Source organism: Netta rufina (assembly GCF_964035555.1).
Source record: "Netta rufina genome assembly, chromosome: 11".
In the NCBI taxonomy this organism is placed as follows: domain Eukaryota; kingdom Metazoa; phylum Chordata; class Aves; order Anseriformes; family Anatidae; genus Netta; species Netta rufina.
Genome location: NC_140134.1, coordinates 6,898,780 through 6,970,526, shown reverse-complemented (window position 1 = coordinate 6,970,526; position 71,747 = coordinate 6,898,780). Strand labels below are relative to the sequence as shown.

Here is a 71,747-nt window from a genome sequence, read left to right as displayed (position 1 = left end):
TACTATCTCCTTATGCCGAGTCTGTTTTGCCCGTTACAATAATTATTGCGTGATTTTCTCGTCCTTATCTCAATCCTTGAGCCCTTTTCACATATTTTCTCCCCATTCCTCTTTGAGGAGGGGGAGTGAGAGAGCGGCTGTGGTGGAGCTCGGCTGCCCACTCGAGCGGAACCACGACAGGGTCCAAGTTCTACTTCATCAGCACCTTCAAATGATTTATGAGAGGATTTTTCCCCTTTCAAACATCTCTCACTAGCCTTTCTTGCAATGACTTCTTCCAAATCTTGTTTGAGCATAATTGTTCTAAGAACATTTCCAATTGTTATTCAGTGTATTTGCTTCACTTTTTCCCTAGTTCTGAAAGCCACAGTGTTAGTTCATATTTTTCACCTTTTCATATGTGGTGTGCAATAATTGGATTTCTGCATGAGAACTGGCTTTCAGAACTGTTTCAGTGCACACTCACATGACTGATATCCTCATAACCATCCACCCTGAACTACTCTCAACTTTCCTAAATGAGATTTTATTGGAACTGATTATGATGAGATAAATGGGTGACTTCACTAATGTGTAATACACTTTTCAATTATAGAGTACGTATGATAATTTACATTTCTTGTTTGATAGCATGATATTTATGTGACATTCTGGATGAGATCTGCTCCTGTTCATATAATGGGCTTCTCCTAAATACACTTTCAAATGCTTTCAAATCTTTTAATTTTTTTTTTGGATAAACAAAGATGTTACAAATCTACCTTAATCTGTCCTTCAGTGGAATGAAACCTACCAATGGATAAATTCTAGTCCTGGAATTTTTTTGCCTAAAAAGTCAGATTCTGTCATCAGCCTAACAGGTGCAAATAATGTGGATTAGAATAGGAAAACTTAACAGGCTTATGATTTCTGTCTGAACAATCATTGAGTCAGATGATCATAGGATAACTCAGGCAGGAATGACCCTCTGGAGGTCTGTAGTATAGTCCTTTGATTAAAATAGGATCACTTGTGAGATCAGACCAGGTTACTCTGGGCTTCATCCAGATTTGTCTTGAAAACCTGTAAGGAATTACCTGAATCATCTTCTCCACTAAAATAATTTATTTTCTAGCCTGATTTTGACTCTATAAGTACTCCCAAGGAGTAGCCAAAAAGAAATCTCCTTCCAATTAAAACTATTGTATTCAGTTATGATCATGCAAACAACCAGTCAGGATTTATTTAACCTTCAGCCAGATGCTTAACCAAGTTGAAATTATTGATAGCCCATGAGTAGTGATCAAGATGGAAAGGCTAAATGAAGAGGTGGCTTTTCTTCTTCTCCCCCCACTCCTGCTTTGTAGTTTTTGATTTTGTTTTGTTTTAAATAATAGAACACATGGTCAAGGAGATCAGCTGTAGAATGGAAATAAAACTGTTAAGTTACGGCTGCCCTCCAATCAGTCACGGGGGTAATGATGTTTGGCTTTAGTCAGGTTATATGTCAGTAAATATACATCTCTCAGACAGCCTTTAAGACAGCCTTAAGCTTATGCTTATTGTTTTATATAGATAGGGGTCGGATGCTGATATATGGTGGTCATAGGCCACTGGAATAAATTTAACAACGTTCAGCAGGTAAAGTTAATCTCAATAGAACAGAGTGTGACTGCAGTTTTGATAGAATATGCATTCCATTGACAGTGATGGGGTATTTTTTCTCTTTCAAGTTAATCCAAGTTAAGATGATCTTTTTCCCCTGCCTTGATTCTAAATTTATCACTACCTGAAGTAACCAATTACATCCAGTCTTTAATGTAGGGCCTTGGCAAGCTCAAAATTCCAGCTTGTAACACCACTGATGAGCTGTATTCTTCTCACCTGCCCTGTTCACAGGAACACGAGTCAAATACAACAGTAATGAGACCTCAGAATTTCAAATTCCTGCAAGTACTGGAAAACACAGAAGTCTTCTCCTTTATGTGTAGTGATTGTGTAAACTCTGTCTTAAGAGTTAAGGACTGAGACAAGACAAGACAACACCAATACAGACATTCTAGACTTACATAAATGAAAACATTACTTAAAAACCTTACTATAGATTTAGAAGAACAATACCATGTTTTTTTCTGATTATTTAAATTTCTCCTTGAGATTACTGTTAAATAATTTGCATCTATTTGCAAGTACTGGGGCCATGCCTTCTATTACTGTAGATTGACATTAGTTACTAAAATCCACTAAGTCTATCTTGTGAGAGTTCAGCTGCACCACTCAAGTTTTTTTTAATGCCATACCATTAGATGTTATAAAAAGCAGAAGGTGCCATTATGCCAGCCTCTACTCTTACTAGTATCCAGTATTACCATTCCACAGACTAAGAAAATATAGAAATACAGTCTACAGGCATGCAATTACATGCCTGTTTGCATTTCACGTACCATCAATGCAAAGAGACTAGAATTTGATAAAGCCGTTTACGGTATTACATAAGTAAAACTTGCTTTTAGACTTAGTATGTAATTAGTGTTCACTTTTTGGTTAGCAAAAATGTCTGTAAATGCAGGGTTAAACTAGAGCACCAAGCTGCCGTATAGTATAGCAACAGCCATTAATCCAGAACAGAATAACAAGATAGGTTTAGTTTACTAGTATTTATACAGAGCTATGACTTAATCCAAAAGTTTTATTTTCTATTTTAATTGTCAAATATCCATTGAATTCATGGAGAATTTTCCTGGATAAAGTACAAGACTGAAAAAAAAAAACAGGTAACATCCAGGATTGCCAACAGAAATTGTTCACAAGGAGTTGAATGAATATGATGATTGAAATGCTAAGCTTTGCTGGTGTTTTACTCTTTTAAGTTCTTGTAGTCTTTAGCACAGTAACTTCTTTGTAAGTCTTTAGGCTACATACTAATGTGAAATAATTAAAGAATTCTGATTATTACCAATTATATATGCACTTATTTGATCAACAATAGAAAATAGCACAAAGAATGATTGCAAACTCCATTCTCAGCTGAATTCTACTGAAAGCATATCGCTTAGCCTTTAAACATGCACGCCTGCTCAATAGGCTGTACTCATACTAGCTATCCAGAGCTGATACAGTTTGTACTAATGAACCACTAATAAACCCAGAACTGATAAAGGAAGAGAATCTTCTTTATCCCTTGCTTGGGAGAAAGGAAGAAGGAGCTGCCTATTCAACAAAGGAATTAGTACGCACCTCTGAGGAAAAGAAATGGCAGCTACAGTGAAGAACAAGATTTGTTTATATTTTAATAAACTTTAATAGATGTACTTAAATTGAAGGGATAACTTGTTTAGCCCACAAGTGTGACCATTACTTAAGCTGTTGAAGGCTGGTCTACCGTAACACACTTCTTGAGGCTGTTTATGAAGCCTAGTGTCAGCATCATCTAATATTTAATTTTGTTACTTTTAATGTTAACAAGGACCCTGTTGGACAGGTGGCTGAGGAGAAGCCCTGAAAGCAGCTATGTTCATCACCTTGGCTGGCCAGAATCCCTTCAAGAAGTAGCTCTATTGCGCATACAGTTGGATGAGTGCTCCTGATGAACAATCCTTTGACAATGAAAAACCAAAACCACACCAGAAATTCAGGTAAGCCCAAATTCATTGCCATTGAAAGTATGGCACAAGCATTGTTTGTACATTGAATACTGACAGAACTTTAGGAAGTGGATGCGACTTCAGTTATATATATGACTTTGAATTTAGTAATACCAGATGTCTGATTGTAAACATACATATACTAATCAAAATGTTTAATTAAATAAACAAGTGTTAAAATGTTTGCTTTTCTGTGACTTAAATTCTGGGTTGCTTCTCTGAGAGCCCTGGCCTGCAATCTATGAATTTGCTTAGTATTGTCACCTTCCAAAAGAACAATTCTTTCTGTGATTGAGAAAAGCTTTATATTTGTATACATTATCATAGCATTGTTTTTTTCTTAAGAATTCTGTTCCATGCATTCTAATATCCAAAAGCTGCCTGCTTGCCTGCTAAGCCCCCAGGCAGACGGTGCAGATGGTGTTGTGCTCTGAGTTTCATCATGCCCTCAACAAGCATTTCCAGTGGTGTCCATTTGAATTTGGCCTAAAATTCATAAGAACTTCAAATCTTGCCTGCACAAGGCAGAATTCCTTGTAATTGCTTCAAATAACTCTGCTAGTAGCCTATGCACATTTCTTACCACAAATACCTCAAAGCTTACTATGAAATGATGACGACAGTAACTGTGAAGTCCCCCTATGACTGAGTGGTCCTGACCTACTGAAATGATGCATCAGTTTACATGTATGTGGCTAAATGTGTCTTCAAGCAAAACTATAATTCCACTAAAATGGTTATGTAAAATGAAAGCAGGCTGCAGGATTTCATGAAGAGTAATAACCCGGCTTTTTCCTTGTTCTCGTTCTTTTATGTGATATAGGTTTAAATAGAAGTGTTTTATTCTGCTTTGGTTTGCTTTAAATGGACTAACAAATCTAGCTATGTGACAAATCAGGTGAATTGCTATAAGGAACATCCCACTACACTTAAAAGAAATGTTACTGTGGTTTTGTTTCCTATGATAGTTGGAATTCAATGTTCTGCTGCTGTAACATGTTTGAAACACATCGTGAATCTGTTATCTGACTTTTCTGCTGGTGGGAGAAAGGAGGAGAACCAGTAGCCTTTGCTGCTGCTGTTAAGTCTCCATCCCTTATGGGATTGTGTGTGCGCGTGTGTGCTTTGTTTCCTGTTGTGTTTTGTTTTGTTGCAAGCACTTCTTACAGGAATGCAATCCTGAGGTACAGGAGGCTTACTCTGTTAAAGTACCTGATGAGCACCTGGTAAACCTAATGATACACGGAAGACTTGATTAATCTCTAGGCCTATGTGGATAGTCTTATCATAAACCCTAATAAAAACATTTACCCTACTGTCAGACCCAGAACATCAAACATTTACCTTGTATAGTAGCGTGGATTCTGGTGAGCATGCTAATCTGAATAGAAACTTGATACCAGTCTTGACCTGTGGGTTAGAAGAGAAATTATCAGGTGGCCGCAGATAATACCAGAGAACTCATGGCTCTGTTGTTAAATCTCTGTTGAGAAGTAACTGAATTGTTGGAGCATATCAGTGTTTCATACCTTGAAATTTTGTGGGGTCACTAGTCATGAACCCTCAGTTGATATCCTCATGTTCCAGCCGCACCTCAGCATCAGCAGCTGGACCACTGGCATTTGAAATAGCCAGCTGGAGGATTTGGGTTTGTAGTTGCTTTCTGGTAGGTCTAGCTGGCCCACATCTAACAGTACAGTTCCAATAAGCTGGCCTTTACTAATGGAATAATACCACTTCCGAACACCCTGGGCATACAGCGCTAAACTGTGTAGTAGCACCTAGCTTATCACCTTTCTCGCCCTTGAGCCAGCTATTAGGACAGAAGTCAGGCTAATACTGAGCAGTTTGGAAAGACCCCAAATAATTCTGTAACTATTGTCTCTGTTATTTTTATTAAATGAGATTCCTTTGTTTGCTTGTGTTTTTGATTTACCAGTGATTACAGTGATTTTATGGAACAGTGGTTGGAGTCTGTAAACACACAATCACCTTTTCTTTGAGAAGTTTCTTGATGGATTTTCCTTATGGTATTACTGTAATCTGTACAGTTATCAGATCAGTGTGGCAAACAAATCTTTTCTCATAGATATCAAGATATTAAAACAAAATTATCTCAAGCCTGAGATAATTTACCTGCCTTTAGGTAGGTAGCATTTACGCAAGGAGGTATTTATTTACAGCCTTATTCACAAGATTGTTAACTGAACCATTTTAAAGGGATTTTAGAAATGTTCTGTGCTTATCTATCTGATGTTCCCACTCTCTGCTCCCCATTATTAATAGGCTTTTCAAAGGTAGAAAACTACAAATACCAATTTGTAAAACCAAGACTGAATTTGCTTCATATTTCAGGGCATGGATAATGTGTAGACAAATACAACTTACCTGGACTACAGCCAATTTGGTTTTGACAAAATACATTGCAGATTATTTAATGTATATCATATACCATTTTAAGCATTTATATTTTCTATAGCATTGTATAGCTATTATTTTTGTTAAATGCTGATCCTGGTCCTAAATGAAAATGATCCTATCATCAATATAAACATAACAGGCTTTACCTTTGAAACCCGCCAGGATAATTTTTTATGGGACTCTTAAATGTTAGGGAAGTTTTGGGTGGTGGTGGTTGGTTGGTCTTTAAGTTAGATGGTATTAACTAGTCTGTTCACTACAAGACAGTTTTAAATTTTATTTTCCAATAACAACTTTCCATTCAAAGATGCTCTAAAACTCTGGGCTTGTATAGCACTTTAAAAACAGGTTTTCTAAGACTTCACGTGTAATTAATGATGCTTCATTAGCTTTTTTATGCAAATATCATGATGTGAAACAAATAAACACCTGCTACCAGGAAACCCATAGTTAAACGGACTCTATATATGTGAAAATTGAGCAAAATCTGAGAATTTGTTTCTGTCTGAACTACAAATAGCATGAAATTTTTCGGATGCTATCCATATGATCATCATATGTTAACTTTCTGCAGTTAATATACAAACAGTAAGGCCCATTTCAGGAAAACACTTAAGCAGGTATTTGAAGCTATTGACTTCTGTAAGCATGTGAATAAGGGCCTTCCAGAAGAGCGACCCTAATTGTCGTTCTTATGACTTAAATAAGGTTGGCTATATCTGCACACCTTCTCAATGCAGGAAGCAAAGATTCAGCTTCAAAGTTAACATCTTAAGGGTTTGCATTTTCCTCATGTAATACATTAAGTTCCTTCTGTTTGAGAATGAGAAATATTTTAAACTATTTTTGAACAGTTTGTCAGGGACTTTTGTTTTTTTCCTCCTCTTTCCCCTCTGGTCAGGCTTAAAAAGTATTAAGTTATAGGTCTCTGAATTTTCTATTCAAGCACAAGGTTTACTACCAACCAGTTCTGACTGTTCTTCTGTTTAATATTTGATCAGTGTGTGGAAAGGCTTTTGTCTGAAGGGAACATATGATCAGTAATGAGTTTGTGTTTTTTTTTTGTCTTGCTGAAAGTTGGTTGTCTCCTAGCAATGCTTTTAAGACTATGAAACTGCTTCTGTGTTTTACACTGGTGTACATTGTATTCAGTCTTAAAAGCTTTACATCCATGCAAGGCATTCATTATGTCAATACTTTATTATCTTTATTTTTTTACCCTTTCATAATTACCCGTATGTTAGCATCCAGTATTATTAGTGTCAAAACTCACTTTTCAGATTTAAAAAAAAATAATTGCATACCTATTTTTTTTTTAATGAAAAATAATTATAACAATTTTGATGTGTAAAAAGTTCTTATTTAAGGCATGTCTCTATGTTAAAGAACAAACAAAATTAAAAAAAAAAATGCTACTTTATAATGAATGAATGGAAAGAATTTTTTAAAAAATCCGTTCATGTGGTTATGGTTCCATGTGATTTTTTTTTTACACTGATAAAACCTATTCTTGTAAAGATGTCTTTTTAAGACTTCAAAAGTACCTTTTAAAGTGATGTACCTTCATATATGTCAAGCTTTTTGCTAGCATGAATACATCAGAAAAAACAAGTCATATCCTTTTCTGTAATTACATTGGTGTGATTGATTGTTCAGTATTGATTATTACTCCTGTGATGGTATAGATTCTTCTTTGCTACTTAATGATCTACAGAAAATCACTGAAATAATGATTTGCATCGTGTCTTTAAGATTATGTTAAAGAAGAAAGCAAAACTTTTCCAGCCATTTTTCTTAAAGTAGACACCATTCCAACACAAAAATGTTTTTAAGAGCTACTAACACAAGTAATAGTTCAGTATTTTGTAATAGGCTGCCCAAGAAGTATGTTGATGTCTAGAAAATGCAAGGCGAGTAATCAAGTAGTAAATTTCTAAGTTTACATAAAGGATCTGAGAGTACAGTTCAAGTCTATGCAAAAATGTTTAATTAAGCATTTTACTGAGGCTGATAAATGAGATCTTAGCAATATCTTTGTATGGGTTTTTTGGATTAAGCTCTATCTACTTGCACCATATCTTCACTGAACAGGTTTTTTACCCTTATAAGCCAAAGTATCTTTTTCTTATTTTTCTTACTGGCACTTAAAAACCTGCCCTCTACAACTTACTCCGATTTCAAGAAAAAACATTAAAATATCAGGGAGAAAATGGGGAAAAAAGTTCATTAATACATATCCAGAATTCAGTCACCCTTTAAAATATCAATCTTTTTATTATGTTCACACAACAAAAGCAAGCTTGATCACAGGTTTGTAACAGAACATTTTAACTCTTTGTAGCATATATGTCTAAATACTTATCAGAAAGCAATTTATTAACTAATTAACATAGAAGTTAAGCAAATTAGTCCCTGATAGAGCCAGGACAGATATGCTAAACTTTTTTTTTTTTTTTTTTTTTTAACCACCTCTCCATTTCAAGTGACATACAAAGTTATCTTAGGACTATGAAGATGGTAAGCTTTAGCATTAGAAGGAGGTATTTTACTGTACAAGTGTTTTAATATTTTACAAGTGCTTTAATATCAAACATTCACTGCAATGAATACTCTTGCCCAGTTACCGCTGAAGAATACAGTACAGTAACTGACTGATGATTCTTCTCACTATCTTTGCAATACAAGAGACTACAAGTACAGCGTGTTTCAAAATGCAATCTATACTTTTACTTTTTATGTCTAGTGCACTTATATTATAGGGTCCAGTGGTGATTGGCACATTCAGCTTTGAGAAAACACTATTTAAAACTTTCAAACTAAGAAAATATCACGTAGTATTGAAAAACACATCTAGAGATAAAGTACAGTCTTTAATCACATGAGCATCAGTGTACAAGCTTTTGGAATCTAGTGGAATACTCTCATGAATAAAGGTGTCTGGAACTGACCTGTGTTTTTCTTGCACTTGGTTGCTGAAACATAGAGGTATTTTTATTAATTAAGATGAATTATTCTGTTATTTTTCATAGGCAGTTTCTGAAAGAAACTATAACGTTATTTTCTGAGATATTTGTCTTGCCTTATAGCAGGTGTTTCATCACTGTCAGAAGAGCTCCCTGTGTAGTTTCCAGTGAAGCCTCACAAACATGCAAATCCCATTAGTAACTCCCCTACTGGAGGGGAAGTGGATTTAACTAGAAGTCGAGACAATTGTAAACCTCACTCCATAATAATAATAATAATAATAATAATTTAAAAATCCACGACTCTTTTTTTTTTTTTTTTTTAATCAGCTCTGGACCTCGGTATGATTAGCAGGAAAATCTGTCTACAGCACTACAAGGAATAATTAAGCTGTAAATTTCATCTTTGTTTGCCAAATGGGAAACAATATTTTTTACCACGGGCTCCCCCTGCCCCAACTTTGTCTGTCTAGACAAACATAATTAAGTAATGGCTGATGGTTTGTTAGCATTTTATTACATGTGTTTGCAAGGGCATTAAGAATAATCATAAAATGAACAACAAATGTTATAGGTATTGAGATTTTCAGCAGTGGAAAACGTGACTTTTTCAAATCAGATGGGCTGGAAACATATATTCCTACAAATTAACTGTTCCTCTATGCAGAACAGCAATTGAGATACTTCTGTCTTAGTTGATTTACATACACTAATTGCTAGTGCCAATTCCTAGTTCCTATTAAGCATTGAGTTAACCTGCTCAATAAAACTCATAAATTAATATTTTCAGATAGCAGGTATTGACAAATAGCAGGAAACAGTAAATTTGCACTGGATTATCCTTTCATTTAGGAACCTGTTTGTTGCTTTTGTATTCAAACAAATAATCTAGTGAAGCAGTCAAAATTTGCAAGCTTTTGTATGTGTATATTATGTAAATATATGTCTATGTATATATTTATATAATGGTAGAAGTTGCATGCAGACAGGGATGGAAATATTTAATTTTTTTTTGCACTTTGACTAAGTCATGTGATCAAGATGTCTCTACTAAAGTGACTCATTTATCTGGCTGGGAAATAATTATGTTTATATTTTGCTGCTGAACCTCTAAAGCAGATTGAATTCTCCATATACAGGACCTACAGAAATAATCCATATTTATGGCTAATGCAGTTCAAAGGAAAATCTGAGCTGACATTTGTAAAAATTTTTTGCAGCTGAATTTTCCCCAAAAAAACATTTAACAGCTTAGTTCGCTACCATATGGCTCATTTGTATCTTAATCAATGCACAGCTGACAACACAGAGGACAGTATCATAGGCACAATCTGCCTTGGCAGCCGGTGGCAAAGGGAAGCCACAGACTTCACAGGCAATGCTCAGCTATAGTACAATTGACGGAAACTGTACAGACTTCACAGCAAAATGCATATACCCAATATATTTGTAGATATATATACACACAGTCATATATATATATATATATATATATGTATATATATATATAAAAATAATATAAGTTCTGCAACATGGTAACTTACAGATGTTCTGACTCACTTGCCTTTTTTTCTTTCTCCTAGGTTTAGTAAAGGCTTCAAGTCCAGAACTGACAATCCTGGAAATCTGAGTACACTTCTAGTGTATGTCCTCCTCATAGTATATGAAGAGGATGTTCAGAGATAAGAGGGTCTCCATGCTCTTGCTGGAGATATGAATGTATAAAGTATGATAAAAAGAAGCATGCCGTATAAGGCAAAAATGAAGATGTTAGAAAATGTTTATGAAGAGAAGCGTTATTTCTGTTATGCCAAGCCACTTTCTCAACTGAATAGGCACAAAATTGCCACTGCTGGAATTTCAAGTGAAACCTCAACTCCGTTTATTCTTGGAAGTTAGTGAATCTTAATGTCACCTGTGACCAAATGGCCTGAATTCTGTTCCTGTTGTATTTATATTGACTTCACAGAGAACAGACTGGAGCCCAAGAAGTCATAATTAAGTTGGAAAGAAGTATGAATGAGCATATGAAGAAGACTCCGAATTTAGGATTCTACTGTAGAGTATTTCTGCACAGTTTTGAAGATAAAACATGTCCTGCATGAAGTTAGAATACTGACAGTAATAACACAATCGCATGGATGTAATTTGTTATCTCTCTGCCTGGTGCGCATGTGGGTTTGTAACAAATGTTGTTACTTGTTTGGTACTGTGATACTTGTGATGTTAATTATTAGTAATAATAGTAATAATAATAATAATAATAGTAATAATTAGTAATTATTAGTAATTAGCACTTCACTACAGAAAGGAATGGAGAGGTGTGGATCCAGTATGAAGCTGGAAAACATTGATGCAAAGATTCAGAATTTCTTCCCTCTTTCATGGGAGAATAAAATTTCAAAGGTTTTAAATGACTTCAACTTACTAGGTGAAGACATCGCTCAATTCTGGATTGTCCTTTTGTGACACAAGATCACTTTTTTTGACACTATCTTTACTGTTGTGCGAAATGTTTACAGTATGAGTAATGCAAATGGCAAAGAGAAATTCCACTTTGAGCCATTGAAGACAAGTTCATGGTTCTGGCTAAAATTTGATTCTGTGAAAGGTTAATTTTGAATTTGTTAGAGCTCAACTCTCTAAGCAAAAATTATAGTGACAAAATTTATAATGGGCAAGAACTAAAATAAATGTTCATTAGTAGTATCTGTATTTTACATATCTTCTTATTTCTTCTTAAAAACAGTGTCTGAACTCCAACAATTATAGCAGCTGATTCTCAGTACCTTTAATGAGATAGTCATGACTGTTGTATTTTGCATCTCCAGTTCTGACAGTACTTTGTGATGTATTTCTGGGGCTAGTGAAGATGAGTGCTATTGTTCAGTATAAGTTAGATACTATATATATCTAAAATTCAGGCTTTGTGTCTTAGTGGTACATCTAAGTTTAGGACTGCTAAAATTAGTAGCCCCCTTAAAAAAAAAAAAAAAGTGTCACATAAGGTACTGATAAGGTACCGTGGCTTAAGATCAGAAAATAAAAATAAGAAGAAAAGAATTAAGGTGCTTGTCTCTGATTTGCACAGACATTCAGATGATGCTTTCAATTTCTGTCTTTTTGACATTCACATGCTATAATATAAAGGTTATAAATCCTGCTTGTGAGCCAGAATACTTGTTTTCACTGTTAGAAGGCACGTTAATGTTATTAAAACTTTTCTGAAACTTGAATGCCTTCCACGTTCATTTTTTTTAGATAAGAACTGTAAATAACAGGCCATTTTGGAGTATAATAAATGATCCCTTACAAAGCCTAATAATAACTTAGTTTAGTTATAACCCTTCTTCTAGCAATAGACAGCTTACAAAAAATATTCCTACAGCATACACATAATTTTAGAGATCTGGAATAAAGTTTTGGAGCAAGTCCATTCATCTGTTTAGTACAAGTACTTACTAGGAATATCTTTAACCTAATTCCCATCTTAGGAAGCTGCCTTATCTTTTGGGGTTTCAGTTTGCCAATAGGACTCTCTTTGCAGGTATTTCCTTTCAACTCAGACTACTGCTTATCCTCATTGATCAAATCTCATCAATCAGGTACTAAAGATTTATAAAGTAGTTTAAAAATAATAATTTAAAAATTAATGAAGTCTGCATGCCTCTGAATTTGGAGTCTCTGAAGAATCATATTTTCCAGATTTTATTGGAACCCTCAAGAGTAATATTTAAAGTTTTTTAAATTAATTAAAGCACGGACTCCTACTTAACCACACAGCCTTGGAAGTTGCAAATTAAAAAAGATAACAAGATCTGTGAGATAGCTGAGAGGCCAAAATAATGCAGCCATATTATGAGCACTTACACTAACGTTATAGTGTTCTTTACCTATGATCTGAGCAGATACCCATTTTAAAGCAAAATAATGTTTGTCTTGAGGGAAAAAAAAAAAAAAAAGAAAAAAGAAAAAAGAAAAAAATGAAGTCCCCTTCAGAGAAATATATGCAGTTTTTTGCTTCTAATGATGTTGTCATTCTGCATTCAGCCCAGGACATGGAAAGAAGTATAAAAAATACAACACATTAATGTGCTGTTTATCATAAAAATAATTAATTAGATGACCTTCAGTTTGAAACAACACAACAAACAAAACTATTGGAAAAAAAAACACGTGCTCTTTTAGTGTGTTTTGTCTGCTTGTTGGTCCTGCTCTTTGCGTAATTGTAATACTGTCCCATTGCCACAACATGTGAACAACTACAGATGTGCAAAAACTCTGAAGTTAGAGTTGTGTCTGAGAAGAAACATTAATAATGAAAATTACTTATTTTTAGTGGGCATTTTTTTTCCTTCTGATTTTATGATACAGTCAGATTTGTTCTTGAAGAGAAAGGTGCCACATTCTTGCTTCCCAGCTTCGTGCTACAGGCTAACCATCAATTGGCACAGCCCATATTGTCCTTTTTACACCACTATGTTTTTTTACACAGTCTAACTTTTCATGATAGTTGAAAAGATGAAAAGCTATTTATGGAATAAATAGCAACAAAAGCTAGCCAACTCTGGTACTGCATAATGGAGTTTTAATGTATTCTTCCTGTCGGCATAGTGTATTTCTGCGATAATTTTATGTGACAGCATAATTAAACTGGAAAACAATTCCCATTTCCTATGTATTTTATCTATTTATCATCATTTATTTCTTTACTTTTTTACTCTGCTATAAATAGTATTGTAAGGAGAGTTAAATAAGTTAAACCAATGCAATTACTTTTACAGATTGAAATTAACTTCATATATCAATTTATACTGGCTTGCATACAGCACCTACTATTTGCCCTGTACAAATAAATGCATTTGTTGCAGTATATTTATAGTGTCACTATGGTTTCCGTGTTTGCACTCCTTTTGAGTAATGTTCTGTATGTTAAAACTTGACATTTTAACAGTATTTTCAAACAATTTCATTCATTATCAAATAACCATTTATTACACTGTGGCAATTTCAAACCATTTACTGGACCCTCTAGACATTGCTGAACAATGATTTATCAGGGAATGTGCAAATTTTAATGCTTATCACAGCAAATACAAAAAGTAACATTAAATAGTGACTTGACAACAGCTCTGACTAAATTATCTTTTTTAATCTTGATGAGTCATTTTTAGTAATAGCTAGTTCAACAATTTGTAAATGTGCTGGAAATTGAGGGCACCATTGTAGAAGATTCTTTCTCATTTTATCAGTTATCTTGCATGCTTGGGGCATAAATTAAAGACTGTGGGACACAAGAGAAACATCTCTTATTGCCTTTAATTTTCTTATGGTGCCTATGATGCCCCAACACTGTCATGCCTGAAGTGCATTTCACATTTTATTTGAATATGTATCTAACAAACTCCACCTCTAGCCAAAGCTGTACTGAATTTTGCTTACCTAGAGAGAATAACAGAAATGCAAGTGATTCTCAGTTTTGTAATCAGGAAAATCTCTTTTCCAATGTTCTAGCCAACAAATAGAACCGATTTAATTTCATATGTGACCACTAAGCTGCAAAATGCTGTGCTTGTATTTCCATTCCTTGTCTTCCCTATTTCTATTAAACTTGAGATCCACAGTATGTCTGTTAGAGAACAAGAGTGTTACCCACAAATGACAGTTAAGTTTCCAGAAGCACATTCTCAGAGATCGTTGCAGAGCTCGCACATTCAGCTCAACATTAAATAAATTGAAAGGCTTAAATATTATACATGTCCTGGTTTCAGTTAGCATATTCTTAGGAGTTTCAGTGACTTGGAAGTACTTCTTATTTCTGAGGTTCATGTGTGGAGTATAGCTGATCACACATTAGCAATACATTCAAATGATTTCCTGAATCAATCATTTAGTATTGCTGATTTTGATTAAAGTAACATGAAAAAGCTCCAGATAAAGCCAAGGTCTCTCTGTACCAAACTAGCAATTTAACATCCTCCTTGCTCAGAAGAACTTAAGAGTCTACACAGTTTACTGAATGAACAGGGGTAATAGGGATCCACACGTTTTATTGTGATTTTCCTTGGCCAAGGTCATGAAGAGAATAGAACCAGAAGTTACACACAGATCTTCTATATTTCAATCTTAATTTCAAAAGCATCCCAAAGGTTTTGTAATCTGTAATTCAGGAGTGGTCATCAGGCCCACTTGTTCTGTTACATCTTCCAAGGTAGAGACAGCAAAAAAAAGCTTTTACTCGTTAACCTAATAAGGTAATCATTTAGTTTAAATTGCTACAGCTTTCAAATTGTGCTGTAAGCCAGACTGTAAATTGCAGGAGAAAGCAAGCAAGCAGGCAACTTGGTTTTTGGCTGCCTACATCAGAGCATGGTATCATCCTCTGTCAGAAAGATGTAGGTAGGCCTGCTAACTTCAACAGCCAGTGGAGTAACAAGCTGAGATGCATCATAAATTGGGGCCCTTGTACATGCAGAAAGGTAAATCCTGTTTGCTTGCTGATGTTTTCACTACTCCTGCTTTAAGGCCTCCTGTTCATTACTTTTACCAATGCATACACATATATTCTGTGTTTAATCCTAGATTCTCAAAGTGTCTGTATTTACTTGTGATGACAGTAGTGATTTTTAGGAGTCTGGGGCTTGTTTTGGTTTGTTTGTTTGCTTTGTCACCATCTCTACCAATATTCTGTGAGAATTTTCTTAAACTAGTCGGATGTGACCAAGCCCAAAGCATTTGTTATGTCATAGTTTTGAAAATTTCTGTCCATCACTTTGGTACATTCAGAGAGTATATAAAGAAAGCAGATCCAGTATCAGTAAACAATGACTAAATAACTTTATTCCAGCAAAAACACAATAGAACTGCTTACCTGTCTTATCAAACGTCAGAGATAATTTTTAGAAGCTGTTCCTGTATCCCTGCATCACAGGAATACTTCACATGCTACTACCTAAAGTAAAACTGTCACTGAATTTAGGGGGGGCAGATCAGGCACGCACAGAAGCTTTGGATTATACCAATCAATTTTAAGAGATGCCATATGATGCCAGAATGAATGAACAATTATAGCCATGTTGATCCTTATTTGAAAAACAAATGACCAGTTATAGCCTAGCCATGTCCCGTCCTTCCAAAAAAAATAAACAAAAAGTTGCTTTAGAAAGTGAAAATGTTTTAAGACCCAGTGCAGACAAGAATAAGCAAGACCAACCACCCAAGAAAGTCAAGCTGAGATCAACCACAGGTTGGAGTTGGAGGTCTATCCAGAGCCAGGTACCTTCGAAGTATTTTTTACACAGGTATGTCTATAAGCAAACATATAAATGAGCGCAATATAAGTAACACTGTGTTTGTTTCCTGTTACTTTAACCAGTCTAAATGATGAAGTCCGAAGTTACTGAGGTATGTCCAGGTCAGTTCTTGTTGATCCAGAAGTGATCTTAAGGTCACTCTTGTTACCCAAGCCCAATCTCTCCAGCCTGCCTGCTGGAGATTACTATTCCCTGATTTACATTGGTTAACCAAAACATTTGGCTACTTTTTCACCTCTCTCTATGAAATCAAAGTTTTAATATATAAATATATATATTTTTGTGTGTGGTAGATATTTGTATATTATAAACCCACAGAGGTTTATCAACAATCAGTTAGCAAGTGCCAGAGCTAAGGCCTGAAATTGGGAAAAGGAAAAAAAAAAAAAAGTGTGTGTGCAATATAGTCAAGGTTAATGACACACTGTCAGAAATCAGAAATGGAAAAAGAGACTTTGTTTTTCTCATAATCAAATATAGTATTTCTACATGGCCAGAAGCCTGAGGTGGGGGTGGGGGGAGTCAGCAAGGTGAGCTTTTTACTCATTTGAGGAGATATTATACAAAACATTAAACCCAATGAGGATATCTGTCAAAATCTAAGATCTCTGCCATTATCTACCTTCCATTATGGATTAATTTGACACTAATTGCAAAAATGATATAATTTAGCTAATCTTCAAAAACTATCTGGACATTAAAATTAATGGCTAGGATAAAATCTAAGTATTCTGACTGAAAAAAAAAAAAAAAAAAAGCTTAGAGAGGAGGGGCCATGGGCTGAAAGAGAAAGCTTAGATGAGAATTACCTCAAAAAATCACATTTAATACAGAAAGCGACAGAGAACTAAAAGTGAATTTCAAGAAAACATGGCAGGTACCAGTGGAGGACATTTGAAAGAAATTGTATACTGACAGAGATGAGTGGAAAAAAACAAAAGACTTTAGGACTGTATTTTGTTAAATCTCAAAATAATAATAATAAATTTCCCCCAAGTTTTATCCAACTAGAGGGACCCAGAAAATCAAGTATTTGTTGACTGTGCATTGGACAATCTGGAGAATGTGATTTTGGAAGTTGCCAGCCTCTCCCTGTGAGGTTTGTAGTGCAAAAGTGAAATTTACACTGTCAAACTGATCATAGCTTTGTGATATTCTTCCAGGTCCCTATTTCTGATAAAGACACTGTAATGTGATACTCTCATCTATACCAGATGGTACAAGTCCCTGATGAATCATACGCCAGCTGCAGCCAGAACACAACACTCCAACTACACTGCTTCTTTCCTCTCTCCGTGTGCCCAGCACAGCAAGGCTATTTTGATACTCAGGCTTACGAACACTCAAAGCAGCAGAAATGTGTCGGAGGCTCTATATAGTTGTCCATAGCAGGCATAAGAAAAATGACAGCTTCCAGAGACACACACTTTGTGCTCTTCCTACTAGTTTCTTCAGGCAAAAAGAAAATACAAAGACAGGTTCCTTAGTCTATTGCCTATGTTTGGTCCGAGAAGTTGGAAGGACAATTTTCTCCATCACACAAATGGTCCATTGCTCTTTTCCCTTGTTATTTTTGCATTAAATTTAAGGGTGCCATTTCAACATCAGCCCAATATCACCAGAGACTAGCTTACTAGCTTTGCTCTGCAGTACAGCGGGACTCCTAACTGCCCCACCGCAGCACTAACGTCTGTGCTCATGTGCCTACCTAATGTAATTAGCAACACGTACAGCTTGCAAGGGAGAAAGAAGGTTGATACTAACACATGGTTAATTAAGATATTACAGTTAGCTATTTGCTAGGCTGGCTCAGGGGAGTGGTAATAGGAGATGGAGTCTTTCACTTTAAGTTCAGCAGTTTTTACCCCCAAATTCCCAGGCAGTGATCAGTAATTCCTCATTAACCCTGGCACAAAATGAATCTGACTCCACTCAGGCATGTGGATGACTTTTAAGCACGTCTGTCAACAAGGAGAGTCACTGTCTCTGACAATTAAATTTCAAAATGAAGACCCCCGGTGCTGTGAGTGAATAGGAAAAGTTGATGCCTCCCTGGAGAATCATTTTAGCTTTTTCTTTTTTGTCGTGAAACTCAACAAGCTATCATGATATCAGCAGATAAAGATTAAGATTCTGAAGACTACACATTGAATGGTGCCACTGAAAGACTAACAGCTAATACTACTACAATCATAAAAGCTGTAAAAAACATAATTAAAAAACAACATCAACAACCACCACACCTTATTTATAATGAAACTGCAAAAGGACCCTAAATTCACAGTCCTACTTGCACTGCCAAGAATGCAAAGAATCATTGCTTCTTGACATCATTCTTTTGCTGAAGGGCAATAACCTCCTCTGTATGCATTGCCTTAATCATGTCAAGTTGTGTCCCATAAATTTGCATGTCTCCCAAGGAAGCACAGTGCATTGCCAGCAGCCTGATAGGCCAGATCAAAACAATTTCCTAATGTATGTTTACATCAGTTTTGGCTCCTGAGCTGCTCTTGTTCTAGTTGTTCCCCAAAACACAGCCAATTCCTTCTCTTCAAACTCTGTTGCACAGGACACAGGAGGCAGAATAGGCAGAATGTGCATGGATACATTGTCCTTGCCAAAAGTGGGCAATGCTTTCTAGATTAATGAACTGCAAATCAGACACACAAATGAAACCACATGCTAGATATAAACCCAGTCCTCTGAGATGTGCTTGTTGTCACAGTCAGAGGGAGAGGGAGAAGGAAGGTGGGGGAATGGGGGTGGGGAGAGAGCGCATATGTGTGTGATGGGGGTGTAATGAATGCCAGCTACCCTCTCAACTCTCTGGGATACATGGGGATGACAAACTCTCTGAGGAACAATTCCTTTGACTGTTTCGTTGAGGAAAGGAAACTTGTCATGCTGCCAAGAATAAAACTGCTTCTGGGCTTAGTTTTGAATTTTATAAAGTGAATAAGTGAAAAACGTATACACATTCACTTCAGACCCAAGTCATGAATAATTAAAAGAATATATAATTGTACCCAGTTTTCCCCTCAAGCTCAACCAGCGAAGATATCTTCTGTCCATGTAACAGGGTGCTTCATATTTTTTTCAGAGAAGTGATCCTAACCAAGTATCGCTGAATTCACACTGCATGCAAGTATGAATAACAGCCTGACCATCAGAAAAGTGAATGAAAAACTCAACAGTTTTAAATGAAGGAAGTTGCAGATTTTTGATTATACATAAATGTTTTCCTCATGTGGTTCATTCACATTTGATATTGGATTCTGACCATAATATTATAAAGATATATTATTAACACAGTTTTATGGCAGACATCAGGTTGATACTGCAAAATGGCAAAGAACATATTTTTCACACGGCACAACAATATAATGTATACCATGGCAAAAATAACTATGCACAAAATAAACTCAGAAAACAGAAGTTACCTGTATCTTTTTGTAGTTTTGTTGTTGTTGTTTTTTTCTGAGACAGAAGGAAGTTCCAGTACAGATTAAGAAACATAAGTTAACAGTATACAGCCACATCTTTTCCTGCACTTATACTGGTGCACTGTAATTGTCAAGTGGTATTTATATGGAAAAGGCAGATCCAAGAGATCTCCTGCTTTTATTCTTCCACATTATTCCCATAGTTTATAGGTCCCTCAGTTTTCAACTGAAATGAAACTTGGAATTAATAACTATTTTTCTTGAGGACACAGTAGTTAGCAAATATGGTATTAATAGCAATGTATTTGGTACTGTTCACCTGCAGAAAGCTTATTTAAATGCTAATGAAGAATATCAGTAACTTCTGTGAACAACATAACCATTATCCTCTTCCACAGATGCAGATATTAAAATTCTCATGGCCAGTAAGTTGAATCTTGCTTTGTCTCACAGTGCTGTTAGTATTTGTATCCAACAAACTGTGATGCTCTCTGATAAGAAAAATGTGTTAAAAAAAAAAAAAGGAAACACAAACAGATAAACAGACTCTCTTCTGAGTGGAGGTAATAGCTGTATCCTTGAAAATGGCAAAGGTCTGAGGTTTGGTTTGACTTATTAAAGGTGCACATTCTTTATGTTTTTATACTTCCCTAGCTGAATTCCAAACACAAGATCTTCAACCCGATTTCTATCTTAACTGCTTATTAACAACAATATATTTGTTCAGACGGAAAAAGGTGAAACGAGAGGAAGGATATGTGAAGTGCAATCCTAATTATGAGGGACGAGTCCACTACAGCACCGTGGTTTCTACCTGAAGTAGCTCTGGGAGGATTGGGATAAAATGCACTGGACATAGGAGGACCATGATGAGGGTCACTTTCTGCTCAACAGTTTACTCCATGATATACAAAGAAGATGCAGCTATCGCATTTAGCTAGTTACATCAGCGTGACAACTGATTATAGTATTATACATGGCTTAAAAAAGATGGTAATGATGCACCCTACAGGAATATCAAAAGAATCTCAAAATATTACACACTACCTAGTTCCCATCCACATATCTGAAAGTTATTACTATATACATGTAATACATTTCTCTTGTGACAGTGTATCACAGGTGTCTAAGACAGGAGCCAACTTATGTGCATAGACTACAGAAGCAGTGTGAACTGCAGCTCAAAGCCCTTATTATCAAAAAAAGGTCAAAAGAAAAGTTGAAAAATACTTTTTTTTCATACTTTCTCTACAGGTAAAACAGCCAGGAGGAAAGATATACAAATGCAGTCTACATATCCAGATCCACGTGAGAAGGATTTTCAAATGTATGTTTTTGAATTCCAGCATTTCTGAGCTGTTGCTTGAAAGGGGGCATTTTTAACCTGTTTGTTTAATATTACTAAATACTTTTCTAAAAAAAAAAAAAAATAGGAAAAATGTGAAGATTTTTGTATTTTGTAGCTTTTGATGGCTATTTTCTATTTAAAGATTAATTGTGAACTATTCCAGACCCGAAGCTGTGTAACAGCTGTTTTTTCCCATGTACAGGACAAAATTCATGTGACAGAGCATTATTCTCACAAGCCTGTTCTCTTTGGTAAAGCTTTCATGTAAGAATCTGCTTATATTTGCAATTGTATGATGTTTAAAAATAGAAATATTCAACATCCCCCAGTAGTTGTCTGACCCCTTGTTTGCTTGTTTTCCGAGTTATGCCTGAACACCCGATAGATTTCCAGCTATACTGTGCCACCCCGTGTAAGAAATGAGAAATTGCACAACTCTGCTGACCATCATGACACAAGTTTGGAGTTGTCCTGCAGACGATCACCCTCGGTGCATTTTGAAGACAGTTTTGAGATTATCAGCAATTGCATAACATTTAGAAAAGCACACAGAGATCTAGTACGAAACTTTTTTTTTTAAACAAACAAACAAACAAACAAACAACAACAACAACAAAACACTTTCATTTGTGGGAAGACTTTAAACCTTTTGACTTAATAAATAATAGTGGCCCTTCATATATTACTGGACTAGGAAGATTGTCACAGATATCCTTGATCTTCAGAGCTCAGTTAAACCCAGCTCAGGCTGGAGTAATTCCAACTGTTCATGAACAGTCCAGCTCAGCAGACTGAGATCTCTAGCCATTCAGTCTTAAGCACAAGCTGTTCATGAAATTCCTGTACTCAGATCTGTGCTAGTAAAAACCAGGATGCTATGGCCATGGGATACTCAAAGTAGGTGCACTAGTAATAAGTTTGCAGCCAGGAACAGACAGAAAAATGTAACATCCTTAAGCACTGAATAATGCTGCTTGGTCATCTTCTGTGGCAGTTACTTCCATAAATGCAAAAAGGGGACATAAAAGAGGTAGAAGAATAAAATATTGTCTACCTTTTGCTGTTTCCCATTACAGTTTTACTGTATTTCTCATACTAGTAGTTACATACTCATTTATATTTAAGCTAGCTCTTGCTTTGTATTCCTAACTATTAGCTGATAAGTTTATGTTACAATAATGCCTGCATGCCTCTAGCTGTTTGCTGTGAATTATACTAAGTCCTTAAAAATATTCTAACCAATTTACCTTAATTGCTTTATTTCTTGTTATCCTTAGATTTTATCTTTGCTGGGGGGAAGGGAGGGTCCTCTGCTTTCTATTCTTTTTTAGAAATATTTTCCTTTCTCATCTTTTTCTTCATTTTCTGCATGCACCCTTATATAATGTTTTTACTCTTCTCCACGTCGCGTTTATTAAAAGTTCCTTCTGCACCCTACAATAAAACACTGTTGCTCTTGTTGCTTCTTTCACCGTCGGGCAAGGCATTGGCTGTGAGGGCCAAGCATTAAGGCAGCAGCCCTCTCTGACTGTAGCGACGTGTCAGTGGCAAGCTGCTAGTTGTGCGTGTAGCTGGATGATTGAACCAGCGCTATAAACGTGTATATTCGTGTGCCGTGAGCTGTACGGCTGTAGGGATTAACTGGTGTTGAGGGAAGGGAACCGCCACCAACGGCCGCCGCCCTCACAGCCCTCACTGGATCCTCGCGCGCCGCCAACGGCCACCAACGGCCTCCCGCCAGGCCCCGCCCCCCGAGCCCCCGAGCCCCGCCCCCCGAGCGCGCACGCGCCGAGCGCCGGAGGGCGGGCTCGCCCCGCACGCATGTGCGGCGGCGGTCACGTGAGCCGGGCGCTGGGGGCGCTTCCGGGGCCGCGCGGGGCGGCGCGCAGCGCAGCGGGACCTCGGCGCGGCGGCCCCGGCACGGCCCGGCCCGGCCCGGCCCCTCCCGGCAGGTGCGGCGCGGGGCGGGGGGCCGGGGCCGGGGCCGGGGCCGGGGCTGGGCCGGGGCTTTCCCGCTCGGTAGGGCCCGAGGGCAGGCGAGCGCTGTGGGCGCGGCTCCCCGGGGCCGGGGGGTGCCCGGGGGGTGCCCGGGCACGGCCCTCACCGTGGGCTGAGCGCTGTGAGGGTGCTGCGGGCCGGCGGGGCGGTGGGAGCGGGGCGGTGACGGGGCTGGGCGCGGGGAGGCTGCGGGCTCCGTGCGGGCTCCGTGCGGGTCGGGCCGCCGCGCCTGTCCCGCGGTGTAAGGCAACCTCTGTGTGAGTCCTGCCCCCAGGGCCGCGGTGCCGGCCGAGGGCTGGGTACGGGGCGCTGCTGGGTGAGGAGATGGGGCTGTATCAGTGCTTGTCTCCTTACCGTGTATCGTCCCGTGAATTCAAGGATGAAAATTAAAAAAATAATAATAACACTTGCAGAAGGCCTTAATCAGAAATGAATCCATGCATTCTGTCATCTCTCTTATTCTCGAGTACCAGAGGCTGCTCAGAGCGCCTGTTAGCCTGCCGCTCTCTGATCTGCTCTGCAGGTCCGTAGCCTTCTCACCACCACTACAGCTGGTGTTTGCCCCCACCCCAGCTCAGCCACCTCGGTGTTAGCGACGGCTTTGGGAGCTAAATCCCCTTCCAGGAAAAAAGATGAGAACGCAGCTTGGCTTCTGGTGCCAGCAGTAATGCGCCCCCACGGAAAGCCAACACGGGGTTAATCTGGTGGTCGGGAAACGGAAATCCTTTTTGTTAGCTGCAGCAGAGGAGAAACGACTTCAGTGTTGTGTTCCTTTGTGGTTATGTTGTGGTTCCATGAGTGACGCTGTAGCTTACCTGGTGAGATGCTTGCAAGTATGAAAGGCATTGGTGATCACCAAAGTCTCGTGGCTGCAGGAAGGGAGCAGAGCTGCGTGGCAGTCCTGCATCCGGATGGCCTCTGGTGAAGTTTCCGACCTTTGGATACCTCTTTAAGTTAAGTGCAGAGTAAAATGACAGGTTTGCTGTTGAGGAACCGCGGCATTGAATTAGCTGTGAAGGGCTCTAGGACCAGGCAGAAGTTAACTCATTTTCTTCTATGTGACTAATGCAGACTTGCATTATTAGTGTGGCACTTCTCAAACCTAACCTTTAGATTAAAAAAGAGAAGTCGGTGCTGCCACAGGAGCTATAGGAATACTGTCCTAAACTCTGCTTTACTTTGTACAAGCAGAAAGAGAGCTCCTCTTTTGTTTTGTAAGCATTGATATTATGTTAAAAAGTAATTCAATAGCCAACTAGAAAGCGCTTCTCCAACTTTCCTGAAGCAGAAGACTACCTTTCCTCCTTAATTTCTCATTCTTCTAGTTGACAAGGGCTTTTGTGCTTGAGTCTTTAAGCCAACACTTCCAAAACAGCTACTTAGTCTGCCTGTTAAGTGGGACATGGAACTGAATTAGCCTAAACTCCTCCTTTTCTGATCTAGGGCTTGGAACTCGGCTGGGAAGTTGTTTGCAGTTATGCTATGCAGTATTCAGTGGATGATTGCTTTAAATCTACCTCTAAAGAATTCTCATTAGTAGCTTCTCGTCACGTGGGAAGCGTTTTCTAAAAGTATCTTAAAATTTGATGGTAGTCTAAGTAACTTCTAAACTGTGTGCCTGTCTTAGTGTATCAAGTGTATGTCAGTGTACTGAAACAGACACAGGAAGGAATTGTTTCCGCACTGAAACGTGGTACATCTGAAATGAGCAGGTATTACTTGGTGTTCAGCATGAATCAAAGATGTAGTGATAAAACTTCAGGTCTTAGGGAAAAACTCTTCTTAAACTCCTGGGGGAACTGTATAGTCTGAATGTAGTGCAGGCACGCTCCAAAGTAGCATCTTACAGCCACCAGCACAGTGACGGGGTTGGTTTCTTTTTTCTGTCAGTTTTCTTTTCCATCTGCCCTTTAAGAGTGAAGTAATGAGTTGAGACTTTATTTTAGGTTTAGAGTTCTTTTCAGTGAACCGTGTTAGCCTCAGATGGTCTGTTCCATGCTGATTGTAACCACTGCATTCTCTTAACTTGACCGCATGGGATATCTTGTGAAACTTCTTGTGCTTCATCTCAGTGTCCCAAAACAAATGTATGGAGAGCTACTTACCAATTCCGTGTTCCTACTGATGAAACTATGATTTTATCTCCAAGCAAATACTTAAAATTCATTTTTGCAAACACTCAGCAGGTTAGTACTCAGGAGAAATTATTCAGAGAACGTTCACATCTTAATGAAAGAGGACATATTTTGTGAGGAAAGTGGCACGATTCAAGCAGCAGGAAAGTCTTCCCAAAAGCATATTATTCAAAAGAGACAAATAAAAAGAGGAAGAACTGGGAGTACAATTACTGAGAACAACTTCTTGGAGAGTGTGTGTGAAGGCACATCCTGCCAGCAGCTGGGCTGCGCAGGGGCTGAGCAACTCAAGCAACGAAAGGCTTCTGTGTAAGGAGAACTGGGTTACAACCTTCCAGATGTTGTGTTCTCGTTTCCTGGGTGTGGGAAGGAAGGAAGCCTCAGTAAAATAGGATGAATTTTTGGCATTAATGTTTTGTCTCTGGTAATGTAATTAAAAAAAAAAAAGTCTTCTAAAACTTTATTAAGCAGTTTGTATTAAGCATTGCAGGTCTTAAACTTAGTCTATGGTTGTAATCATGTCAGGAGAAAAGAAATTCAGATTTTGCATAATAAATACTTCTACAGAACAGTAGGTTCAACTTACTTCTTTCTACCTGTGTGAAAAATAAACTTTCTCTAGCTTAATTCACAGAGTGATTGTATTCCAGCTTTGTACTTACTGGTGTCCTGTGCTGATTGTGTCTTTGCATTTAAAAATAGTATTTGGTTTCTTGTTTTTGTTAGAGTTTTTCCTACCATTTTTCTTATTTTCTTATAATTGATAAATTTACCTGTTCCTGTCAATCTTTAGAGCCAAGACAGCCAAGATTTTGAACTGTATTGGACTTGCGTATTAGCAGGATGATTTATTTTGTTCCATTATTGGGGATTCCTTGTTGCTGGTGATGGGTGAGCCTGAAAAAACGCAGCTTGACTTGCACATCCCAGGGTGAGTTCTCTTATAAACAAAACACTATTTCAGAATGTGTTTATATTTCAAGTCTTTTTAAAACAAACAAACAAACAAAAACCTTGTATTTTAGATCTATCAGTTTTTACTTAAAATAGATATTGATTCAAGGTCTCCCATAGAACCTAGAGTTGCCAGGTTTCTCACAGTTCGAAGTGAACTGGTGTAATTCCAAATGAAAGATGAGGTTGCTTGGGGGCTGGTTGTAACTTAAAGGTTGATTCTGCTTGAGCAGGATGATGGATTAGATGACCTTAAGAAAACCCTTCCAACCTAAATTATTATGATGATACTAGTCCATAAGCAGTTTTTTGCTTAAAAAAAGCAAACTGTAAACTGTTCCCTTGTGTTTTTTTTCACATATCTCAATGTGGCGATTAAAAGAAAATGTGCTGTAAATACTGGAGTTGCAATAGTGCTGAATGATGTTATGTTCCTGCAGGTGCTCTTTAGCCCACTCTCCTGAAGACAAAAGGTTCTGGCTGATCAGGACTACCTATTATTAATTCAAGTTGGCTGGAGAATGGAAGGTGTTGAGTTTAAGGAAGAATGGCAAGATGAAGATTTTCCAAGGTTTTTTAATTTAAGTTCAGATCAAATGCAAAATGTCCAAAATAAGCTGTCTCTATCTTCCTGATATATTAAACTCAGTCTTGCAGTGTTTTCCTCTAACGTAGTGGTCTTGTGACTGTTTTGTGACTTCCAAGACATCCTATGAGTACTACGTCTGTGATGTATTTAATGTCAGAGATTTGCAAGCAAGAATACAGCAAGTTATCTAAAGATGATACCCATAGCAATCAGTATTTTGACACTGCTCATGTGAGCAGTTGGTAATTTGAATTATATAAAAGAGGTTTCTGCTGCTTTGGTGCTTAGTTTACTGCCAGTAAGTATGTTTTAACTCAATGCTATCCCACAGTGGGTTTTTAGCAGTGCATGGGCCTAGGTTTTTGGTGTTTAGCTGATTATTAAAAAAACAAAAAGCAGAAAACTAGAAAGCATTAAAAAAAAACAACAACTTTATTTTGTGTACTAGGCCCCTGCCAGAGGATGATCCTGTTGACTCAGATGTGTTGGCTGCAGCTGGAACAGAAGGTGAAGCTGGTAAGAATACTTCACTGCAGTAAAGCTTATGTCTTCCTATATAAATGGCTGTTTTGAAGCTCCATTTTTTTTTTTTTTTGAGTGAGACTTGAGGGAACAGCATTCTAAATGACATGTTTATCTGCGAACAGAGCTATCCAGGTAATATTGGACAAAAATGAATTATTCCACTCAGTCTGTGAGTGACTTAAAAATCTTTGTTCATTATTTAGCTACTTTTCATCAGATAGGGCCTACCTTAGTCTTGCTCCAAATTTCAGGCCTTTGTGATCTCCTAATATTGTTGGCAGTCCAAAAAGTTAGAGGGGTAATAATCCCAATGCTCCTCTTATGTTCTTAATTTTTTTGGATCTTCTCTGTCTGCTTTAGCTTTGGCATTTCCAGTGCTGGATCAGGCTGTTTATTTTGTTTCCTGCTTTCAACTGCTGTCTAAATCAAGCAAGTATTTGCCTTGTCTAAAAGCATGCTGTGTGTTATTTACCTAACGTTTTCTATTAATCTTCTGCCCTTAGTGTTGTCTATTGGCCTCACTTTTTTGCTCTTTGCCCTGTGTATATTACTTATTTCAAAGACTGTTATGATGTTACCAATACCTAAAAAATAAAAGCTAGAATGTGAATTTATTGCACTGTCTGCAGCATTTGAGATAATGTCTAGAGCAGCTTTGGTGCAGCTTTGATACAGCTGTCATAGGTAACAGTCACTTAAGTGGTGGCAGCTCTTCAGATTTTTCTTCTGCTGGTAGTATGGCGGTCTTCCTCTGTGATTGTAGTGTGTATGAAGTTGGTTAAAGTGTTAAGAACTTGAACTTAAGTCTCTGAAGTTTTGTTTGCCACACTTTGTTTATTTTAATTCTATTCTAAAGATGTATATTTTGATGTGGTGGGCATTAATTTATTGTGCACTCCGGGGAAGCACTCTGCTGTTCTGTCTTGTTAATTTGCTTGTCTAAATTTGCTCGGGTTTAAAAATAATTATTTGTTTTTTTCAAATGCAGAGGTTAATGGAATCAAAGTGAGGAAGAAACTAATGGCACCAGATATCAGTTTAACTTTAGATCGCAGTGAGGAATCTGTTTTGTCTGACTTGGATGAGAGTGGAGATATTGATTTGGATGACTTAGATACTCCTTCAGAGAATAGCAATGAGTTTGAATGGGAAGGTAAGTGTTTTGTTGCTTTTATCTAATGCCGTAAAATATTTCTCTTTTTTATGTGCAGGTCTACGGTTCTTCAGATGGGAAATAACTGCCTTTGGTCTTTACTCTTGTAATAGTAATGGGAGTGATTAGATTGGAAATGGGGACAAAGAATTTTTCAAGAGTAAATCAGAACATGACTAGTAAACAACAGATGAACATAATAACCGTAACTCCAAATAAACTTAAATTAATATCATTGAACACTTTTTAAACTCAGTTATGGAGAATTCTGCTCTATTGTAATATGTTTTTAAGAACTGTGGCAAAACATATACATGTTTTACGTGTATTAGAGATCTATTTTAAGTGGAGATAAGTGACGTAGAGGGATACAGATTATAGATTAGCTAATCTGAAATTGGTCAACTGCAAGCCTTTGTATTTAAAGAGGTCTGTTTTTAAAAATGACTAACACCTCTGATCTCATTTTACTGTAATAGAAATGTGGAAAGGTCAGAAGCCTTTAGAGTTTGAATGCTTTCTGTATTGACTGGAAGTGGTGGAAAAAAAAATTATTTTGTGTCAGGGAATTTTGAAATGACTCTGAAGTTATTTCAGCTGTAGCTGTGCTGGAGGTGCTAAGAGAATGACCTTAATTTTAAGGAATGAGTAGACCCTTCATCTGGTCTTTACAGGCAAAACCTGGTGACTCAAATTTTATTCGAGGTTACCTGAGTTGAAGCACAAGTTTCAAACCTGCAGTTTAACTATGTTTTGGGACCTTTTATGTAAGCTAAGAACTACTGCTTTAGTGAAACAGTTGGAGTTTAACTTCTATAAACATTATGACTTAGTGTTTCTAAAATGATATGTAAGCACGTAACATCAATTACTTTATGCTGTGAATACAATAAATTCCTGAGTAAACAGGAAGCTCTGTATTAAGTATGGAAAAATGTTCTTCATTCCAAGGTAGCTTATAAATAGAGGAAAAATATTATTATAAATGTGTACTTTAAAGAACTAAGATGTTGCAGAAGAAGTTCTCTTGACAGACTGTGGGTTTACCTGTATAAAAGAACTTTCGTTTTAGTACATTACGAGATTTGGTACATTATAAGAGTTGGTACTTAGGATTATCTTTGCAGTGCTGCTAAGGAAATGTTCCAGATAATTGTGCTTTGTTTTTAAAAGTGGCTGAAAAGGGTTTCTGTCTTTTCTTCCTTTAATGCTGCTGCCCTCATTTTCCTGGAAGGATAGTTTCAGTTAACAGCTTTGTCTTGGGAACAGACAACTAACTTGCAGTAGGTTTTTCTCGCTTTGGGTAAGGTCTATGCAACAAAGTCAAGAATCATAAGTTAATCGGAGCAAATTCTTTTCACAGATTGCTGTCAGCATAAATTTCATGTATTGATTGCACACATGAATTAAATTTCTAATAGATCTGCCTGCATGTCTGCTTGCAAGATAGTGTCGATGTCTTAAATTACGCTTTTACGTAAATCTGTGATCTAGTAACCTGTGTAATTATCACTGAGTTAACCGCTTTGTCTATTGTGGTGTAATTCATTAAGGTTGGTCTTCTGAAAGCTGACAATTAAGCAGGCTTCCCACATGACTAGAAGCTTGTCATTCAAATTTAAATAAAAACACAAAACAAAACTGTTTATGGAAAACAGAACTAACAGTATTTTGATCAAATTTGTTATCAGTGAGATCCTATTTTGTAATGACTGAAGGAACTATTATTCTTCAGCCAAACACATCAGCTGACTTAAAATAGATGAGATAGCAAAGTGGTTAACCTGTGTTGTTATTGACTGCCGCTGTACGTGGATTTTGAACGTGTTTTGACTTTCGCAGATGATCTTCCAAAACCAAAAACTACTGATGTAATTAGAAAAGGATCACTTACTGAATACACAGCAGCAGAGGAGAAAGATGATGGTCGACGTTGGCGTATGTTTAGGATTGGAGAACAGGACCACAGGGTGGACATGAAGGCAATTGAACCATACAAAAAAGTTATCAGTCATGGTGGTAAGGATTAGTGTTATACTGAGGAGAACTGTTGAAACTACTACTTCCAGCTGATTTGCAGTGGCATGGGAAGAACTTTGAGTGTAAAGACTCCCGTGGTTATTCACTTGTAGCATTAAGTCATACGGTTGTTTTGATGTTTTTTTTTTTCCATATTAAACTAAGGTTCCAAAATGTACCCAAGATCAGATGAGGCTACTAACACAAGTGTATCTAATAACAGGCTAGCTGTTCATTATAGTGTTTTGTTTTTAAGAGTGTTGAAAGCATTATCTTTAGGTCTACTAAGGCAAAAATCAATTTACTGATTCTTCAGACAGTCTATGCAGTTTAGGTAGGAAGAAAAGTAGGCTATCTGAACTGTAATTAAACATGCTGAGTAAAAGTAGATGAACCTGAAAAAAATTACCTTGAGGTTTTCTATAATTATAAGCAAGTTCCTGTGCCCTTTTTAATAATTGGCTGGAAACAAAAGTGCTGAGGTACTAAAAGGATTAACCTGTTCTTACCCATGCCATCGAAGTCAGTCCAAAGGATGCTTACCATTATGGTGATAAGTGCTTTATGTATATAATGTGTCTGTATAGAATGGGTGTTGGTAAAGCTCATTAAGATAAAGAATGAAAAAGTTTACTGTGTGTTTTTGACTTTTCTTTGAGTAAATGTGGTCAAGGTATAGTCACCTTAGTCACTACTGCTCCTTTTTTCTTTGTAGGTTATTATGGTGATGGGTTAAATGCCATTGTTGTGTTTGCTGTTTGCTTTATGCCTGAAAGCAGCCAGCCTAACTACAGATACCTAATGGACAATCTATTTAAGTAAGTCATCTGCCTCTGAAGAGGATCTTACTTTCACATTGTAAAACTGGGTGTTTTTAAGTTCTGTTATCTTTGAAGCTTTCTGTTTCAGATGAGGGGAAGGTAACAAATAGTGAAGCAGCTTTCTGCTTCCTGAGGAAGGAAAAAAATGTTGCTCAATGCTGACAACTATTTTTTTTTTTTTATATTTGATCAGTACTAGAAACTACTTTAAAATGCAAAAATCTTCATTTGAGGATTTTCTTTCCTTGCGTTTGCAGGTATGTAATTGGCACTTTAGAGCTACTAGTAGCGGAGAACTATATGATAGTTTATCTGAACGGTGCAACAACACGGAGAAAAATGCCAAGCTTAGGCTGGCTTAGGAAGTGCTACCAGCAAATTGACAGGAGGTAAGAAGTTGTGGAATGTTTTGTCACAATATTCATATTTAGTGATGCTTAGGAAAAAATGCTGTTTAATGTGGTCTCTGGTACTTGCTGGTTAAAATGAATTGTTAAGCAAATTGTTTAGTGTATCGAAAAGCTCTTCCAAAGCAGTGTGGAGTAATGGTGCAGGCATGCTTTTGTAGTGAAAGTAGTAGTGTTAGAATGGTGAATACTGTTACAATCTAGAATTTCACTGAACATTCATAGATTACTATAGTAAGATAAGGTGGGTTCCTTCTTAACCACTTCATTATGGACTTGTAAAAAGATACCAAGAAACTTCTTTATGATGTTACCTGTTTTCAAACTGATATTAACTTTCTGATTTCAGCTGTGCATTTTTCTGGTATTTTCTTCTGGTGGACAGTGATTTCTAATAATGGAAAGTCAATGCTAGATTTATGGACACAGTTTTAACTGCAAAAATACCCTTTGTTTAAAAAACAAGAACTTTGTCATGCTACCTTTATTGTTCTAGTAATTATGTTTAATGTTTGAATCCTTCAGGTTAAGGAAAAACCTGAAGTCATTAATCATAGTTCATCCTTCTTGGTTCATCAGAACACTTCTGGCTATCACAAAACCCTTTATAAGGTAATATTATGGAAGCTATTTCTTAAAAGTTTAAATGTCTAACTGTTAAATGTTTAGTGAACACTAAGTTGTAACTGTACCCTACGTTTGTTCTTCCACAGCTCAAAATTCAGCCAAAAAATTAGGTATGTCTTTACCCTGGCAGAGCTAGCTGAACTCATCCCCATGGAATACGTTGGCATCCCAGAATGCATAAAACAGTACGTTTTATTATTCAAACATGCTTTATGTTGACCATGTTTTGGAACTGGTATATAATATATTCAGTGGTTTGAACGTAATACTTTGTATTTAATAAAAGTTAACTTAAACCATTGCTATCTCTAGGAACAATTGATAAGCTACAGTTTTAATATGTAATAGCAGTTAGTCAGAATGCTAACGCACAGGGATTTTCAAATACAGTGTCCTATGTGATTAACAAATTATGGTGTGTGAGTTAGTCTTCTGGAGACAAGATCTCACTATATTGTGCTACCCATTGTATGCTAAGTGGTCTCGAGTGAGAAATTCTGTATATTAATGATGTTATTTATGGTATCTTCAGTGTTCATGATAAAGTGCAGAACAGCTTAAGGGGTGAAATATCACTTGGGTTGGGATTTAATTCAAATGAAGAGCTGTGGTGGAAAAAAGCTGAATCCCTACCCACGGTACTTCTAAAACTACTTTGGCAGGGAGGGGAAGGCAGCATCAATATCCTTGGTCTTCTCTTTTTCTACTACTTTCCCTTCTTTCTAGATTTTTGCCATATAGTATCCATTTTAATGTCAGCACAACTCTGGTATCAGTTATGATGATGACACATCCGCAGAATTTGTGGATGCAGCAATAAAGAGAAATCGTCAAACTTAGATCTTGAAAGAGCTAGACAGCAATACTAGTAATTCTATAAAACTATTGGAAGCTGTAACATGCAACCTATTAGAGTATGTATCACAGTAAGAGATCATAAATGTGATGGAAACTGGGAACTCCATAAGGAAAGATGGTGCAGTATCCCTGTAGACAGAGTGGCACATAAATGTTCGGAAAAAAATACTGCTGCTTACTGGAGTAAACCATCAGCTTGTTTTCAGTTGTAAAAGTTTTGTGTCCCATAGAGCAGATGCAGGTTTTCTGGGGGGGAAGAAAGACGTGACGAGGCCTTGTGCTACTTTTAGAATGTTGTATGGGATATTTAAGGATGAGTTATGGGAATTCATGCTGTCATTCCAAGTTTCACAAGACTACTTTCTGTCTTAAGGAACTATTAAGTCTTAAGTCAGCCCAAGTTCAGCCTTTACAGGAGTTAATTCTTAGACTTCTCTGGTGAATGTCAGGCTTTAAACTGTTAGGAATACAGGCTTTCAATTTTAGTGATGGGTAAATACTGTCCAAGAAGTTATGGTGGATTAATATGTCATAGTAATTAAATCTCAACTTAAAAGATGTTAGAGGTGCAAAAAGTTTTCTTACTTCAGTATAGTTTGTGGAAACATGCCAAGTTTTGATACTAATGCTAGTTTACAGCTTCTGTTGAATTTGGTCTTCATATCTTCTATTTACTGAAATCAAACTTTTCTTCACCAAGGTATGAAGAAGAAAAGTTTAGAAAGAAACAAAAAAGGTATATTTGTGTTTTGATTAGGGTTGCATCTAGATAAGATCACTTGCACTGCAACTAACTCCCAGTTGATTGGCTTGTGTAAAGGAATAAGCATTTGTAAATATAAACATGCACTAGTGACCTAAGTTTTATGCATGGAGGTAATGTAACATCTGAAACCTCACCCTGGATGTTTTAAATATATTTGTAGATAGTCTCTAGTATTAAATTAGATTCCCGGTTTAAGCGAGTATGTGGATTTTCAACCATATCTTCAAGAGGCAAAAGCATGCTTCTGTACAAAGTGATTTAATCATTTTGCTTTTTCTAACAAGTGATGTCTGAAGAGCTGTTTTCAGGTGCTAAGCTATAGTTAAACTAGTCAGCAGAGATGCAACTGGAGCAAGTTCTAATGCTGTATTTTTGTTTGATATTCACTTTAGTCATTAACTTGCACAGATGTAATTTAATATTTTTAGTGCTGTTTGTATTTGCAGTGCCTACATTCCTTGCTAATAAACACTGGGTTTTGATTGTAACTTTCAGTCTCCAGCTAACCATTCAAGTTATCCTAGCACCTGTGATAATTTTTTTCGAACTGCTGTTACTTTGTTCAATGTCTAACTAACAAATGTACTGAAAGGTTTTGCTATTAACTTTACCTTTTCTTTGACAACTCTTGCTGTATATGTGCATAACTGTTGAGGGAGGCTTATTGTCAGAATTGGATAATAAGCACAGGAACACTGAGATTAAAAACAAAAGGAATTTAAATTCTCTGAAAGCTAGCACCTAAAGCTTCTGAGCTAGGAATTCCTCCAATTAAGTGATAATCTTGCAGTTTTGTAACCTTAAGTTCTAAGACTTTGACACATAAGAAACCCTTTCAGTACATATTGAACAAGAGTTTTGCTTTTTTCCCCGGTGTGCATAATTTGGCCCAATTGTATTGTAAGGTTCATTGTATTGAGGCTGTAACACTGAAACATTCAAACAGTAACGTGTAAAAGTGTTTGTTATACTGGAATTTTTTAAATACACTATCAATATTGCCAGTTCCAAAGTAAAAACTTCCTTGTAGAGGCAAGATCACAGGCACTAATTGATTGTGAGTCATTAATCAGGTTGAAAGCAACTATACAGAAAGGGAAATGTGTCAAAGAACGGTTACTAAACTTGCTGAGGATGGCAGTAGAAATTCTTCAGCTAAATATATATTTGAGAGTCTTTGGAAGCTAGAGTATGATGTCCTTCTGTGGATTTATTTTGTCAGCTATAAGGTCTATGCATAGCCTGTTCACATTAGCTTATAGATTCATACACTTCCTGTAATTAGTCTTACAAGTCACGTCAAAATGTTTTCCTTAAGATACTGCAATGAGGACAGGGGTGAGTTCCAGCTTCATAGTGTGGAGGTAAACACAGTACAACACTGCTCCAGATTTGTTGGATCTGTATGTATTGGGTACAGTTCTTAAAACCGTGGAAAATAGAATATTTGCTGCTCCTTTTTATGGCTTTGGCTTAGAACTATCATTGTTTTTCCTGTTTTGGAGAAACTGTTTCATTATAGTGTAAGGGACTAAACAGATTAGACGACGTGGTGGTTAGAAGACAAACTCATCCTGAGCCTCTTGTTTTTTGAACTGCTGTTGATTCTAAAATTATCTCCATGCACAATTTATTTTCCAGAAGATATGGTTAAAATTGTAGCTTGTTTGTACAATAAAGATGAAAAGTACGTCTTAGAGGAATATGAACCATCCCTTGGTTTCTGCAAAGCTACTTTGTTTGCCAATCTGAAGGCAGATAGCAAAACAAAAAACAAAAAACAAAAAAAAAACAAAACAAAAAAAAAAACTTCAGCGGTATGAATTTTTCCTGGAGTTTCCTGGAACTTTTCCATAAGAGTCTTAGAACTTAATAGAAGTATTGCAATTTAAGGAGCTACCTGTTTTTTTGATTCAACTTATGCTCTTACCTTCTTGGCTTAATTGCTATAACATTAAAAGTAATTTTGTGCTAATACTGCTGTGTATGAATTCATTAAAGTAGAAGTGCTTGATGATATTGTGTTACCTGTAAACTTGTATTCCTGCTTGCATTCATTAATAAGAACACAAAACTTGCTTATTTTCCTTGCTGTGCAGTCATATTTCACTTGCACCTTTTGAAATGCTATCCTTATTTAAATGGTTTCTTAATTTCAATCCATTTCTAGGGAGAAGTAAATATTTTAAAGCCTTGTTGTGACTGCATTCAATAAAAAGCTTAACATTTCAATATTTATTTACTAAAACTTTTTCCATGTAGGAGCTTTCACTCTTTTCTTGTTAAGACGAATAGTTTTGCTTAATATGAGCTTACAGACTCAATTTGTTCTTAAGATAGTTTTAATTTTACCACTTTCTTTACTAAGCAGAGTTGACCAAGAGTTGAATGGAAAGCAAGAGCAGAAAAGTGAACAATAAGTTTTGGAGTCCAAACAAGACTGAAGAATACACAGATGGAACGATGCTTTTTTCATTTACTATATGTGTGTATATATTATGTAACTTGTTGCAAGAGGTGCTTAACTTCTTTGGACTAGCACACAACGGAATGTTCACTGCTGTATTGTTTTGTCTTGACTTTAGTAGTTACCTTTATGTAATCCTTTTATACTGCCAAATGTCAAAGAACCTTGTGTTTAGAGGATGTTCTTGCAATTGTTTATCTAAATGATGCATGTTCTTCAGTAAAATATTTATGTATCTAAATGCTAAAGGAAAGATAATATATATTTTTATGACTTTGAGCAATATATTATGTACCTGCTGAAGGAATTCATTTGCAGGTAGGCAAGGCCATAAACTACATTTTTATTGTATAAAGTGCATGATCTGTTGCTGTAAATGGTCAAGTGCATTTCTTGGTTGTCATAGAAACCTTAATTTGAATATTAACAGTCACAATGTAGTCTCTCGTGTGGAGATCCTTATTTCTGTTCACATCTCATACAAGCAGTACCCATTTAACTCATTAGAGTGAGCTTGAGCTTTGTCTTAATCTATTTCTAAAAATACACATCTGGAGTTCTCTGAATTTGTTGGACAAAGGGTTTAAGCCTCCACCACAATGGAAACTGAACTGTTTGAATAGGACACTGGACCTATTAATCAGACCTTTGTAAATTTAAGTTGCGAGTTTAGAGCTTCAGTAAATCAAGGACAGTTCAGCTGCCATGATGAAATGAGTTCGTTCTAGTTCTTCCTCCAGGAAGGAGGAATATCAGCTATCACCAATAGAAGCTCTAGTTACTTTCAGTAGAGCTTGGGCATTGCTTAGGTATCTTACCTATCTTAGCCATAATACCAGTTGTTTGCAGAGGTAGGGGGAATCTTAGAATAACTGCCATCCTTGTAGATGAAGTACCCCTTTCTAAAGCTCTTGGCACCACATACAGCACTAACTTCAGATATAGCACTAACTTCACTTACAAAGAAGGCAATAAAAAGGGTTACTGCTCCACTCATGCCCCACAATGCTATTAAAATCCTCTGTAAGAGATATTGGATTCGTAACTGAAGTGTATAGGCTTATCAGGGTAGCAATTATGCACTGGTAGGCTGTAAAAGTTTGTCCTGTGTCTGATAGCCATTTCCCTGGAAGGGCAGATACATGCAAATTAATCCATTCAAGAGCTGAGCAACTTAATATTGTAGCAAATATTAAATCTTTTTTCACTTTGGTTTTTAGGATGCTCGTAGTTTTGTCTTAAGAGCAAAAATACCTGTTCTTAATGTTAGTGTTATACAGTTTTCTTAGGAATAAAAAAGCGTTCAATTAGATTACTACCTGTCACTGATCTGTATCAGTCAAGAGCTAATGCCATGATTAAGATTTATTACTACCACTTACTGTAGTATCTTTACCACTTAAGGTAGTATCTTTAATGATACACATAATAAACTGAGAGGAGATTCATATCAGATGAGGACAAACTGCACGTGTCTCTGGGAGTTTGCCTGCAGTTCAGAGACTTTCGTCTCAAGATTTAGGTACTTCTGTTTTGCTAGTTTGTATGATGGTTTCAAAGAGATTAATATATAGGATGTTCTTATTCAACAGGCAATGTTAATGTCAAGTTGCCTTACATCTATTTGGATCCTTTCAAAGGATCCACACTTGAACAATTTCTTTAGGGCTGTCTTATCTCCTGTTTCAATTTTGATATTGACCTAGTTTAAAGTTAGTATTAAGTTAGTAAATTGGATGCTTTCACAACCTGTTAATTTTAATTCTAATACTTCCACAATGCAGTGCAAACCTGGAAATTTTCCTGATTTTTGCAGATTCAGTGTGGGTCCTAAGGTATACGTTAAGCATTCCAGTAATCTTTCAAATTCTTCCTAGTTTTAAAAAAGTATCCTTCTCAGTAAAATCACATTCTTAGTGGGAGGATTGCCCTTCTGTGAGTATGCCCTTTTCCTCCTTATGTATATAGTGCAGTATAAAGTGCTCTGTATCGGCTGTAATCTCAAATTATGGGATTATTAGCTTTGTTCCAGTGGCTGGCTGGTTCAACAGTTTCATGTTGCTGTAGTTCTATTTCTTTTGGAAATGTATGTATGCTCACCTAATAGTTTCTTTAATGTAAGTTTTTTGTAAATGGATATACAACACATTAGTTGTTCTGTCCCTGAAAGATACACAGCATGAGAAACTTGTGTAGTAAAGAGTGATGCCCCTCTGACCTTTTCCAGCTCATCATTTAATGGTGAGGGGGATGTTTACAAAAAGCAGAGGTCCCAAAGTTATCTTGAACACAAATTACCTTCTTGTAAAACTTAAGTTATTCTATATACTTTAAAAACTATAATATATTTTAATATTTAAAAACATTAAAAAGTCAGAATGTCATACTAATAAAGTTATTTCAGAACCTGAATCACTTTGTGGTAAGTTACAGTATTTTAGGGAGTTCACCTGTAGCACTTCTTCCTAGAGGTAAAACTTGTGTTGCTAGAATACAGTTTGAGCTCTGTCAAGATAAGTTTGAGTCACTAATTCACCTTCAATTTAGAGATTTTAACGAGTTTGTGTGTGTGGGAATATATATATGTATGTGCTAGTAAGTAATTTTTGGTATTATGGGGTGACAAATGGAGTTGTTTGGCATAGCAGCCTCAGTATGTGCAGATGCGAGGTTCTGTAAACTGAGTTATGCAACAGGAGAAACGTTCAGAAGTGGTTAAAGTATTTTGGAGAAAGAATGTTCTTGATTTATGCTGTATGGCAAAGCCATGTTCTGTTAGAAAGTAATGAAGAGGGATGTGTAAGGATTTAGTTCTGAAGCATATAGGAGTCTTTGAAGTTCTGAAATTTAAAATACACACTTTTTGGTTCCAAAAGCTTATAACTAGTTAGAATAATCTGTAACCTTGTTCATAAATTTTTGCAGCTTAGTGTATTGTTCACTGAAAGTAAAGATTAGTACTTACTGCTCAGAGGAGCTGTGTAGTGAAAAACAGTAGTTAGATTCTAAACTGCACACAACTAGTATATAGCCTGGTATGCATTAGCATGTTTTGGCAAGTCTCATACATTTAAATGCTGCAGTGATATATTAGAACCTTTCAATGGTAAATTTGCCAGACTTCAAAGTTAGATTAAACGGTGGTGGTGATGGAATCTTTTATGAAATTACCTCACTCTCTCATAAGGAGGAGAGGGCACCAGTGCCTAGTCGTGTGTTACAGCCTCATTGTCATCCACTGAAAAAAAAGTAGATCTTAAAAAAAAAGGAAAAAAAAAAAGTGCACTGAATAGGTTGAGTAGGACTGAATCTGTCATAGAGTATTAAGCTTCTTGCTGAAAGGTGTATTTCTTTCAGTGTCCACCTATATATTCTATAGACTTGTACAGTATGTAGAAAGGTGGCTTATGCACAGCTCTTAGCACAAGCTGCTGTCTTTGGAGGTGACACTTAGTTGAATCATTCCAGTCTCCCTCAAAAATTTCAAATGAAGAAGGGAGAGGGTGAACAGCTTGCTTGCCTTTTTTTTTTTTTTTTCCTTAACAGTGGAAGTTTTGTAAGGGTTTGGGAGAAGATTCTTACTCAGTCCTCATGGATGCCGGTCATTCTCTAGAGGATTTCTTTCACAGCCTGGTCGTTGGAGGTATTTGAACAAGCATGCTTTAATGATACTTTTCAAGGATACCTGATTTTAGGCAACAGCATTCTGAAACATAAGGAATACTTAAGTATTTTCTGAAGGACAAATCTTGCAGGTTTCCTAACTTCAGAATTAAGTTGAACTATACTTTCTTCTGTCACCAGTTGTTCCCTGTATTGAGCTGACAGGACAAAAGTGCAGTAGTGAAGCCCCTGCTCAGGGCTAGTGTTTTTTGATGTTAAGGGTCAGAGTTAGTAGTCCCAAAATGTGCTGCTGGAAGATGGATGCTTAATTTCCCCGTGCTTCTGTAGTTACTTTGTCCTCTCCAAGCATTTTTTGGGGGGGGAATAAAATGCCCTGCTGTAGGGGGGCGCTCTACAAGCTGGATGGTAAATAGAAGGGCTGAATGCTGTCTGTTAATAAACTCCACTCTGTATGCAACGGGAAAGTTGTGTTTTTTAACGAAATGGACCCGCAGCAGTCATGCCGACAGTTTATAAATAAAGCAGTTTATGAACCACAGACGTTGTAACTGGCTTAAATACCTGACGTGCACTCGTTGGAGCTGTGTTGGTATTGCAAGTGCGCGGCTCTTCCCCTGCCTGTTCTCGTACCACCCTTCCCTTTCCCACTGACGTCCCTGTGGCGCTTCCCCGCCTCAGCCCCCTCAGCCGCCTCTCCCCTTCCCTCCCCTCCCCAGCCCCGGCGCCGCGCTCCTCCCTCAGCCTTCCGCTTCCGGGCCGCGCCGCTGCTGCTCCGGCCGCTGGGGCGGGTGAGGCCGGGGCCGTGCGGGGGGCGCGGGGGGCCCGGAGGGGACGCGGTGGCGGCGGCGGTGGCGGCGCCGGGCCCCGTGCGGCGCAGTGAGGCCGCGCTGTGTTTTCCAGGTGCGCTTCCCCTCGGGGTTTTTTGATGAGAGCGAGGCCGCAGCGGGCGCCCGGAGCCGTGGCTGAGCAGCAGCGCGTCCCGCCCGCCGGAGCGAAGCATGGCGTACCAGCTGTACCGCAACACCACGCTGGGCAACAGCCTGCAGGAGAGCCTGGACGAGCTCATACAGGTGCGGGGGCTGCGGCAGGCCCGGGGCAGGGCTGGACGGGTTACCGGCGGGGCACGGGGGAGGGCTTCAGCCTAGCGCTCCAGACAAAGGAAAGCGTCTGTCTGTCTGTCTGTCTGGCCTGTGTGTGTTTTTCAAGCAGCATTGTCCCCGGTCGCTCGGCCCAGTAAACGGGCAGCCAGCTGAACCCAGAGCGCCGCAGTCCGTTTGCTGCTCTGACGCTCGTTTCCGATGGTTATTCCTCAGTCGGGGTCTTTGTACAGCACAAAGGTCTTAGCGCCTTGCTTCCTCTCCCAAAGTTAACGTGGGAAAATAAATACAAGAGCGTAATGTTTCTGTAAAGCGTTCTTCCAGAGAACTGCTTCATGTAAACTTTGTAGTGACGTTTTTAACTTTTAGTGCGTTTTTTGAGTTAACTTTGAAACAACTCAAAACTTTTTTTTTTTTTTAAACTACTTCAGTCACAGCAAATCACTCCTCAGCTGGCCCTTCAGGTGCTACTTCAGTTTGATAAAGCTATCAATTCAGCACTGGCACAACGAGTCCGGAACAGAGTCAATTTCAGGGTAAGGTAACTCCACATCAAAGTCCTTGGTGAGCCGCAGCAATTGCATGGTAATGCAGAACATCGGGAAAAACTTTGTGCTCTGAGTGGAAACTTACAAAGGTTCTTTTTGACTCTGAAATATGACAACCTGCACACATGTTGTATGTGTAATCGTAAAGCTTATCCTCTTACTGTTGAACCAGGAAACTTTTGGAGGAATGCAAAAATCAAAAGCAGAGATTTGGTCAGATGAAAATGAAGGAAGGAGAAGAGGGAAATGCTTTGATGGGTAGCATTTGCCATCCTCAGTGTCTTGTAAATGGAGAGACTTTTGCTTCTCTCAGTTGTACCTTGCAAGTGGGATAAAGCCAGATTTTCACCCAGAGCTCTGATATGAAAAGAGTTGTAGATTTACTCTTATGCAAATCACTGAATGATTTTGCATCTGTATTCTGTGAATGTCGCAGAAAAATAAGTGTTGTTTTTTTTTCAGCCACCCACCCTAATTAACATCAGATAGCCAGCAAATTGTTATATGTCAATTTGATTGCAGTTTCGAGAAAATACTGTTGTCCTAATACTTCTGCAGTCTACGCAGAATATAGTAACAAAGTGTTCTTTTAGGATTTTAAATTATTTTTCCATGTACACATGTTCGAGATTTTTTCTCCTTGTATACTTTTTTGTATACGTAATGCGGTGTAGAAAAGTGTTAAGGATGCGTTAAGTAGAGAACTAAAAATTTTACGTGTAACTTAAGTTCCAAGAGAGTCAATTTAAAATAGGGGAAAATGAAGGCTAGAAGGTGTGCATATCAACAAATACAGTAATTTATAGAATATAGGGTGATACCCCTTTGTGCCACATACCTACATTTTGTCATTATTTTTTTATTTACAGTTGCAGAATTTGCATGTTGTTATGATCACTGCTGTTACTGATTTTTTTTTTATATCCCATATTTAAAAAAAAATGTTTTCTGATACTGAAGTAAGTTATGCAGATCCTTTATACACATTAGAAAAGGTACAAGCCTTCTTAGCATGCTTATGAAGCTTCCCTTTGCATACATGTAACATCACGATGTGGTCTTGAAAACTTCGGCCACTGGAGGGCATTTAAACTACAGTTTTCCTCAATTGGTTGTTTGCTATGTTTGCATGCATTCATGTTGACCCTTGGCTTTATGGTTAACTGATTTATAGCTCTAGAAGGTATGTAGTTCTGTAAACAGTAAACATCATATTTTCTTATATTTTTGGTATGCTTCCTATAGAAAATGTCTCTTGTCTTTTTAAAGGGGTCTCTGAATACATACAGGTTCTGTGACAACGTGTGGACATTTGTACTGAATGATGTTGAGTTTAGGGAGGTCACTGAACTTGTGAAAGTGGATAAAGTGAAAATTGTAGCATGTGATGGAAAAAGTAAGTATGGACTATGATATAATTAAGCTGAGACACAAGACTTGATTGTTTATAGAAAGATTTGACCAAATGCCCAATTAAGGCAAGACTGTATTTTCAGACAAGAAGTAGGGCTCTGAACTCCCTTTTACACATAATGCGAAACAAAACAAAAGCAAGCTGAATGCTTGTGATTGGTGATTTCTGTAGTATTAACCTGTTTGTTGGAACTGCACCATATTTTATTTGAATCAAAGACTGCTTCATGAGTCTGAGCAAGCAGTTGTCTGAGAAAAGTGTTGAAGCGATTGGTTGCTGGATTTGATAGTAGGGGACCCAAGCACAAGAAAAGCTTAGGCTGGCACTGCAGATCATACTAGATAACATGTATTGCTCAACAGGCTCACTGTATGTACGCTGCTTATAGGACTTTGTTCCGTACCTGCTTGACAACATTACTTTTTGTCAATGTTCCTTGAAATTCTTTACTCAAAAAAAATCATCTAGTGACTTTTGTGGCAAGCTGCCTTATAACTTTTAACCATCAATGTGGCAGAATGTTACTAATGATGTGTGAAAAGGTGCAGGTTGTTTCATGGGGAGGAGTGCAGGGATGCTAAAAGGAAGATTTGAGAATGGAAAAGACTTCAGTTAAGCATACCCTAGACTTCTGACACAAGTTCCTCGTGGCTTCTTGGATCCTGGCACGATTACATTGGTCATGTCCAGTTGTAGTTCTAAACAGCTGACAGAATTTGTTTTCTCAGCTTCTGGTATTAGGCAAGCATACAATCATACTCTGTTTATTTTTGTGTGCTCACTCTAGCTAGTAGAGGAAACCTTATTTTCAATTTGTTAATAATGTTCACACTTGCTGAAGAATGCAGATAAGATTTAAAGAACTGGGTGATTTAAAGCTGCTATTACAATTTCAGCCATTTTTACACAAAGGGTTGACTTGCTAAAGAAACATTGTAGTAGACATTGACTTGTCTTTCCCTATACCCAAAGATAAATATTCTTTTTGCTATAGCACTAAGAACAAGAAAGCAGTACTGGTAGTAATACCAGAAATTGCGTTGGTGTCAATTGGTGCTTCTGACAAAAGTTCGGAACAGAGAATTGCTCTCAGTTGTTTTAATGAAGGTCATATTTATTCTCACATTTAAAAATGCGTAAGACATACACAGTAGCACACACTCTATAGGAGCTTATGTTATAGGATGTGCTAAAAGTTTTCTCTTCGGTAGATCACGTGACTTAGCAAGATGTGCTTGTGACTGCAGTAAAGTATATATCGCTCCGAGTTACAGCAAAGCTGCTTGGATTTTTGGTGCCGTAATAGCAAGTGATGTGTGTGCACAACCTTGAAGTTTTGCCCTGGCTCTTTTCAATGTTGCTAAATGAAGTGAAAGAGCACAAGTATTCCATGCCTCACATTGATAACAGTGGAGGGAACTACTTAGGTACAGAGCATGTTCTGTTCTAAAATGCTTGGGGGATGCTGTTGAGCTTGGGGAAGGTATTAAGAGAATGGTACTGGTTCTCTTTAGCTTAACTCTCTAGTGTGGGTATGTATAACTCACGCTTTCTTTTTTTAATTTCCAGACACTGGTTCCAATACTGCCGAATGAATAGAACTGTGGTTTGCCTGCAATATTTTCTGTTAATATGCAGCACTTTCTGGAGAGAAGCATGGGAAGGGACTGTATTCATACTTGATTCTTGTGATGCAAATGTGAGTTAATCCATACTAAGAAAGCATCACAGAACAACAGTGGAAGAAATACCTGTAGCATTTCTTCAGTTCACCACATGGGGCATGAAGAACACGATGTTACTTTTTTAAAAAAAATTACAACAGATACTGTTGCCTTTTTTTTGTTCAAAGTAATTTCTCTAATAAACTTTTATTTAAAAACTTGTGAATGAATGAGTGATCATTGGAAAGCTTTGTGTAGGAACAAACAGTAATATGTTCTCCCAGTATTGTCTAAATGTGTTTTGAGTAATGTTGCAAATGTAAAAGGCTTTCAGTTCTACGGTTTTGATCTGAATATGGTTGCATTGACTAGGACTGCAAGTAATGGCAGTTTAAAAATAATGCTAGAGGACATCAACAAAAACTTAGCAGCTCATGCTGGTCAGTATACTTGTCTGTTTTTTACTGCATCTTTATATCCATAAATAGGTAATAGCTATCAGCTATCTATTATTAGATAATAGGTATCTGTAAATATCATGGTACAGTATGCTAATAATACACTAATGTGGATATTAAAATATTATTGCACAGCTCATGAGTCAAAGGCTGTTAAGATCGCACTACATTCTCAACAGATGCCAGTGCTGCTTATTTTCATGTTTATCTGATAGATTCGTATGTGGAATACATTTAATTGAGCACGTGGCAATCTGGATTTCAACAAGAGTTGAGCTATAAGATTAGAGATTTCAAATTGATAACTGTGTTCTTTAGATTTAAATATGCCACTAAGTAACTCCAATCAAGAGACCCTTAAAACAGTTACTGCACTAGAAGTATGAATGTAACATACAGATTCTATGTCTGACTTAACAGCATGTCCCAGTGTGGTTGTAGGAATGCTGGCTGTTTTGACTGTGTCAAATTCGTTTATTTTTGACAGTAGACTACTTACAGATTATTAGAAATTGGGAATTATTAAAAAAAAAAAAAAAAGAAAAAAAAAAAAGAAAAAGTCACAGAGTTAATTATTTTTTTCAGATCAGTCTAAATCTTTGTGCCAAAACTGAAGCATAATTTGTATGTTGAATTATTCCTCCATATGTCAGTGGCTGAGTGTCTGTTAATTAAACTAATAAAGTTTTAGTATTTCCTTTAACATTTTTCCAGTCTATTATAGATCTCTAAATCCTGTCTTTGTTCATCAAAGGATGCTTTTTTTTTTTTTTTTTTTTTTTCGGGGGGGGGGAGGGGCTGGGATAATGTCTGCTTCCCTCTTTTAACATCTTTTGAACATATTAAAACTGTGCCTAGCAGCTCACCTGCCTTAATGCCATGTTCAACCATATGGCATTAAGTGAAAACATTAAATTCTCTATTTCTATTAGCAGAAATTAGAAGCAAACATTTGACTGAAAGCTGCCTTCCCTGATTGATTTTTCCCTGAAGTACAGCTAAGGCAATCTAGGCTAGTTTTGAAACTGTTGCCTCTGTGGCAACCCCTGTCTTATCCCACTGTGACCTGGAAATGACATTTAGGAGGTGTTTAAAACATGAAATTTAGTGTTCTTGATCAAAAGTGATGATCATTGGGGGAAAACAAGGATCCTTCCATGCTCCAGACCTGCAATCTCTTCTATAGGCAAGAGATTTTTCTTGTCAAGTGAGAAAAGATTTCACGGACTTACTTAGTAGACTGCTCCAAGTATTATGTTTGTGACTAATTTTTTGTGTTGTATCTCTGCTGAATGTCTTCTGTGAGCTGCAAATTGGTAAGTAACTGATTTTGAAACCAAAAGAACAAACTACTGCTCTTATTTGAGCAGTACAGGCTGTGCTGAGGTAATTACATGTATCTCAACGGATGCAAAGGTATGGTTTTCTGTTTTTTTCTCCATCATACTCAGTCTTCTAGGTTTAACTGTTTTGTTTGTTTGTTTGTCTTCCCCCCTGTAATAATCATCTGGAAAATGAATTTCATCCTTCTTGAATGTGTTTGCTGTTCCTACCTTCAACCCTGCGGTCTTCCTGTCTCTGGACAGAAACTTCTCAACCTCCAAGACTTGGTAGCCTCCCTCCTAGTACAAATAAATATACATCAGCTTTAGTTCCAATTAAGTCTGCATTAGTATATGTATTAGTATTTTTTCATTAAAAACAAATTTAATAGAGAAGCAGTGTTACACTGATGTGATTTTTTTGTATGGAATAAATTTGTCTGCATTTCCTTCAAACTACTCCATCTGATTTCTCTTGCCTTTCAACACTAATACTGCTCCGTGAGCGCTCCCATGCTTAGTGCTACTTTAGCTGCTAGCTGAACGGAAATATGTAACTGCAAAAGCAAATTGTTTAATGTCTCTATATATGCTATGAAAAATGGCATACAAAAAAGGAGAAATAATTTTGATGGCAAAGATGTCTGCTACTTAGTAACTGTTGACATTCAAATCAATGTGAGCAGGACCAGGAATGGTAAAGTTCATAAATTCAGGACGATTTTACTGACTTTTTTTTAAAAACAGGATACAAGAAGAGGCAAGAGTTTCACAAGAGATCTAGACGTGGTTCTTTGGAGAAGGATAAGGTGATTTGGTATCCTCTGTAGTGATACATAACAGTAAGACTCTGAACAGTATACCCTACTTATCTGGTGGTTCCCATTCACTTGAATACTGAGATTTGAATGTTGCCTTGCCTAAGGAAACACTTGAAAAGGAGATGAGTATTCTGAACTGAATTTAAATGCACTGTACTTAAAGCACTCAAGTTTTTCTGCAGTGGAAAAATGTGCCAATGCTTAAGTGCAACTGATGTTCTTAATTAGCCTGGTGTTTCGCCTGAGTTAACTGAGTGGCAAAACAACACGGATTGAAAATATGTTGTTACAGATGCTTCCGAACTGAGATTTTTCCTTTTGCTAATAGTAATGTAGTTTTAAAAGAAATACACAACAAACTTGAAAGATTTTGGAGGAACTGGAGTGACTGGGGACAAGAAAGAATCTGTTTCTGGCACAGTGATAAAGAAGGGACTGTGTGCTGCGAGAATCTGTGTGAAAAGATAGAAAGTATACACAAATTGGGAGCAAGGGAACATTTTAGATGAAACAGCATACAAATGAGGGGGAACAAATGGACAAACAAGCATGTGCTTCTATAACTTAAGACACTCCTTTCCTCTCTGCAGCTGGAAGTCTGAAGGCACTTTTGTACAAAAAGCCAGGAAAAGAGAAGTTACCAAACCAAAACTGAAGGAAGGAAAGGCAAATGTACCTTGATGCTTATATTTTTGCTGCCTGGCCTGTTATCAGTGGTATTAGAAGCTTTCTTTGACATGTGGATTCTGTTTTGGTATCTCTGTTTACAATTGTCTGATGACATAGGATAGTTCTGGTTACGGCAAATGCATCAAGCTGTTCTGAAAACCACTTGTTTTCCACTCTCATGGTGGAATCCTTGGTTTCCAAGTATTCTGAATTTAGCTTGCAAAAATAGGGTTTTTTTAAGCTCGAATACTTACTGTTCCTAAAATTAACTTACATAATCCTCATATTTTTGCTTCATGATAGTGCACCATTAGGTAATGCAGGTATCTGATGTTCTTGCATCTGCGGGACATTTCTGTGACATGGATCAAATCTGGATGCATACAGACTACTGAATACTTCAGCTTTTTGTAATCAAGCCTGTAGTTCACTCTTGCGGGCTGTTTTCCTTGAGAGCCAAAAGGTAATCTGCATATGCAGTGGAGAAGCATTTGGCACCCTTGTTCCTTGCATGGTTATGTTACAGTGCAAGAGCTCCAGCTGCCACTCTTTGGTGTGTCTGTTTAGTGAATTTACTTTTGAAAGCTGTAGATGTTAGTATTGATTTTGTGTATGTGATGAAAGAACATGCATAAGTGTATACACCTCCCGCCCCCTTTTTGTAGGCTATCTAATTTTCTTGAACTCCCCAAGCAGCATAAGCTATTTACCCTGTTAACTCTGCTATCTCTTTAGAAAATAGCTGAGGCATACTGAGGCATAAATAATTCTTGAAAATAACCTTTTTGATTTTCTGAATTGCTCCACGAATGCCTTAAAGAGTACTTGTCTATGGCATAAAGACTGCTGCCTGCTCACTGCAGAAGAGAAACTTACCTATGCCCCTGGAGGAGTTAATTCTTGCTGAACCTCACAGATGCCAAGACAAGCTCTGACACTGGCTTGGCAGCACAGTTCTCAGCTCTAACCACATTTCTGGGATGGTGTTTGTCCAGGCCCCTGATCTGCTGTTTCTGTGGAGGCTATTTCAGTTCACTGATGGAGAGTGGGACAAAGAGAAGGTAAAGGGCTTTGGTGCCAGTATTCTTCCTGCTTTTTATTACTGTACTCTTCTTCATACCTTTCTGGCCGTTTGCTGTTTCCTGTGTTTGAATTTCTGCTAATCCCTCCATGTTCATATGATTGATGTGCTTTGTGATCTCAAGAGATTGGTTGAACCTTTACCTTAAAGTATTAACTGAACATTTGTTGTACTAAGCTATCTTAATGTCCAGTGGAAGACAAACTATCTCACTGGCTACAGCATCGGTTTGCTTGCTGCTACCTGTTCGGTTCATCCTGTTGTTACAGATTTGTTTGCTTATTTGTTGTTTTTTGTCAATTTATTTTATAAAGGTTACAGTGACTTCCACCTAGTGGAGAAAAAGCAAAAGATACCTTTGCATCTTGACCTTGAGCTGCAGTGGATGTTTTTATTTAGAAAGAAACAAAGAAAAAAAAAAGTGAGAAAAAGGAAATAAATCCATAAACAGAAGTGGCTATGGGTCACTGCCTGTGTAAGCACGGCTTCTATGAGAAAAAGGGATTATGTTAATTTCTAAAGTGCATAAAACCGGATGTTAGCTAAAGCAAGCTGTTTACTCAGTCAGGGATGTTACGAAAGACAAATCAAGGAAGAACAGTAAGTACTGAGCAGGAAGAATTTATGACAAATTTCAAGAAGACAAGTTTAGTCAGGGTCATTTTATAATGTGACACAATGACTATTAGGTACAATGAAGTAGATAAGAGGTACGGCCAATACATGGATATTTGCTTTTGAGGATCCTCAGTGGCACAGGAAGTAATATTTCAGTTACAGTCCTAGTGACTTGGTTTTGGTTTTCAGTGCTCTAAAAGTTCCTGGAGGAAATGTTTAGGGAAAAAAAAAAAAAAAGAAGACAAGTAGGAGTATGGTAAAGAACATGTTAACTTCAGTAAGACAGTACTGGGAGATCTGGACTTCAGCCTCAATGATTTAGAGGGAATCCTTCATTAGGAAAATAGCTTTGCTCAGAGACAAATCTACTGTATAAATTAGACATATTATGGTATAGTAATCAATGGCTGAATCAACTTTATTTACAATAGAAAATATTTTACCAATATTTTGCTTCTATAGGTCGTGTTTGCTTCTATTTTTTTTCTTCAGAATTTATTACCTGTTCTACTCTGAATTTATTTCCATTGACCCATTTCTTTGTTACAGAACGCTTAAGAGAAGACCATATAAAATATGAAAGAAATGCAAAGCAAGAAGGAAGTAGACCCTCCTGAATATAGTTAAGAAGAGCTGTTTACGGACCTTCTGTTTAAATATGTATTACGCCAGTTTTAGTTCACATTTAGGTTGTTCTTGTAAAAAGAAAGTGACAAAAAACTTGGGTTAATACCAGGTGAGTATAAAAAGAATACATCTGTTACTAGACATCAGAATTACAGTTTCACCTTCCTCCTGTGAGTATCTTGAAAGGCAAATGGCAATTTGCAACATGCTTCCTCCTTAAACAACTGGTGGTTTATTTAAAAATCAGGTTGTTAGTTACCAACAGACGCATCGTAAGTAGATGTTTCATACTCTAACTAGACCAAGTTAACAGTACTATTTCTGATATGATTATATTTCTAATTTAGATAGCCAAGGATTTTATTGATTAAGTTCATATGGCATTTAACCTATTTTTTTAAAGACAGACCTGTATTCTGGATATGCCACTACTACTTTGGGCTAGGGTTTGTCCTACTCTATTTCAAGTTTATTCTTTTTTTGGTTCTGCAACTAATCTTGCCAAGATGCATCATTTCTTTGTACCCCATCACTGATTTTCCATGATGCTATTTATTTTATTTCTGAGATACTTCAAGATCTCCAGAATACACAGTTCCATATGGGCGTTGAGTGATATTTTTTATTGTCATTTGTAATGATAAGGAGACATATAAATCATTTTTTTTTCCTGTATCACTGCTTTGACATATGACTGAACTCATAAATATGACATTTCTAATGTCTTTGGAAAAGGAAATGCTGTGAACATTCCTCTGTCAGAATCTTATTATCTTAGTACAAGTTCTGTATTTGGGAGTAGCCTCATGTTCCTCCAGAAGAAATTAGGTCACTACTGAAAGGAGAAGGGTGAGTTGAAAATAAATTTGCACAAGATATGCCTTTGTTTTTGGAACCAAATTATCTGAGATAAATTGTGAGTAATCCAAAATTCTGAATGCTGTTGGTGATGGTAAAATAGTATAATCATGTTGGAAAAATAAATATTTTGTCAGAGACTCCATACAGCCCATGAGGTGTCAAATGAGAGTCCAGCTACTCACTGTTTCCACCCCTGTTTCTGTCTAACTGACCAAACACACCAATGACAGTCAATTGCCTCAAAATATTATGGCATAAGCCATAAATAAAGGCTTGGGAGCAAAGCCTCACAATAGAAATAGAAAAGAATGAGTTAGAAATTCATGAGAACCAACTTTTCAAGTTAGACATGTTTAAATAAAACCCAAACTTTTTGGTGGGTTGGGCAGATGGACTGTATTTAAAGGCTAAATATACTTTAAAACCCTTTTGATGTAATTACCTTTCATTCATTTTTGTTACTCTGTAAGGCATTGCTTTTATGATGTAATAGGTGTATGTTTACAGCACAAAAATATTTTGTGTATGTGGCTTGACTAGTTCCCTGAGAAGAGGTAAAACTTCCGTATATATGCTGGTTCCACTTAGGCCTTCGTATTTAATGGGCAAGCTCTTTCAATTGTTGACAAATGTTAAATTATCTGTTTCCCATTCTAACCAGGAAGAACATAGATTGTAATAAGTAACATTAAGATAACATTAACATTAACGTAAGAAGGCCAACAGCATCCTGGCTTGCATAAGAAACAGTGTGACCAGCAGGGCTAGGGAGGTGATCGTCCCCCTGTACTCAGCTCTGGTGAGGCCGCACCTCGAGTACTGTGTTCAGTTTTGGGCCCCTCGCTACAAGAAGGACATCGAGGTGCTTGAGCGGGTGCAGAGAAGGGCAACAAAGCTGGTGAGGGGTCTGGAGAACAAGTCCTACGAGGAGCGGCTGAGGGAGCTGGGCTTGTTCAGCCTGGAGAAGAGGAGGCTCAGGGGTGCCCTTATTGCTCTCTACAGATACCTTAAAGGAGGCTGTAGCGAGGTGGGGGTTGGTCTGTTCTCCCACGTGCCTGGTGACAGGACAAGGGGGAATGGGCTTAAGTTGAGCCAGGGGAGTTTTAGGTTGGGTGTTAGGAAGAACTTCTTTACTGAAAGGGTTGTTAGACATTGGAACAGGCTGCCCAGGGAAGTGGTGGAGTCACCATCCCTGGAAGTCTTTAAAAGACGTTTAGATGTGGAGCTTAGGGATATGGTTTAGTGGGGACTGTTAGCGTTAGGTCAGAGGCTGGACTCGATGATCTTGACGTCTCTTCCAACCTAGAAATTCTGTGATTCTGTGATTAAAAGAGAAGTTATTGTGACTCTGCCAAGAGACTTACTGTGGAACTGATCTGAAGTGGCTTATTTTGTATTTTTCAAATCTAGGTTCTTGTTGCTCTCTCTCCATCTCAAGTGGTTTTTTGTTTGTTTTTTGGTTTTTTTTTGGTCAGGTCAGTCTCTGTCAATAGATAAAACATCTACCATTATTTAGTCTGTACAAGCAATACTTCGCATTTCTGAGAGAAGAAAACCAAATAAGTTACACATATTTACAGACTGACAGGGATAAAAATTACTGTAATGAATCTGTAAGTAACCTGTGAGTATAAATCTTTCTTTGCAAAATACTTCAGATGTCGATTCCTTGGGAATCTGTCACTATTTCAGCCTGAGGTCCCTCCTACCCCAAGCACCCTTTCACTCTTTGTAGGTGCTCCGAAGGTTCTTGGAGAAATCCATCAAACGTCTCTAAGAAAAACTAAATGTATGGAGGGGATTGGTTTTGATAAAATTCCTTAGAATAGACAAGTGAACTGCTTTTTTTTTCTCCACAACTGTGAATGTTTGTTTTCTGTTGTCCAAGGGAAGAAGACAACATACAGACTTCACACAACTACAAACACATTGACCCCACTCTGCTTGATTTAGCCTAGAAATGTGAACGTATCCCAATCCCACCAGTGAGCCAATGGCATTAGTTAACCATGTTAGGTCAATATATATTAATCTACAGTAAAAGAAAGAGCTCCAACTGTCAAAATCAAAATCGGCAGCTATGGCTTAGTAGCAGCCATGTTGGGAAACTTCACTTCGTGCCCTGAGTTAGCATAGAAGTTCTGTTCTAAATGAATGTACTGCAGAAGTGAATATTTGTTATTCAATGCTGAATTGGCTGTTGAAACCATTTTAAGTTTTGCATGCTATTAACAGATTAGCATAAAGCTTAAATCGCTATTGCAGCTGATTTCTATTTACAGTACCTGGGAAAAAAAGCTTCCTAGTGGGACCAGTAATACTATTGCTTCATTCAGTCTTTTGGGGTAAATAAATTCCCAATGATAGGTTAGGTATTTGTTTAACTGGCAGCTTGTCTAGCTGATAGTTGTTTTTGTTGTTTTACCTTTAACAATTGCTGTGAAATCAGTGTTGTTTTAAAAATCAGCATTTACAAGGGAATTTATTTTAAAATGTCCAACCAAACTGCAGTGGCACACCTTTTCAGGTCAGTTATCTAATCTCCTCATCCTATTTAAATCAATGTTTTAAATAACTGTGTAGTTTCAGTCATTATTGTAGCAAGCTGTGGAACTGCTTCAGATGTTCTTTGGTTAATGGTTGTTCTCCATGGGAGACTTTGAATTTAAAAGGTAAGAGTGCTTACTGATAAGAAAATTACTAGGGAAAATTGTTGATTGCATAAACAAAACTCTATTAAATCCTCACCACCTTAGGTAGCAGAGCACTGTTGGATCCACAGGAAGTAGCCGGCTTTAATGTGAGGTGGGTAAAGTACACACAGGTGAAATACAGTTCACAGACCTTATAACTTAAAGAAGGTTTAGGAAAAAAAGAGTAAGTCAGATGTTTTGTTCATCTAAAAGGCCCAACACACTATTGGATGTGGCAATTACATTACTGAGAGCACTCCTTATAATATTCTCTTCTCTGGGAGGACAGATAGAGAGGAAGATGTTAGAAAATGTAGGTTAGCACACAGTTAACTACTTGAGCGTCCCTCCACGTGTATTACAGATGGAGAAGCAGGGTGCAGATCGATGAAATAGTTTAATAGTTTAATGGCTCTGCCTGGGAGCAGTTAGTCCTCCTCAGGTGAATACAGCACACAGAATACTAGGAAGCCACCTATTTCAGTATGTTTGATTTTATTGACAAACCTTTTTTTTTATGGCCAGCAGCTACTGACAGCAGTTAAACAACCCTAGAGTGCCTGAAACAAAAGCAAATTGACGCTGAGCCGAGCGGTGCGGCAGGTGCTAGGAGCTTTACAAAATCCATTGCATGGCTTCACCTGTGCTCGTGCCGGGGCGCGGGGTCACCCTGGCCTGTGACCTGGCCGTGCCTTTCTAAAACAAAAAGGTGCTCTGGCGTCACTTCTGCCAACAGTCAGTGGATGGGGAACGGGAAAAACACCGGCCCCGCTTCTCTGGGGCGGCCGGGGGGCAGCCGCCGGGGATGCGCGCCCTGCCCGAGGAGACGCCCGCGGGCAGAGGAGGGGGAAAAGCGGGGGGGGGGGCTGCGCCCTCCCAGCCCAGCACCCCCCATTCCGCCCCGGAGCCCGGTGTCCACCCGGTCCCCACTTACCCCGGGGCTCCGCCGGTTCTCCTCAGGGTGTCTCTCCCGCGGCTCCTCCCCAGCCGCCCCTCAGGCGCCGCCGGGGCGGGCCATGGCCGGGCTCCCCTCAGAGCCCCGCGGCGCGCAGTGCCCTGTGTCGCAGGTGCTCCTCGAGGCACTGGATGGCGGCATCGTCCACCTGGGGGTCGAATTTGTTGGCCAAGAGGTGGTGCTGCCGGAGCATCCAGGGCACGTCCCCGGCCCCGTAGATGCAGACGGCGCGCTGGTAGCGGCCGGTGCAGGGCGGGTAGGGCGCTCCCTTGCTGGTGTCGCCCTCCAGGTACTGCCACTTGACCAGGCGGGGCAGGGCGTTCATGTCCGAGAGCTCGAACTTGTCGTTGTTGGGCAGGGCGCCCGGCACGCCGGGCACGCGGGTGAGGGTGGCCCAGACGTGCTCGTCGGGGCTGTAGGTGTCCTTGGCCCACTCGAGGAACCGCAGCACCGTGGGGTCCTCGAAGATGTGCTGCACGAAGGCCCGCGTCACCGCCACGTACGCGCTGCCCGTGAACATGGGCGAGCTGAGCGGCGACGGCTGCTTCTCGGTGGCCGTCTGCGAGATGGCCTCCCCCACTTCGTGGTGGTACTTCCAGCGCAGCTGCTTGTAGGACGATGGCTTCTCGGACTCCATGCTGTTCTGCCCCTGCAGCAGCTGGAGGGCGCGGACCATCTCCGCGTTGGTTTTGATGGGGAAGTCGGTGCCGCAGGTGTTGAGGACATAGCGCCACGGCACAGGGCTCCGCAGCAGGTCCTGCATGCAGTTGAGGTCAGCCTGCAGGCGTGACCAGGAGGCGTAGACCACCCTCTCCAGGCGGCTGGCCACAAAGACGTTGGGGAAGCAGGCGGCGATGGCCCTCACGGCCTCCTGGAAGGTGGCTGGGGACTTGCTGTCTACATGGACGCAGTAGACGTTCTGTGGCACATAGATGGACCGCAGGAGCCGCTCGAACATCTCAATTTTGTTGTGGATAACTATGGAGTAGGCAATGGGGAACGCGGCCTCCTCCTCACTCAGCGGGAACTCTAGGAAGCGCCGGGTCTCCTTGAAGCTGCTGCAGTCCTTCGTCATGTTCAGGTACACTTCGGGTGTGAGGGGTACCCTTTTGTTTCTATTCTCCAGGTTGCTGAGGAGTGCCTGCTGGATAGCCTGCTGGTCCCCGCTGACAACCCCCGAGCAGTTGATCCTTCGTCTGGAGGGCAGCTCCAGAGCCTGGCGGAGGTGGTCACGGCAGCGGGGGTGGGCATCACGGCAGGGCCGGGTGACACCGCGCAGTGCCAGGGCAATGACCAGCAGCAGGGAGCCAAGCAGCAGCGCGCCGCGTCGCCGTGCTGCTGGGAGCTTCCCCCTGCACAGCTGCATGCCCCCGCCGCTCCAACACGTGCGGCTCAGGGGCAATGTGCTGCACGGCCACAGCCACCAGCCTGTGCCTCACCTTGCCTCGCCCGGGCTCACCTCCTGGACTTGCTGGAAGGTGCAGTTGTTCAGTCAGCGTCGTCTGTACAGAGTAACCTGACAGCCTGGGTGCAGGGTTCCTGGGAAGGGTGAAGTAGTGGCTGGGTGTTCTCAGTGTAACCACAGGTGAATAAAAGGAAGTCACCTCCCTCCTTGTTGCGTAGCTGTTTGGTTTTTATCAGTACAGGAGGTTCTTGTCTATCTTTTATGTCTGTATATAAAAAGGAAATATTTTATCTTACCCCTGTCCAGTGTACAAAGCAAGGAAAATCCCCCTAGAATGCAATTCTGTGCAACACACTTTAAAAAAAAAAAAAAAAAAAAAGACATTAGTAGATGAGTTTGGATCTATACTGCTTTTCCAGAATTTACATCATGCAAACTTACAGGTCAGGGGAATGAGAGCAACAGCACTGTAGTCTGGAAGCCCAGCTGCAGCATGCTTTCTGCTGATCTGGAGCATTCATGGCTTTAGCGAAGGATTGCTGCAAAAGAAGTTGCGTAGCTTGGCAAAGTGGAAGTTCTGCTTCCACAGTGGGAGCAGAGGGTGAAGAAAGTGGTCATGGTTTATGAAAAATTGTCCTCAAAGTGTCCACTTTAATGAGGGAGTAAGAGAATATTGGTGTATCTTTGTGTGTACTTCCATGTACCTCTTGGCTAAGTATGAACAATTTATCATTTAATACAGAATAGGAGATAACTATTAAAACACACATTGTGCTGTGGTGAACAAAATGTCCCCTAGGTATTGCGGTCATCCTGAACCACTTTGGGGTTTGAACCAAGTGTTGGTACCTTGCTTCTAAAGCAGCACTGGTTTCAATAGTTTAAATGAGTAGAAAGTTCCATTAAAAAAAAAAAAAAAAAAAAAAATGAAACTGCAAAAGAATTGGACCATTTGTGTAAGACTACTTTGAAAAATAAGATAATAGAATTTGACTTTCCTAGCTGAAAGGAGAAAGGCAGGTTTTCTAAAATACAAGTAAAGCTGAATCTTTATTTGTTTAGGTCTGGATGTATCAAGAAACCAAACACAGAACATGCATCAGGACTGAGAACCAGTAATGTAAGTGTAATTCTACATGGCTTTTATAAAACAGCAGATGTTACATCTCCAATTTCAACACTTAGATTATTGGTTGAATTACAGCTTTAACCGATTTGGGAAGTAATTTTAGATGCCTGCAGATCAGAAATTCCAGTGGGCATTATGAAAGAAACAGATGTGATGTGGTAGACTATTTGCCATACATATATGTCTGTTTTCTTGTGCTAAGTACCAAAGTTAATGTCCCTGGGAGAAAAGGTGTGGGAAATGTAAACAAGACACCCTATGCTCAAATTGCTTTCTCAGGGCACGGAAGAAGTCAGTCCCATGTGTATTTGTTCCTTGCTCCTGCAGTTTGTTTCCAAGTTATCTTCAGCTTGCAGTAGAGAGTGGCTTCACCTGGAGAAAGTATTCCCTGATAATATTTGTTTCACTTGGTGTGGCTTCTGCCTATCCATGCAGCACTTCCCCTTCAGGTCATCTGTGCTAGGCTGTATCCTTGCAATGTTGTGTAGTCCTTGTTGTGCAAGTCCTTGTAGACTTGGGGGTTTTCTTTATCTGAAGTGGTCGCGGAATCGTAGAAAGGTTTGGGTTGGAAGCGACCTTAAAGATAATCTATTTCACCCCCCCTGCCATGGGAGGGGAAGGAGGAAGGATGACACATTACATATGCCTTTCTATTGATTCTGAATTGTAATTTCAGTATGCAAACATCCTCTTTTGCACAGCCACTACTTGTGGACTAGGAAACGAGCATATTGCATACATTGTAAATAATCTCTCCTACTTTAAAGTTCCAGCTTATCTCTATGTGTTATATCATTTAGTGTTGTGGCATTGAGTGAAATCCTCAAACTTTTAGTCCCACAGGAAATGCTGAATAAGTGACGACTCCACATGAGAGTTCTTGGATGGGTTTTCATATTTAATTCCAGTTATGAGCATTTTTGTGTTTCATTTTGGTGAAAATTATGGTTTTGTGATTCAGAATGCAGTGGTGTCTCTTACAAAAGTGTTTTTCAGGAATTTGAAAATAAACTGTAACTCTTTAATCAAATTTTTACATGAAGACAACTGTACTTCTTTGTTAAAAGCCAACAATAGGTAAATCTAACCTGAGACTTGAAAAATGTATTTTTAGTATTCTCATCAATAATCTTAAGGCTAACGGTGTATTTGGTCTCTGAACAGTGTTAAAAGCCTAATAAATAAATCCCCAAACTTTATTCTTAAAGGTGCATGAAAAGTTAATTAAATAACATGAATTAAATAACATTACCATTGTGTTAAATCTTTGTGCAAAGCTGCTTTTTACCAGGAAACAAATAGTAGCCTACACAACATAATACTTTGTTGGTAAAGTCCAAGATATAAGAAATTGTTTTCACCCTAAATAGGAATTAAAACCATTAATATTTATTTGTTTTTTTTTTTTTTTTTAAACCCATTAATATTTGTACTCTTTAACTGAAACTTCCAAAATGCTTCAGTCTAAACTGTGGGCTCAAAAAAAAAAGGGGGGGGAGGGGCTTTGGTTTTATTTAATGATTATGTATGTTTCCTTCCTTCTGAGTTGAAAAGTGACTGTTGAAAAGTGAGTTTAAAACAACTGTCCTACGATAAGGATACTATAATGCAATAGCATGGCAAGGATACTGTACTGTAGTACAAGCAATGTCTATTAGGTAACCTGCAGCCACATGATTATTGACATAAAGAGAACAGTAGCCTGTAGATATGGAAGAGGATGATTTAGCTGTATTAAATAATAAAATAACGCCATTAGTTAATAAATAAATAGAGAAGGAAAAAATGGAGCTGACTCAGGACTTCGAGGAATTAGCCTGAAGTGATGATAATTACAACATATAATGAAAGAATTTTTATATATGTAGATATAGTGTCAGTTGCTTCAGTATAACTTCTAAGAAGTACGTGGGAATACCAAGTTCTGTTAACCTAATAAACAGGTAATCTGAGTCCGAGCTTGTAAATGCTACAAAAAAGTCTTGCATGTTATACTCCATTACTTGTGTGGACTGAGTTTTGTTTTTAGCTTCATGGTCACAAAAGGCACAACGGTACTTTTTTAAGTTAGAATCTGTGCACTCTGTAACAGACTGGCTTGCAGTGTTTTTGAAGGACTCCACTTCTAAACTGTAATGCCTCTTTTAAACTACCAAGGCATTGTTGTCTTTATCTGTCAAGGCTGTCTGTAGAGGTGGGCCTTCATCCAAAGTGCCATTTCTTTGCAGGGCCACACTTTCTAGCCTGAAAGAAGTGGGCACCCAGCTGGTTTCCACATCAGTTTACGTTGTGCTCTGTCCTACAGAGCAGCTTACTAAGTTGCTGCCCAATGAGACTGAGAAGAAGGCTTGCAGGCCTCTCTGGTTGGCTACTTCTTCCTTTTTTTTCTTTTTCCCTCACCTTTGTGGTAGTGGTGTCCTGCTCACTGATCCCAACCTTCTCTGGCTCTGAGCTGTCTAGCTGAGATGTTCAAAGCTACTTGCTAGATACTTGCAGAAAAGCAGTTATGAGTAATTACAGCGCTTTCTTTTTCATTGTTTTGGGGGGGGGGGGATTTTGTCAGAACGTGTCTATTTAGCAGCTATGTACAGCATCCAAGCTAGAAGAAACAAAAGGATTCCTCTCTCTTCTTCATATAACCTACAGAAATTAATCTGTAGTCAGAATCAGTATCGTCCACGAAATGGCCTGTCGCTGAGGCAGATTCAGTACTTCCTTTGGCCCAGAAAATTGCTACCTCCTATGAAAAAAGTTTACCAATTCATACAGTGTTGACAACCTGGACAAAATTATTCACTTTTGTGTGTGTGTGTGTGTGGTCGATTCATTTCAGTGCTTCTGGTTGACTTACAGCTCTCTGAAAACTAATGGTGGGGTGGGCTACAGAACAAGTGTTTGACTGGAGGACGAAAAAGTCACTGAGTTCCTCTTTGCATAATGTCTTTTCCTTGCATCTGACCTTCAGTCAACAGAAATACCTCATGGATATCTACAGAGGGATGGACTGTTAGAAGTTCTCCTGGAGCTCAGAGGGATGAATTAGTCATTGCAAGCGACAGTGTAACAAAGGATACCAGGAAGTTAGTTAGCTTTGTGCCCTTGAGTAGCAGGTAGGCTGTCAGCTGCACTCCCACTCCCCTTCCTCAAATGGTCAGAGGGAGAAAATAAGATGGAGAAGATTGTGGGTTGAGCTAAAGACCATGAGCTCACTTACAAATCACAATTACAGGCAGAAAAGACTTGACTTGGGGAAAATTGGTTTACTTTATTGCCAGTTAAAATAGATTTGGATGAAGAGAAAAAACTAAAACACCTTCCCCCCATCCCACCCACTTTTTCCCAGGCTCAGCTTGAATCCTTCATTCCCAAATCTGTCTCCCCAGGGAGAGCTCAGGGAGCTGGGAAAACAAGGGTTGTGGTAAGTTCACATCAGCTCCCCTCTACCTATTTTCCTCCTCGTGCTTGTTCCCTGCTCCAGTGCGGGCCCTTCCCAGGGGCTGCAGTACTTTGTGAACTGCTGTAGCGTGGGTCTTCTCCACGGGCTTCAGTCCTTCGGGATAAGCCTGCTCCACAGTCAGCAGTTTCTGCTGCAAAGCCTGCTCCTGCCAGGCCTCTCTCCCTCCCCAGGCTGCTGCTTCATCCAGAGGATACCCACGGGCTTGGCAAGTGGTCCTCCGTGAGCTGCAGGGAAATGCCTGCTCTGCTGCCTGAAGCAGCTCTCCTCCCTCCTTCACTGGCCTTGGTGTTCACAGTGTTGTTTCTCACTCTTCCCTCTCTGCCCCTATTCCTCGCTCACATGCTACTGAGCAGTTTGTGTGTGTGTGTGTGTGTGTTTGTCCCCCTTCTTTTTTCCTTTTTTTCTCCTCTTATTTTTTTTTTTTCCCTTTTCCTCTTCCCAGAGGTGCCACTGACTGGCTCAGCTTTTTCTGCCTGGCATGGGACAGCCCTGGGTACGTTATCTAGGCCCCATCTGCCTCCTTTCCAAAACATTGCCACCTAAAACCAATACATTACCCTTTGTTTGTAAATTGATCCTCTTGTACTAATGGCTGGGAGGGAGCTAGGGAGAGGGCAGAGATCAGTGATAAAGGCATGACTTATATAAGGAAAAGGTTGTGAATATTTTTCTTGTTCTTGTCTTCCCCTTATTCCTCTTCCCACCCTCAGCTGACTATGTATTTGCAAAGAGAGGCTGATGGCTCTTGTTATCTTGGTGTGTGATGGTATGTTTCACAGCTGTAAGATGACTTATGATACAGTTAACTTGTTGAAGACAAGTATGTGATTATCCATACTGACATATAACACACCACCTAAAACATAAAGATCAGCGTGCTGTTTCTCTCAGAGTTGTATGGACTAATTATGTGACAAGTGTTTGCCTACTTGAAGCCTGAAAAATGATTTTGCAGACCCACCTAAAAATCCTTAAGGCTGGTTCTGATATTGCAGTAACTTTAGTTAGGTAATGAAGTGTCATTAAACAAAATTAGTGATATTCCCACTGACTGTTACTTGAGCAAAATTGTTCCTAAATGTACTCCATGCATAATTTGCTGTTAAGTAATTGTGTTAGAATATAGTAGTTGTTCTATTGTGAAGTGCTGCATTCCACTTTCTTTGTGTGTTGGCATAAGGGAATTTGCTTATTTGTGTCATCTAGAAATGGACATTTTCTAAAAGGACTGTTTTTTTATTTAATCAGTGCTTCCTTTGAACAATGCTAATAAGAAATCAGTTTTCTATTTTATTGGATATTCAGACCTTTTTTCTTTTTTTACTGACTGCGCTGTTGTGATATTTTATTTACAAAATCATGGAATCGTTCTTGGACTATAGTTTCAAGGCTTAAAGTTTTAAAATTACTGACAGGTTTTTGAAAAAACAGATGATAATCCTCCCAGTGCTTGCCTTTGGAGAGCAGAAGTTTGGTGTTCTTTTTCTCTTGATTCTGGCACATCTTGCTTTTCTGTGAGTGAGTGAAAAAGTGAGCAAGGAAGTCCTTTGGTATAAAAGTAAATCTAGTAAAGCTTATGTAAACATGTAAGTATTATATGCGTATACTTTACTATGTTGTAGACTTCAACATGACATTTGAATGGTCTTATGCAGGTTTTGCTTTTTGAAATTCAAACCCATCTTTACAAATCTTAGCTTGTATTTTCTTTTTGTTTTCTTGACTGAATTACGTGGCTCAGTCCTTTATTCTCTAACATGCCCACCTGTATTTTTAGTAGCTACTAATACTGCATCCACAGTCGCATCATCTTTGGTTGTTTTGAAGACGAATTAATGATTAACTCAATCCGAGGAAACTGGTAGATGTCAATTTTTAAGAGATTGAAATCCATTTTTAAAAAAATTGACATCAATTTTAGATGTCAATTTTTAAGCTTTATTGAAGGTTTGTGACGCTTAGCATGAAAGCACATGCAATACTTCTGACTCAGTCACTACACGGATATAAGTCAGAGCATGAAATAGCAACATAAACTAAGTAAAAATCAAAATGCAGACACACTTAAAAGATGGCTAACAGTTTCTGTTTGGTAACTGAGCACTGCAGATTTTGATCACTTTACAGTTACAGGTTCAATGCCCCACTGTTTTTGGACCTCTGCGGAAATCTTACTGGAGGTGAAGAATTTTTGCTTTCATCCAAGGCAAAATAGCTGGATTGTATGGAATAACAGTGAGTATGGCTTTGAAGTAAGATTAAGCAGGTAGTCATAATCAACATATAATCAGCAGAATGTTTCCTGTTAGCTTAAGGTTTAATCAAAAAGTGAACTGTCATGATAAAGTATAATCCTAAATCACACTGTGTATAATACAGCAAAAAAAGGGGGGAAAGTCACTACTCACCATATGCAGATTGCTGAAGAGACAGGGAAATAGTGGGAAGATGCTGGTAAAAGTGTTTAAAAATAAATCCTTCAAACAACTTTTACAACAATCACTATTTCTGACTGTGGTGTCTAACACTGGAAGCTGGTCCTGTGGGGCAAAAAAAAGAACCTGTTTTTTTCCCGAAGGGTATAACACAAGGAAAACACAGTGATACTGGGGATAATAAATACATTATTTCATGCCTCATTGTTTTTAGAAAAGGATTGCTTCATACAGTGTAGGAACTATAAACAAAACAGCAAACAAAACTCTCTTAGATAGAAGATAAAGGCATTCAGAGACATAGGAATAAAAAATCAAGAAGAAGGAAAAATAATTTTGTAAGTTTATCACAACAAAAAAAAAACATGATAACTAACCTATTGAAGAGACTATTTCTTAATAAAGGATAAAGGAGTTCCTGAACAAGACAGAAGTGTTACAAAGGGAGTTTGATAATCATAGAATAGTCATAGAAGTGTGTTAACTTGGTCCCTTGCTTTATTGGCAACTAAATACTACTTTGAACTTCTTCTGTGATAAAACTGTGTGATGTCGTAAACATCATGGTATCAATGTACAGAATGAGGGTTAGTACATGGACTGTGTCCAAAGTTTTTGTTAATGCAATACATTTTCTTTATATCTCTGTGGCTGCCCAGAAACACATCTGAATATGCTTAGTGCTACACAAGGAGTTTGTCCAGTTGTTGAATTAGGTCACGTGTCTTGGGCTTAGTGAGTTCAGCAAATTTTACTTGAATGTCTGTTGAAATGATGCAGAGCAGTTCTTCCATTCGCACTCAGGAAATGCAGTATGAGCAAAGCTGCAAGAGAAATCAGCAAGGGAAAAGTGATTGTTAGCTGGAACTGGTGTGGGCTATTCACTTGCTACAGAGGTTACTGCAGTGTGCTGTACTTAGAGCTGTTCTGCAAAGAGACACAAACATTTCAGAGGAGCTTGAGTGCCCCTGCCTCCTGCTACACAGGACCTATCAACCATAAAATTGATAGGCAGTGGGGGGAATGCAGTTGTAGGAGAGTGTTGTGCTACTTTTTCGTTGTTTCAGGTGATCTATTTGCTTCCCATAAAACTTTTTTATCCTCACCGCTTTAAAAATTTCCTGTATATTTGGTGTACTAATTTCCTCTCTGTTCAGTGGTGATAGTGTTAGAGACCAACACACAAATCAGTACCAATAAATCTGAGCTAAGGCACATGAATCCAAGAACTCTTTTTAACTGAAGACAGGCGGTGGAGGGCAGAGGATGAATGGAGAAATTGGTTTGCATTTTTCTTTAAACAGCAATAAATTCACTAGCTTAAGCCTGAACCTCTTAGTTCTGGCTTGCTCGGTCGTTAGTTAGCTAAAAAACATGTGGTGTCCTGACTCTGCTTGTTGAAATAGTTTGTGTATGTGAGTGAGAGTTTTAGTGCTTAGGCATTTCTGCTGGTTTTTGGATCACGTTAATATGTCTAGTGCGAGCAATGAATAGTATTTCCAGGTCATTTCACTCATCTATTTCCAACAATTGTGCTGTTGTCATGATTAGCAATGAATCACTTTCTCTCTGGACTGCATCCTGGTCAGTAAGTCCTACTTTAGAGCCAAGATCTTTAAGGTTATGAAATAAAAATATTTATTCCAATAAATATCTGCAGCTCTAGTTATTAGGTAGCTTGCTGAAAAGTGAGATAAATACTGTAAGATTTTTTTTTTCAGTAAAAAAATTGATTCTTATGAGTTAACCGAGCTAGCTCATTAACGTCTTTGTCACAAGTGAGATGAAGCTTTGCAGACTGTTTCAGAAAAGAGCTGCTAAAATAGATTTTAAAGCAGTACTCCCCACACTCTGCTTTTTTCCCCAAAATGATTCCTGAGGAATGTATGTAAACAAACAAAAACAACAACAAAAAACACCTTTAGGTTTGAAAGAAGCATTTTGCAGTATGTAAGCACATAAAAGATGAGAATGTTTGGGACTCTTTATGACTAATCATACAGCAATTCTTGGGCAATGTAGGCTGAGTTCATCCAAGGTGGTGAGTTTGAATTTTTTTTTTCGGTGGTTAGTCCAAAACCAACAGAGAACCACCACCACCACCACCCTTTGCACAGGTATGTTTTAGCAAACAATAGATCACGGACTGAAACAACGTGTTCAGTAAGAGTACTAACGTTCCTTTATTTCAGGAAGGTTATGGTTCATGATCTAGGAAGTACTTGAAAATAGTATAGCAGAAAGGGCTGCAGTGTTCTGTACTTAAAATGGAGAGATCCTAGTGCTGATGTGTAAATACTGACTGATGCTATGACTTGATGCCCTCTGCCATGCCACTGCAGAACAGAATAGCTAAAATATTGATATCCTTGTCCATGTGCAGCTGACACACAGTATTAGCCACTGGAAAAGCTAGTGGACAAGAGGGAAGGGAGAATGTGTGTCATCGGTACCCCTTTTTTCAAATATGCTTCAGGTCCAGAAGGATGTCCTGACCACAAGCCCCTTTCCCAGGAGATAAGCAGTAAATGCTTTCCATGACTAGAAAGAATGTCACAGGCATGTATTAGAGATTCTGTTGAGAGAGACGTCCTCTGAAGGTAGGACTTGTGCACTAGGATTTTTGTAGCACTTAAAACCCAGTGACCTTTCAGTAAAAAGAGCAATGAATTCCCATGGGGATGTGTGTGAGGACACAAGTCTAGCTGTCCCAGTTTCTTGTCTGTGATGTTACCAGGTGTTTAGAGGAACATAATGCAAGTATTGTGGTTCTTCTGGGGCATGCTCTCCTAGTTTTCAATTCAGGGAGTTTCTGAGATGGGGATGGCATTCCTGTGTTTAATCTCACAATATGTACATTGCTTGAAACAATTTACTTAGCTCTAGAGGTGCCAAACCCACAGCAAGGCACTAAATCCATAACAAAACTAAACGGTGTCGGAAATCTATGGAGCTTTCTCAGTAAGGCTGAGCATGAGATTTTCCTAAGCAGAATTCCAATTTCCTTTCTTTCCTTCATACAGGGATCGTTGTAAACTGCTTGCCCAAATGCTTAGGGATTACCTGAACGTCATCAGTGTTCTGTATGCTACTGATTTTAAAACTGCAGATGCGCTCAAAAGACTTAGGTGGAGTGACAAGTTACAAATGTATTTACAAAAAAAAAACACCTGCAAAGTGTGTTTTTCGTATTTTACAACTTTCTTTAGCTTTTTTTTTTAGTGTAAGAAATAGTGGAAAATTTTATAATAATAATAATAATAATAATAGTGCAAACCTTAAAAAGAAGTTTTCAGATGTTCCAAGAAAATATTCTTGAAGTGTATCACACTTGTTTGCAATTCCTAGATATTTCTGAGTAATTGCAGCGTTATTTGCTTTTCCTTTCAACGTCAGGATCCACAGAAGGTTGGTGGTGTGGGTGGATTTCTCTGCAACCCCCAACACCAAGTGGATGGGCTGAAGGCTGAGACTAACTTCGACAAAGACCCCTTTGAAATAAATGTTGCATTTCCTATTTTAGCTTTATCATCAGGTGTTCTGTCAGCCAGCTGAGTTAGGGAATCTGGCAGATCAGGTATATATTGCAGGATCTACTGCTAATACATTTCTGCTCCTAACTCATATTTCTAATTAAACCAAAGTTAATTTATAGCTCAGGGAACTGGCTACCTTCCTTGAACTAGCCCTGTTCTTCAGCTGTAGGTGAAGAGTTCAACTGTAGCTGAAATTCTTTTATTGTTTCTGGTAGATGATTCAAATAATGAGAGTGAGGCATTCTGCCAATTGCTAATTCTGGACTTCAGTTAAATAATTTATTTTGTGTACATATAAATATACTTAACATAAAGGTAATAGGCCTCTTCAGAGCAGTGTCAGATGTAATAGTCAATAATATTACACTCTGTCATGGTGAAAAAGCTGTGTGTGTCTGATTAGTTTATATAAATGTAATCTAGGTATTTGCTACATTCCTTTGTAACCTGTAAAGGTTTTCCAATACGCTGCTGAATGGTGTGAACACAAAAGTATTATGAGAGACAACTTGCAACTATAATCAACAAATCCTGTTTTGTCTTTCAATAAATATTTTAACTTAGACACTGCCTCACACTTACAAGTACTGTACAGCATATTGTCTGTTATGTTTTGGCATGCCTGTGGATATCCTTGAATTTTCTCCTGCACCTAGGTACTACTTTTTCTCTATACGTGCGCTCCCATCTCTCCAAAGCTCAATCCTACTGTGACTCAGGACTCTAGCTTGCTTTTAGTGTAGAGCAATTTCTGAGTTTAGGAGTTATGTCTACTGAAAACAAAATGAAAACAAAGTTTCAAGAGAAAAAAAGAAGAAAGGATCCCTAACTAAAATAATCACTAAGATCAGCACTGCTGGCTAGGGAGGAAGAACAGCTTTGTGTTCTTTTCAAAACTCTTATGAAATGCTGCAGGTTCTGGTGGATTATTTGCTTTGGGCAGCACCATTTTTGACACAAATGCAAATTTTGAAACAAATTACAAAATATATGACTTTTTTTTTTTCCAAATTTAAAAACTATTGTTGACTGTAAATGTGTGGTTCAGGTAAAAGCAGGTGTATTTTCTCTTCTACGGATTTGTGATTCATTCTCTGAAATGAGTGAGAAGACTTTTTTTGTTTTGTTTTGTTTTTTTGTTTGTTTGTTTGTTTGTTTTTGTCACTGTGCAGAATCATAAATTATTGCTGAACAAGTTTTTTTTTGTTTTAAAATATGTGAATGTAATGTTCTAGGGAAAGAGCCTGCTTGGCAGTGATACAATAACTTGGTGGTCTCCGTTTTCTAAAGAACACCATAGCTTTTAGCGTAGCACTTAGCTGGACAAAATAAACCCACTCATACCTTTGTTAGATGATGAAGGAAGTTCTTCGCTCGGAGGTGAGGCACTGGACCAGGTTGCCCAGAGAAGCTGTGGATGCTCCATCCTTGGAGGAAGTGTTCAAGATCAGGTTGGGGGAGGTCCTGAGCAACCTGATGCAGAGAGTGGCACCAGACAAATCAAACTTCCCTTCAAGATTTTTTAGGGATGGTCAGAGAGCTAACCTGAGACTTTGGGAGTAAGATTAATTTTCAAGTTTAGCCGTGGCAAAAGGCAATGCCATTTGATTTCTTGATACTACATTGTTACAGTCCTTATGTGGAATTGATTTTGTCTCCCAGGGGTTTTCTGAAGTTAAATATTTTCACTGTGTAACCTCTGTTACAGTACGAGCTGTTGTGTGAGCACCTCAGCCTCAGTTATGAAGACAATCTTCGTCACCTAGATCAGCACTTTGGCTCACTCATGGCACCTGGAGGGATCAGGTCTGTACATGTAAGAGATCTGCTGAAAAATGTGCAGTAATGTCTTCACTGAAGGGGACCTATGAACTAAGATGTGCAGGCATCCAAATCCTCTGGCTCCCTCAGAACCCCTTGTGCTCACTACTATGACCCCACTCTTCTTTCTTTTCAACCTTCTGCCATTCACAAGCCTCCACAGAAATCTCTTATCTCTCTTATCTGGAATCTCCTTTGCTTTTATGACAGCTGCTTGGCAGTGAACAGATTTATCTTACATGAAACGAAGTTTGATATTTGATATTCTGATAACCTGTGCACACGCTGTGCAGATGGGAGGGTGTGGGAGAAGCACATGGGCCAGTGTGTGGTCTCCATTTGATCCAGGGGCTGCATGTCATTATGGTTTGACCTGGAGTGGGGGATCATGAAATGCTTTCTGGTACAGCTTGTGCTAGGTTGCAAGATTGAATCACAGCTGCTGCCCAGAATGGCCACAAGTGTCATCCTGCATATGGTGGGGCATTTGGGGGTAAAGATCTGCTGGCCGGAGGCTGATTTTTAAAGCAACAGTCTGGCACCAAAAGGGCACTGCAACTGTGCCTTCAATAAGGCTATATTACCCTATATTACCCTATTCAGTAGATCTTGCTGAAATGGCTTCACCTCCGTCTTGTAGGAAATGAAGTGTACTGTGTGAGGAAAGTGCCCTAGCAGTACTTTGGGATGAAGATAGTCAAGGAGGTATCTCATAAACTGTAGTATGTTGTTTAGCTTGCTGAAAGTCAACAACATAGGTAACAGCTGCATTTATGTGATCTTAAGTCTAGGCTTGATCTGGCAAAATCTGCATCTTAGCAAACCCTCCAGTGTAAACATGATTTTGCCAGTATAAAAGCTGTGTGATTAAATCAGCCCTGCTTATGGGACTTAAGGAGGTGGCATAATAGTTCTTTTCAGGATAAACTGCTTCTCGGTACAGGGGTTGGCCAGCAGCTATTTGATTTAGTGATATAGGCCATTCTTTATACAATAGTGGTGACATAGATCACTTGCTATGCTAGAAAAAGGCCTTGTAGTATAGATGTGCACTCAATATTTATTTGCATTGTTTTCTGATCATCCTTAAATGAAAAGGAGATTATTTTCTACTTTCAACGGCATAGTGTGAATGAAAAGAGGCTGCAGCTATTTCTCAACTTTGTACAGTGAATAATGTAGTATCTGTATAGCTGCATTACTCCATTGTATAAATAATTTATGTTGTATATGAAAATGGAATTGGCTCTAACTGAATGATTCCATGCAAGGTCTTGATAAATACGATCTTCCCATTTGCTGAGAAATTAACCAGATGAACAGCTAGTCCAAACCAATTCCCAAGGAGTCACCCCAGATTTGGTTTATGATGGGATAACAACTAGATTCATTGACACTGTTTCCAGTAAATGTTCTTTCGGTCGGGCTGTATTGAAACCAAGACTGTTGATGGTAATATCATTCTGGTGTTATCTCGGAATGCAGATATAGTTCAACCTCAGGTCCCTGAGGATAATCAAGCTGCTTGACTACTGTTGGTCTTTCGTTCTATAGCATAGCAGCTGTGTTTGTGTCTGCTGTTAACATTTTTATTAGACACTTCTGCTTAGTGCAATGCAGGGGAAAGGGCACACTTGCAATCCCTTTTGGGCAGCTTAATTCCTGGTAAATCCTGTGTTACCTTTCTGAGGTGGCCAGTTCTGTATTCCTCTGACAGTCTGGCAGAGTTCTAGGCTTAACTGAGTTACAGAAGCAGAGTAAACGTGTTGAGAGTAGTAAAAGGCTTAGCAGGTACGTGCACCTTGTATATCCAGAGAATGTTCTTTTCTGTGGTGGAGGTCACAGGCCTGAATCTCTTGCATCCCATGTGAGCCCCCTGATGATACTTCGAGACATTTTTTAGCTTGGTTTAGGGGAGGTCCTGTTATCTCCTGGAGGAATTTGATCCCATAATGCATGCAGAGTGGGAAGGGTCTTCTCAGTTGTCTTGGTTTTCAGGTCCTAGGTCAATGCAATAGTCACAGTCTCCTTTCTTTTGAAACCTGTTTTCAAACCTATTGTTCTTCCTCCCAGTTGAATGTGCTCTAGGGATTTCCTTATAGTTCCTGTAGCAGTTCCTGGTCTGTTTCATAGAAGTGTGTTACTCAACATTTTTTTGTAATGTTCATACGGAGGGTAGCTATGGCTGGGTGGAGGCTTCTCCTCTGTGAAATGAAGGTGTGTGCTTTCTGTGTGTTATCACAAATACCTGATTAATTAAATAGTCTGTTTGACGTCTACTAGCTGATAGAAAATTTACCTTGTCTACACAACTTATTTTCAATGTTACCTATCAAACACTTTCCTTTTTCATATAGGCTTAAATCCACATTACTCATAACTTTGGTTATGATCTGTTTACTGATGATCATTTAAAAAAAAAAAGTGTTTTGCAGTAAGATACACTTCAGGCTTCTGGTTCTGTTGGTGGTGAGCAAAATAAGCTCAAAACTTCCTCGGCTGTTCATTTAGCCCTGCGGAAGATTTGTTCTTTTATTTATCAGTTTACTTAGTTTGCAATAAGTGGTTCCTGGAACTCTTGATAAATATTAAAAAAAAAAAAAAAAAATGAAAAAAATAAAAATCCAGCCATGTTTGACCACCAGGATAGACACAACTAATGAATAGGAATTGTTGCTGCATTGCAATTGTGGTTTAACCCACCAGGCAGCTAAGCACCACACAGCCATTGGTTCGCTCCCTGCCCAACAGCAGGACAGGAGAGGGAAGAGGGGTAACAACAAGTAAAACTTGTGGGCTGAGATAAAGACAGTTTAATTGGAAAGAAAGGAAAGAGAAGAGAAGGAAAAAAATGCACAAAGCAGGTGATGCACAATGCGATTGCCCACCACCTACTGCCTGATGCCCAGCCTGTCCCTGAGCAGTGCCAGCTCCCCCTGTTGTGTTGCAGAGCAGGACACTGCGTGCTGTGGGCCATCCCTTTGGGTCAGCTGTCCTGGGTCTGTCCCTCCCAGCTGCTGGGGCACTCCCAGGCCCCTCGCTAGCAGGGCAGCACCAGGAGCAGGAAAGGTCTTGGCTCCGT

General features: G+C 38.6%; 3 protein-coding genes across 5 annotated transcripts; 2 read left to right on the top strand and 1 right to left on the bottom strand.

Annotated features, from left to right (window-relative positions):
• The first annotated feature begins 22,935 nt into the window (after positions 1–22,935).
• BNIP2 (BCL2 interacting protein 2) lies at positions 22,936–40,592 on the top strand. Of its 2 annotated transcripts, XM_084293247.1 has the most exons (12): positions 22,936–23,063; positions 26,038–26,175; positions 26,639–26,769; positions 27,236–27,303; positions 28,301–28,465; positions 30,308–30,484; positions 31,200–31,302; positions 31,563–31,694; positions 32,238–32,324; positions 32,426–32,524; positions 33,898–33,933; positions 36,335–40,592. In XM_084293247.1, exons 3-12 carry the CDS (start codon positions 26,720–26,722, stop codon positions 36,381–36,383), a joined length of 966 nt encoding a protein of 321 aa, XP_084149373.1. In that variant the 5' UTR covers positions 22,936–23,063; positions 26,038–26,175; positions 26,639–26,719; the 3' UTR covers positions 36,384–40,592. The 2 variants fall into 2 exon arrangements, with proteins under 2 accessions (XP_084149373.1, XP_084149374.1); XM_084293248.1 differs by lacking the exon at positions 33,898–33,933.
• Positions 40,593–40,807: 215 nt separating this feature from the next.
• GTF2A2 (general transcription factor IIA subunit 2) lies at positions 40,808–45,884 on the top strand. 2 transcript variants are annotated; one of them, XM_084293664.1, is made up of 5 exons: positions 40,808–40,842; positions 40,955–41,124; positions 41,583–41,687; positions 42,969–43,095; positions 44,683–45,884. In XM_084293664.1, the coding sequence occupies exons 2-5, from the start codon at positions 41,053–41,055 to the stop codon at positions 44,706–44,708; spliced, it is 330 nt and encodes a 109-aa protein (XP_084149790.1). In that variant the 5' UTR covers positions 40,808–40,842; positions 40,955–41,052; the 3' UTR covers positions 44,709–45,884. The 2 variants fall into 2 exon arrangements, with proteins under 2 accessions (XP_084149790.1, XP_084149791.1); XM_084293665.1 differs by lacking the exon at positions 40,808–40,842 and having other exon boundaries at positions 40,869–41,124.
• Positions 45,885–54,958: 9,074 nt separating this feature from the next.
• Positions 54,959–56,248, bottom strand: GCNT3 (glucosaminyl (N-acetyl) transferase 3, mucin type; the record flags this gene model as incomplete). The annotated part of the gene is made up of 1 exon (XM_084293057.1): positions 54,959–56,248. The coding sequence occupies one exon, from the start codon at positions 56,246–56,248 to the stop codon at positions 54,959–54,961; it is 1,290 nt and encodes a 429-aa protein (XP_084149183.1).
• Positions 56,249–71,747: the final 15,499 nt, after the last annotated feature.

Bases quoted from the DNA above. Each gene is read 5' to 3' on its own strand.
- BNIP2 (XM_084293247.1), top strand. From the start codon at position 26,720: ATGGAAGGTGTTGAGTTTAAGGAAGAATGGCAAGATGAAGATTTTCCA. The intron at 26,770-27,235 runs GTTTTTTAATTT...TTTGTGTACTAG, and splicing joins CAAGATGAAGATTTTCCAAG to GCCCCTGCCAGAGGATGATC. The intron at 27,304-28,300 runs GTAAGAATACTT...TTTCAAATGCAG, and splicing joins TGGAACAGAAGGTGAAGCTG to AGGTTAATGGAATCAAAGTG.
- GTF2A2 (XM_084293664.1), top strand. From the start codon at position 41,053: ATGGCGTACCAGCTGTACCGCAACACCACGCTGGGCAACAGCCTGCAG. The intron at 41,688-42,968 runs GTAAGGTAACTC...GTCTTTTTAAAG, and splicing joins GGAACAGAGTCAATTTCAGG to GGGTCTCTGAATACATACAG. The intron at 43,096-44,682 runs GTAAGTATGGAC...TTTAATTTCCAG, and splicing joins TGTAGCATGTGATGGAAAAA to ACACTGGTTCCAATACTGCC.